The sequence below is a fragment of the Squalius cephalus genome (genome assembly GCF_949319135.1).
Source record: "Squalius cephalus genome assembly, chromosome: 7".
NCBI lineage: Eukaryota > Metazoa > Chordata > Actinopteri > Cypriniformes > Leuciscidae > Squalius > Squalius cephalus.
In genome coordinates, this window is record NC_137128.1 from 10,245,245 (window position 1) to 10,317,333 (window position 72,089).

The 72,089-nt window shown below is 42.3% G+C and overlaps 3 protein-coding genes across 3 annotated transcripts in view; all 3 read right to left on the reverse strand.

Annotated features, from left to right (window-relative positions):
* LOC307162230 (uncharacterized protein) overlaps nt 1–1,231 on the reverse strand; it is a 5,593-nt gene extending 4,362 nt beyond the window's left edge. Inside the window, exon 1 of the mRNA XM_079877439.1 lies at nt 75–1,231. Coding sequence (XP_079733565.1) covers nt 75–1,199 — 1,125 coding nt within the window. The 5' untranslated portion in view covers nt 1,200–1,231. The remainder of the gene's footprint in view (nt 1–74) is intronic.
* A 15,393-nt stretch (nt 1,232–16,624) lies between these two features.
* On the reverse strand, nt 16,625–22,217 carry LOC307162269 (uncharacterized protein). The gene is made up of 9 exons (XM_079877481.1): nt 21,061–22,217; nt 20,755–20,968; nt 19,626–20,210; nt 19,303–19,515; nt 18,972–19,147; nt 18,698–18,778; nt 18,333–18,595; nt 17,916–18,173; nt 16,625–17,795 (listed from the first exon to the last, which is right to left on the reverse strand). The coding sequence occupies exons 1-9, from the start codon at nt 22,183–22,185 to the stop codon at nt 16,859–16,861; spliced, it is 3,852 nt and encodes a 1,283-aa protein (XP_079733607.1). The 5' UTR covers nt 22,186–22,217; the 3' UTR covers nt 16,625–16,858.
* A 7,341-nt stretch (nt 22,218–29,558) lies between these two features.
* LOC307161270 (uncharacterized protein) lies at nt 29,559–54,755 on the reverse strand (the record flags this gene model as incomplete). The annotated part of the gene is made up of 8 exons (XM_079875890.1): nt 29,559–30,495; nt 30,657–30,914; nt 31,107–31,208; nt 31,261–31,427; nt 31,600–31,823; nt 45,791–45,906; nt 46,036–46,166; nt 54,714–54,755. 8 exons carry the CDS (start codon nt 54,753–54,755, stop codon nt 29,688–29,690), a joined length of 1,848 nt encoding a protein of 615 aa, XP_079732016.1. The 3' UTR covers nt 29,559–29,687.
* Nucleotides 54,756–72,089: the final 17,334 nt, after the last annotated feature.

A 72,089-nucleotide genomic window follows, 5' to 3' on the forward strand; every position in this document is an offset into this window, starting at 1 on the left:
CACGTCTCAGAAATCATCAGCTATGCTAACAAACTGAATGAAATCAAGTTTACATACAGTATGTTTACATTTACCTTCTTAGTAGAGTCCAGTTTCAAGATTCTACCAAGCGTTGAAGTGATCACACCCTTCAACTCGTCAAGGTGATTTAGAATGTCATTGGCATGAACCGTCTCAAACCACTGGGCCAGGGGCAGGGGACTGAAGGGTGGTGGCGGCTGATACACAGCTTCAGACTGGGTGAGGACACAGGACTTTTTGTGGACCTCACAATCAGTGAGGTAGTCGATGGTCCGCCTAGCCCACTCCTCACTGTGTATCTCCTGCAAGGCTTGCTGTAAATAGCTGGAGCTGTTCCCTAATGTTCTTGGGCGCAACATCGCAACACACCTCCTGTCCAGCGCCAAATGGGTTGTGAGGACAGCTGGGAATTTGTAACGGTGGGAGGGATCGAGCTGTTTTAAAATGTCAATGCTCCAAGGGCAGACGGGAATCATGCATTTGCTGCACCTTGGATAGTCTCCACCCACCAGGTAATATTTTGAATCAATGTCAATTACCTCCCTGACTTTAGTGTAAATGCCAGAATGGTGCATCTTTCTATTGCACTGGGTGCATTTCAGAGGGATGCCCCACATCCGCATCGGAGCCCACAGGAACATCCGCTGGCGGAAATAATTATGTGGATCAGGAGGTGAGATGGATTTGGTGGGGCTAGGGGGATGAAACCAGTTCTGAGACAGGTTTTGTTTCAGCTGTCCAGTACTGTCATATAAAATGTGGGCGATCCACTCCTGGTCAGCTGGCTGGATGACTCTGGTGAACTGCTTGGGTAGAAAATTCACCCAGTTTACCTCAGGAGGCTGCAGAGTGAGTGGGTGTCGTGGTGGTGCTAGTGACGTCTCATGGGCTGTGGGAGGAGCAGGAACAGGGGCAGGAACATCGGGTGGGTCACTGGGTTGCAGTGTCGTCTCTTGGGCTATGGGAGTGGTAGGAGCAGCAACATCTGGGAGGTCTGTTGGACAGGTCAAAAGGTGACATTCCTCTATGTGCTGTAACAATCCAAAAGACCCCCAGGCCTTTGCACCACACTGCTCACACTGCTCCTGGGTGTGGTAGTCTGACAGGTGCTGTGTGAAGTCCTCGCACATCACCTCCTGACTACACAGCGAGCATGTGATAGACTTCCCCTCGCTCATCCTGCACAGAGCTGGAGTTTTCTGACCTACACCTGTCTGTAGGGCTGAGCAAAAAAAATTTTTTTTCAATTAATCGTTTTTTAAAATGTAGTCGATTCAAAATCGATTCTCAAACACCACGAATCGATTTTTTTTCCATATTTATTTATCCATTACCCAAAAGCCATTATTAGGTTTCCTCCACTGTTCATAGGCTTGCAAACTCCATTTTATAGCTAATGATGTGAGATTTTATGTTTGTTTTATCTTAATCATAAAATAACCTCAACTAGTGCTGCACGATTAATCATATCGCAATCCCGATGTCAAGCCTATAAGCAATTATATGATGCAAAATCCTGCGATTTTTTATGAAATTAACAAATTTGGGCTGTTAACGCAATTAATGCAGCATCTGTTGATTTTTGTCATCCCTTGGCTAGTGTTACATAATCCTGCTCTTATTCATGCAAACGTTTTTAAACCATTAATGCACGACACGACAAAAAAGAGCTTGCTCCCTGTGAATGTCCTGACTGTGACACACAGAAAGACTCGCGCTGATATCGTGCGTGCGCACAAAACAGGCCAGAATAGTTATCTTTTGTGCTTGAGCGAACAATAGCACACAATTCCTCCAAAATTATGACAAAATGTCTTTTTGTCGAGTATCTTCATAACATAAGAGTAGTCTTATGATGAACATGAAGAGTTGTGACTCGTGAGAGAATGAGGCGCGTGTGAGATCCGCGTCTCTGACAGCAGCGGCTGGTATTAAATGGACAGTACACAGTAGCCACTATTTATATCTTTCGTTAAAATTAATCAAAGAACAAAGGGAACAGAGAAAAAACACTCACTGCTCTTGACTAAAGAACTTTTGTAACTTTAATAAGGATTAGTCTATATATAATTTATAATTAATACAGCGCAGACTGTTTGATAACTTTATTCAATTTCTGCATATGTCCTACCTGTTAGACAGGAAGTGCACAGGTAAATATGATTCTTAATGGTTTTAATGTACCCAAGTGTACCTAAAATAAAAAGAGTTTAATATACAGGTTTGTAGCTCTTAAAGGGATAGTTCACCCAAAAATGAAAATTCTGTCATCATTTACTCACCCTCAAGTTGTTCCAAACCTGTATGAGTTTCTTTGTTCTGCTGAACAAAAAGGAAGATATTTGGAAGAATGTTTGTAATTAAACAGATCTCGGTCCCCATTGACTTCCATAGTAGGAAAAAAATATATACTATGGTAGTCAATGGGGACCGAGATCTGTTTGATTACAAACATCTTCCTTTATGTTCAGCAGAACAAAGAAACGCATACAGGTTTGGAACAACTTGAGGGTGAGTAAATGATGACAGAATTTTCATTTTTGGGTGAACTATCCCTTTAATGTCTTTTTATTAATTAACCACTTGTAAACTAATGTTCACTTTTCTTTTTTAAAATAAATATAGGATTTGTGTTAAATATATATTCATTGAGTCGAATCGAAATCAAAAATAGAATCGAAATCAAAAAAACGAATCAAGAATCGAATCGAATTGAGAGCTTGCGAATCGAAATTGAATCGAATTGTAACATCTGAATCGATTCCCAGCCCTACCTGTCTGTGGTCCTGCTTTCCCAGCTGCTGCACTGGCATGAGAACCTGTAGCTGTTGCTGTTGCACCTGCACTGGCCTGAGAACCTGTAGCTGTTGCACCTGCACTGGCCTGTAAACTCTCAGCTGACCTGAGACACAGCTGACCTGCACTGGATGCTGCTTTCCCTGCTGACTGGGAAAACCCAAACTGGGTTGCAGCACTGGCCTGTGGAGCCCTCAGCTGACTATCACTGGATGCTGCTGTCCCTGCCTTCTCTGCTGACTGGGAAAAATAAAAGTGGGTTTACATTTAAAGTACATTTCCACTAATAATTACATACTCACACTGTTTAACACTGGAAACAAACAGTAGAACTGAGGAGAAAACATTTTCCATTACATTTTCCAGTATATTTTCATCACATCACAGGTTTAATGATTCAATGGCATCGTTTACCTCGTGGTATCCACACTTGCAGGGGATCCTTTTCCCAAATATGTCTAGTTTGTGGACAGTAGTTTGACCTTTCAGGGGGGTCAGAGGACAATCAGCAATCCGCAGCATTACCGCCCTCCATCGCCTGGATCCTGGCCTTTTGCCAGTTGTAAATGTGTATTTTCCCTGGGCATACAGGGACATCACACCTGCCCAGTAGGCATCCGGTTTCCCAGTTTTTGTCATTTCTGCAGATATTAGGGACAATATATGGAAAATAACAAAAATAAACCGTAACAGATGGAAAAACTACTCAACTAACGTTACTGATCACCACAAGCAAGGCTTTATTTCTCAATATTTCAGCAATATATGTATATCAAATGAACAGTAAAGCCTACCCTATCATATGACAAATGTGTTGATTGGTAACAGTAATTAATTTCACAATTTATTTTACTCAGAAAGTTAATTCATAGGTCTAACGGTACTCTTCAAATAGGGTCTTCGTGCTGACGTCACTAGATTATTAAAAAAGCACACAAAAACACCTCAGGCGTTTAAGTTACGGTTTTCACATCACAAGACAGACACGCAAAAGACACTTAAAAACGTTCAGTAAAGAAAATAATTAACATAACTTAGCTGCTAGCGATCAGCGACATTATCCCTTAAGGTTTGTGACCGTCTTATCAAACTTACCGAAAAACATCCAACGTTTGTCACAGCAGAAGTATTTACAAACACACAACATACTTTAACGATTTCACTTCAGTGATTTACATAATTTTAGTAAGTTCTACTTACTTTTAGTGTCAAGAGATATTCGCCGCCGGTAAATAAAGTTACCTCAGGATGAACTGTCTCCGAGTCCGTCAGTCAACCAATGAGAACACTGTGCGCACGGGGCCCGTTTCGACGCATATGATTGGCTCTTTTGCCCCCCTTGGAGCGGCAACTGTTGGAAGCATATGATTATAGTTAGGACTCTGTTTGGATTCTGTTAGGAGTTGTTAGGAACTGTTAGGACATTGTTAGGAGTTGTTAGGACTTGTTAGGACATTGTTTGGACTTGTTAGGACATTGTTTGGACTTGTTAGGACTTCGAGAGCAGTCCATTTAGTGGAGGGTACGGCCACCTCGTCACGCTGCTTGAGCTGTCGGAAGCGGTATTTTGGTGCTTTTCAACCGCTCTCATTAACATGACGGAGATAAAGTTCACGGCAATGTGTTGTAAAAGGTTGGGCTGATGAGAGAGGTAACTCTTCGACTGACCTGCAAGGAGCGTTGGGTTCTATGGGTTAGGAGACTCACAAACGTGTTGATAGAGGGAGATGTGCTTATGTTTCTTTTGTGTGCTGCTTCTGCTTTGTTGGAAAGAACCTAGAGAGAATGCCTGGGTCATGAAAATGGCAGCATAGCTTGCATTGGACCTCTCTCAGAATATGTTTGCAGTGTCCTTGCACTCTTCATTATCCTACCCAACCCATAGGTATGTTCACAAGTATGTTCTTGGAGATTGAGCGTTATCACTCTCCCCCTTTGCTACCAGGATACCCATACGTCTCTCCCCCCAAAATTACGAAATCAGCGCACTTTTTGTTCTTTGAGTGAAGAGAGAACAATGAATAAACCTTTTTGTGCATATCACTCGCCTGTTTCGTAGACTCACCATGCAGCCGTCAGTGCCAAAAGGCTGATTACATGGCAGTTTAAAGCTTGATACCACCCTGTCGTTCCATGTCCAGATTAAAGCACGGGAGACTTCGCTACCTTCGCCGGCATTCTTTCGCAGAGGCAATATCGTAGTCTATGAGGCTCATCCGAGACGTGATCTTTGCTGGTTGAAAACTTTACCCAATACCCCGCTGGGATGACTTGAAATACAGTTAGCCTTGGCAATTTTTGTCAGTCTCTTAGGAGGCTTCGTGACTTGTTGGAAAAAGGAATTGTGCTTTTGCTTCTGTTGCGTGCTGCTTTCGCTGTGCTGGCGAAAGCATGAGCTTGAAGAAGGCTGGTGTAGCCAGGATTTGGACCTCCCTTAGAATGTGTTTTTGTATTTCTAATGGTCATATCCATGCACCAGGGGGCTTCTTATATTGATCCTGACCTTAACAATGTTTTCAGAAATGAACATGAGCTTTTTCTGCAGCTATAATTAAAATGCAATTCATTCTAAAGCTCGCCATGAGCGGCACCCCTGCGGTTGACCTGTTCACCGGGCTCTCTGTGAAACTAAACACCAAGGATGGGACTCGAACCCATATGCGCGCAGAGAACAACAGATTAGCAGACCATCGCCTTAACCACTGAGCCACTTGCCTGCCGGCAGGCGCACTTGGCTCTCTTGAACGCCAAAGACATCATGGGATTCAAACCTCACAAGTGCAGAGCACAATGGTTAAGCAGTCCATCGCCTTAACCACTCGGCCACCTCGTCACTTGCCTGCCCGCCTGCCCGAAGCTGGGCTGTGGTGTGTTTCTGTAGCTATTTTTAGTATGATGACGTTATAGTTGGGGCAGCAGAGAGCTTTGGCAGGCGCACTTGGCTCTCTTGAACACTAAAGACATCAAACGACGAGGATGGGATTCGAACCCACGCGTGCAGAGCACAATGGATTAGCAGTCCATCGCCTTAACCACTCGGCCACCTCATCACTCGCCTGCACGTCTGCCCGAAGCTGGGCTGCGGTGTGTTTCTGCAGCTATTTTAAGGATGATGTCGTTAAAGTTGGCAGCGAGGTACTTTGAACGGCTTTGCCATGCGCACTTGGCTCTCTCGAAACACTAAAGACATCAAACGACGAGGATGGGATTCGAACCCACGCGTGCAGAGCACAATGGATTAGCAGTCCATCGCCTTAACCACTCGGCCACCTCGTCACGCTGCTTGAGCTGTCGGAAGCGGTATTTTGGTGCTTTTCAACCGCTCTCATTAACATGACGGAGATAAAGTTCACGGCAATGTGTTGTAAAAGGTTGGGCTGATGAGAGAGGTAACTCTTCGACTGACCTGCAAGGAGCGTTGGGTTCTATGGGTTAGGAGACTCACAAACGTGTTGATAGAGGGAGATGTGCTTATGTTTCTTTTGTGTGCTGCTTCTGCTTTGTTGGAAAGAACCTAGAGAGAATGCCTGGGTCATGAAAATGGCAGCATAGCTTGCATTGGACCTCTCTCAGAATATGTTTGCAGTGTCCTTGCACTCTTCATTATCCTACCCAACCTCATAGGTATGTTCACAAGTATGTTCTTGGAGATTGAGCGTTATCACTCTCCCCCTTTGCTACCAGGATACCCATACGTCTCTCCCCCCAAAATTACGAAATCAGCGCACTTTTTGTTCTTTGAGTGAAGAGAGAACAATGAATAAACCTTTTTGTGCATATCACTCGCCTGTTTCGTAGACTCACCATGCAGCCGTCAGTGCCAAAAGGCTGATTACATGGCAGTTTAAAGCTTGATACCACCCTGTCGTTCCATGTCCAGATTAAAGCACGGGAGACTTCGCTACCTTCGCCGGCATTCTTTCGCAGAGGCAATATCGTAGTCTATGAGGCTCATCCGAGACGTGATCTTTGCTGGTTGAAAACTTTACCCAATACCCCGCCGGGATGACTTGAAATACAGTCAGCCTTGGCCATTTTTGTCAGTCTCTTAGGAGGCTTCGTGACTTGTTGGAAAAAGGAATTGTGCTTTTGCTTCTGTTGCGTGCTGCTTTCGCTGTGCTGGCGAAAGCATGAGCTTGAAGAAGGCTGGTGTAGCCAGGATTTGGACCTCCCTTAGAATGTGTTTTTGTATTTCTAATGGTCATATCCATGCACCAGGGGGCTTCTTATATTGATCCTGACCTTAACAATGTTTTCAGAAATGAACATGAGCTTTTTCTGCAGCTATAATTAAAATGCAATTCATTCTAAAGCTCGCCCTGAGCGACACCCCTGCGGTTGACCTGTTCACCGGGCTCTCTGTGAAACTAAACACCAAGGATGGGACTAAAACCCATATGCGCGCAGAGAACAACAGATTAGCAGACCATCGCCTTAACCACTGAGCCACTTGCCTGCCGGCAGGCGCACTTGGCTCTCTTGAACGCCAAAGACATCATGGGATTCAAACCTCACAAGTGCAGAGCACAATGGTTAAGCAGTCCATCGCCTTAACCACTCGGCCACCTCGTCACTTGCCTGCACGCCTGCCCGAAGCTGGGCTGTGGTGTGTTTCTGTAGCTATTTTTAGTATGATGACGTTATAGTTGGGGCAGCAGAGAGCTTTGGCAGGCGCACTTGGCTCTCTTGAACACTAAAGACATCAAACGACGAGGATGGGATTCGAACCCACGCGTGCAGAGCACAATGGATTAGCAGTCCATCACCTTAACCACTCGGCCACCTCGTCAAGCTGCTTGAGCTGTCGGAAGCGGTATTTTGGTGCTTTTCAACCGCTCTCATTAACATGACGGAGATAAAGTTCACGGCAATGTGTTGTAAAAGGTTGGGCTGATGAGAGAGGTAACTCTTCGACTGACCTGCAAGGAGCGTTGGGTTCTATGGGTTAGGAGACTCACAAACGTGTTGATAGAGGGAGATGTGCTTATGTTTCTTTTGTGTGCTGCTTCTGCTTTGTTGGAAAGAACCTAGAGAGAATGCCTGGGTCATGAAAATGGCAGCATAGCTTGCATTGGACCTCTCTCAGAATATGTTTGCAGTGTCCTTGCACTCTTCATTATCCTACCCAACCTCATAGGTATGTTCACAAGTATGTTCTTGGAGATTGAGCGTTATCACTCTCCCCCTTTGCTACCAGGATACCCATACGTCTCTCCCCCCAAAATTACGAAATCAGCACACTTTTTGTTCTTTGAGTGAAGAGAGAACAATGAATAAACCTTTTTGTGCATATCACTCGCCTGTTTCGTAGACTCACCATGCAGCCGTCAGTGCCAAAAGGCTGATTACATGGCAGTTTAAAGCTTGATACCACCCTGTCGTTCCATGTCCAGATTAAAGCACGGGAGACTTCGCTACCTTCGCCGGCATTCTTTCGCAGAGGCAATATCGTAGTCTATGAGGCTCATCCGAGACGTGATCTTTGCTGGTTGAAAACTTTACCCAATACCCCGCTGGGATGACTTGAAATACAGTCAGCCTTGGCAATTTTTGTCAGTCTCTTAGGAGGCTTCGTGACTTGTTGGAAAAAGGAATTGTGCTTTTGCTTCTGTTGCGTGCTGCTTTCGCTGTGCTGGCGAAAGTATGAGCTTGAAGAAGGCTGGTGTAGCCAGGATTTGGACCTCCCTTAGAATGTGTTTTTGTATTTCTAATGGTCATATCCATGCACCAGGGGGCTTCTTATATTGATCCTGACCTTAACAATGTTTTCAGAAATGTACATGAGCTTTTTCTGCAGCTATAATTAAAATGCAATTCATTCTAAAGCTCGCCATGAGCGGCACGGTTGACCTGTTCACCGGGCTCTCTGTGAAACTAAACACCAAGGATGGGACTCGAACCCATATGCGCGCAGAGAACAACAGATTAGCAGACCATCGCCTTAACCACTGAGCCACTTGTCTGCCGGCAGGCGCACTTGGCTCTCTTGAACGCCAAAGACATCATGGGATTCAAACCTCACAAGTGCAGAGCACAATGGTTAAGCAGTCCATCGCCTTAACCACTCGGCCACCTCGTCACTTGCCTGCCCGCCTGCCCGAAGCTGGGCTGTGGTGTGTTTCTGTAGCTATTTTTAGTATGATGACGTTATAGTTGGGGCAGCAGAGAGCTTTGGCAGGCGCACTTGGCTCTCTTGAACACTAAAGACATCAAACGACGAGGATGGGATTCGAACCCACGCGTGCAGAGCACAATGGATTAGCAGTCCATCGCCTTAACCACTCGGCCACCTCATCACTCGCCTGCACGAAGCTGGGCTGCGGTGTGTTTCTGCAGCTATTTTAAGGATGATGTCGTTAAAGTTGGCAGCGAGGTACTTTGAACGGCTTTGCCATGCGCACTTGGCTCTCTCGAAACACTAAAGACATCAAACGACGAGGATGGGATTCGAACCCACGCGTGCAGAGCACAATGGATTAGCAGTCCATCGCCTTAACCACTCGGCCACCTCGTCACGCTGCTTGAGCTGTCGGAAGCGGTATTTTGGTGCTTTTCAACCGCTCTCATTAACATGACGGAGATAAAGTTCACGGCAATGTGTTGTAAAAGGTTGGGCTGATGAGAGAGGTAACTCTTCGACTGACCTGCAAGGAGCGTTGGGTTCTATGGGTTAGGAGACTCACAAACGTGTTGATAGAGGGAGATGTGCTTATGTTTCTTTTGTGTGCTGCTTCTGCTTTGTTGGAAAGAACCTAGAGAGAATGCCTGGGTCATGAAAATGGCAGCATAGCTTGCATTGGACCTCTCTCAGAATATGTTTGCAGTGTCCTTGCACTCTTCATTATCCTACCCAACCTCATAGGTATGTTCACAAGTATGTTCTTGGAGATTGAGCGTTATCACTCTCCCCCTTTGCTACCAGGATACCCATACGTCTCTCCCCCCAAAATTACGAAATCAGCGCACTTTTTGTTCTTTGAGTGAAGAGAGAACAATGAATAAACCTTTTTGTGCATATCACTCACCTGTTTCGTAGACTCACCATGCAGCCGTCAGTGCCAAAAGGCTGATTACATGGCAGTTTAAAGCTTGATACCACCCTGTCGTTCCATGTCCAGATTAAAGCACGGGAGACTTCGCTACCTTCGCCGGCATTCTTTCGCAGAGGCAATATCGTAGTCTATGAGGCTCATCCGAGACGTGATCTTTGCTGGTTGAAAACTTTACCCAATACCCCGCTGGGATGACTTGAAATACAGTCAGCCTTGGCAATTTTTGTCAGTCTCTTAGGAGGCTTCGTGACTTGTTGGAAAAAGGAATTGTGCTTTTGCTTCTGTTGCGTGCTGCTTTCGCTGTGCTGGCGAAAGCATGAGCTTGAAGAAGGCTGGTGTAGCCAGGATTTGGACCTCCCTTAGAATGTGTTTTTGTATTTCTAATGGTCATATCCATGCACCAGGGGGCTTCTTATATTGATCCTGACCTTAACAATGTTTTCAGAAATGAACATGAGCTTTTTCTGCAGCTATAATTAAAATGCAATTCATTCTAAAGCTCGCCATGAGCGGCACCCCTGCGGTTGACCTGTTCACCGGGCTCTCTGTGAAACTAAACACCAAGGATGGGACTCGAACCCATATGCGCGCAGAGAACAACAGATTAGCAGACCATCGCCTTAAACACTGAGCCACTTGCCTGCCGGCAGGCGCACTTGGCTCTCTTGAACGCCAAAGACATCATGGGATTCAAACCTCACAAGTGCAGAGCACAATGGTTAAGCAGTCCATCGCCTTAACCACTCGGCCATCTCGTCACTTGCCTGCCCGCCTGCCCGAAGCTGGGCTGTGGTGTGTTTCTGTAGCTATTTTTAGTATGATGACGTTATAGTTGGGGCAGCAGAGAGCTTTGGCAGGCGCACTTGGCTCTCTTGAACACTAAAGACATCAAACGACGAGGATGGGATTCGAACCCACGCGTGCAGAGCACAATGGATTAGCAGTCCATCGCCTTAACCACTCGGCCACCTCGTCACGCTGCTTGAGCTGTCGGAAGCGGTATTTTGGTGCTTTTCAACCGCTCTCATTAACATGACGGAGATAAAGTTCACGGCAATGTGTTGTAAAAGGTTGGGCTGATGAGAGAGGTAACTCTTCGACTGACCTGCAAGGAGCGTTGGGTTCTATGGGTTAGGAGACTCACAAACGTGTTGATAGAGGGAGATGTGCTTATGTTTCTTTTGTGTGCTGCTTCTGCTTTGTTGGAAAGAACCTAGAGAGAATGCCTGGGTCATGAAAATGGCAGCATAGCTTGCATTGGACCTCTCTCAGAATATGTTTGCAGTGTCCTTGCACTCTTCATTATCCTACCCAACCCATAGGTATGTTCACAAGTATGTTCTTGGAGATTGAGCGTTATCACTCTCCCCCTTTGCTACCAGGATACCCATACGTCTCTCCCCCCAAAATTACGAAATCAGCGCACTTTTTGTTCTTTGAGTGAAGAGAGAACAATGAATAAACCTTTTTGTGCATATCACTCGCCTGTTTCGTAGACTCACCATGCAGCCGTCAGTGCCAAAAGGCTGATTACATGGCAGTTTAAAGCTTGATACCACCCTGTCGTTCCATGTCCAGATTAAAGCACGGGAGACTTCGCTACCTTCGCCGGCATTCTTTCGCAGAGGCAATATCGTAGTCTATGAGGCTCATCCGAGACGTGATCTTTGCTGGTTGAAAACTTTACCCAATACCCCGCTGGGATGACTTGAAATACAGTTAGCCTTGGCAATTTTTGTCAGTCTCTTAGGAGGCTTCGTGACTTGTTGGAAAAAGGAATTGTGCTTTTGCTTCTGTTGCGTGCTGCTTTCGCTGTGCTGGCGAAAGCATGAGCTTGAAGAAGGCTGGTGTAGCCAGGATTTGGACCTCCCTTAGAATGTGTTTTTGTATTTCTAATGGTCATATCCATGCACCAGGGGGCTTCTTATATTGATCCTGACCTTAACAATGTTTTCAGAAATGAACATGAGCTTTTTCTGCAGCTATAATTAAAATGCAATTCATTCTAAAGCTCGCCATGAGCGGCACCCCTGCGGTTGACCTGTTCACCGGGCTCTCTGTGAAACTAAACACCAAGGATGGGACTCGAACCCATATGCGCGCAGAGAACAACAGATTAGCAGACCATCGCCTTAACCACTGAGCCACTTGCCTGCCGGCAGGCGCACTTGGCTCTCTTGAACGCCAAAGACATCATGGGATTCAAACCTCACAAGTGCAGAGCACAATGGTTAAGCAGTCCATCGCCTTAACCACTCGGCCACCTCGTCACTTGCCTGCCCGCCTGCCCGAAGCTGGGCTGTGGTGTGTTTCTGTAGCTATTTTTAGTATGATGACGTTATAGTTGGGGCAGCAGAGAGCTTTGGCAGGCGCACTTGGCTCTCTTGAACACTAAAGACATCAAACGACGAGAATGGGATTCGAACCCACACGTGCAGAGCACAATGGATTAGCAGTCCATCGCCTTAACCACTCGGCCACCTCATCACTCGCCTGCACGTCTGCCCGAAGCTGGGCTGCGGTGTGTTTCTGCAGCTATTTTAAGGATGATGTCGTTAAAGTTGGCAGCGAGGTACTTTGAACGGCTTTGCCATGCGCACTTGGCTCTCTCGAAACACTAAAGACATCAAACGAGAGGTAACTCTTCGACTGACCTGCATGGAGCGTTGGGTTCTATGGGTTAGGAGACTCACAAACGTGTTGATAGAGGGAGATGTGCTTATGTTTCTTTTGTGTGCTGCTTCTGCTTTGTTGGAAAGAACCTAGAGAGAATGCCTGGGTCATGAAAATGGCAGCATAGCTTGCATTGGACCTCTCTCAGAATATGTTTGCAGTGTCCTTGCACTCTTCATTATCCTACCCAACCTCATAGGTATGTTCACAAGTATGTTCTTGGAGATTGAGCGTTATCACTCTCCCCCTTTGCTACCAGGATACCCATACGTCTCTCCCCCCAAAATTACGAAATCAGCGCACTTTTTGTTCTTTGAGTGAAGAGAGAACAATGAATAAACCTTTTTGTGCATATCACTCGCCTGTTTCGTAGACTCACCATGCAGCCGTCAGTGCCAAAAGGCTGATTACATGGCAGTTTAAAGCTTGATACCACCCTGTCGTTCCATGTCCAGATTAAAGCACGGGAGACTTCGCTACCTTCGCCGGCATTCTTTCGCAGAGGCAATATCGTAGTCTATGAGGCTCATCCGAGACGTGATCTTTGCTGGTTGAAAACTTTACCCAATACCCCGCTGGGATGACTTGAAATACAGTCAGCCTTGGCAATTTTTGTCAGTCTCTTAGGAGGCTTCGTGACTTGTTGGAAAAAGGAATTGTGCTTTTGCTTCTGTTGCGTGCTGCTTTCGCTGTGCTGGCGAAAGCATGAGCTTGAAGAAGGCTGGTGTAGCCAGGATTTGGACCTCCCTTAGAATGTGTTTTTGTATTTCTAATGGTCATATCCATGCACCAGGGGGCTTCTTATATTGATCCTGACCTTAACAATGTTTTCAGAAATGAACATGAGCTTTTTCTGCAGCTATAATTAAAATGCAATTCATTCTAAAGCTCGCCATGAGCGGCACCCCTGCGGTTGACCTGTTCACCGGGCTCTCTGTGAAACTAAACACCAAGGATGGGACTCGAACCCATATGCGCGCAGAGAACAACAGATTAGCAGACCATCGCCTTAACCACTGAGCCACTTGCCTGCCGGCAGGCGCACTTGGCTCTCTTGAACGCCAAAGACATCATGGGATTCAAACCTCACAAGTGCAGAGCACAATGGTTAAGCAGTCCATCGCCTTAACCACTCGGCCATCTCGTCACTTGCCTGCCCGCCTGCCCGAAGCTGGGCTGTGGTGTGTTTCTGTAGCTATTTTTAGTATGATGACGTTATAGTTGGGGCAGCAGAGAGCTTTGGCAGGCGCACTTGGCTCTCTTGAACACTAAAGACATCAAACGACGAGGATGGGATTCGAACCCACGCGTGCAGAGCACAATGGATTAGCAGTCCATCGCCTTAACCACTCGGCCACCTCGTCACGCTGCTTGAGCTGTCGGAAGCGGTATTTTGGTGCTTTTCAACCGCTCTCATTAACATGACGGAGATAAAGTTCACGGCAATGTGTTGTAAAAGGTTGGGCTGATGAGAGAGGTAACTCTTCGACTGACCTGCAAGGAGCGTTGGGTTCTATGGGTTAGGAGACTCACAAACGTGTTGATAGAGGGAGATGTGCTTATGTTTCTTTTGTGTGCTGCTTCTGCTTTGTTGGAAAGAACCTAGAGAGAATGCCTGGGTCATGAAAATGGCAGCATAGCTTGCATTGGACCTCTCTCAGAATATGTTTGCAGTGTCCTTGCACTCTTCATTATCCTACCCAACCCATAGGTATGTTCACAAGTATGTTCTTGGAGATTGAGCGTTATCACTCTCCCCCTTTGCTACCAGGATACCCATACGTCTCTCCCCCCAAAATTACGAAATCAGCGCACTTTTTGTTCTTTGAGTGAAGAGAGAACAATGAATAAACCTTTTTGTGCATATCACTCGCCTGTTTCGTAGACTCACCATGCAGCCGTCAGTGCCAAAAGGCTGATTACATGGCAGTTTAAAGCTTGATACCACCCTGTCGTTCCATGTCCAGATTAAAGCACGGGAGACTTCGCTACCTTCGCCGGCATTCTTTCGCAGAGGCAATATCGTAGTCTATGAGGCTCATCCGAGACGTGATCTTTGCTGGTTGAAAACTTTACCCAATACCCCGCTGGGATGACTTGAAATACAGTTAGCCTTGGCAATTTTTGTCAGTCTCTTAGGAGGCTTCGTGACTTGTTGGAAAAAGGAATTGTGCTTTTGCTTCTGTTGCGTGCTGCTTTCGCTGTGCTGGCGAAAGCATGAGCTTGAAGAAGGCTGGTGTAGCCAGGATTTGGACCTCCCTTAGAATGTGTTTTTGTATTTCTAATGGTCATATCCATGCACCAGGGGGCTTCTTATATTGATCCTGACCTTAACAATGTTTTCAGAAATGAACATGAGCTTTTTCTGCAGCTATAATTAAAATGCAATTCATTCTAAAGCTCGCCATGAGCGGCACCCCTGCGGTTGACCTGTTCACCGGGCTCTCTGTGAAACTAAACACCAAGGATGGGACTCGAACCCATATGCGCGCAGAGAACAACAGATTAGCAGACCATCGCCTTAACCACTGAGCCACTTGCCTGCCGGCAGGCGCACTTGGCTCTCTTGAACGCCAAAGACATCATGGGATTCAAACCTCACAAGTGCAGAGCACAATGGTTAAGCAGTCCATCGCCTTAACCACTCGGCCATCTCGTCACTTGCCTGCCCGCCTGCCCGAAGCTGGGCTGTGGTGTGTTTCTGTAGCTATTTTTAGTATGATGACGTTATAGTTGGGGCAGCAGAGAGCTTTGGCAGGCGCACTTGGCTCTCTTGAACACTAAAGACATCAAACGACGAGGATGGGATTCGAACCCACGCGTGCAGAGCACAATGGATTAGCAGTCCATCGCCTTAACCACTCGGCCAAAGACGGGGCAAAAGGGACTGCTAAGGGGGGGAGGGAAGAAGGAAAAGGAGGGGGAAAGAAGAGGAAAGAACGCCAAAATCATGGGTTCGATTCCCAGGGAAAGCAATAACTGATACGAATGTAAAATGTGTATCTTAAATGCAATATTAGTCGCCTTGGATAATAAAATCGTCTGCCAAAAGCGTAAATGTAAAAATATTTAAATGATTTACAAGTCAATATTTATACCTATTTTACCTACCTACCCTATAACAAACAATGTGAAAGAATAAAGAATAAAAGTGTACAACACATACTTTCCACAAATATAGTTTATTCCAAAATCTCAAATGTAACATATTATATGTAATAATTAAAAACAAATATACACGTACAAATATATGTAACTACAATTATTTATTATACACTTACTACCACACATATGGTTTAATCTTAATATACATTATATATACACACACACACACACACACACACACACATATATATATATATATATATATATATATATATATACATACATACATACATACATACATACATACACAATTCAATGGCTAAATATAATAATAATAATACACATTACATGCAATAATAATAATAATAATTAAACACTTTCACAAATAAAAGCTCAAATCTATATAACTTTATAATAAAAACTAATTTAAATAGCTACATGTAATGCTAATAATAAACACCTACTACCATTACAAATAGTTTGATAAATTATAAATAATGATAAAACTAGTATTTATAATTATTATTAATAATAATAATAATAAGTAACCATGTAGTTATAAATGCCATTATATTAGCCATTATATATATATACATACTCACACAATTCAATAGCTAGATATAATAATAATAATAAGTAACCATTTAGTTATAAATGGCATTATATTAGACATTATATATACATACTATGTATAGAATAATACATTATATGTGAATAATAATAAAATTATGAATAACAATAAAACTAGTATTTATAATTAATAATAATAATAATTATTATAATGGAAAATATATTATAAATTCAATTTTAATGAAATACTGATTAGGCCAATAAGGTGCACACTCCTGCCAGGATTTGCACCTGGATCTTCCACCCAAAGGATGAATGTGTTACTGTTACACCACAAGAGTTGTGTTTTTTGTTTTTAATAACACAAACACCAAAAGGTGTATGTGTTTTTTTTGTTTGTTTTTTTTAAATAACACAAACATCTCCAATAAAGAGATGTATGTGTGTGTTTGTTTTTTAAAAGAACACAAACGACTCTGATAAACCGTTAACTGTGTTAACGTAAACATAGATATACATAACAAGATAACACAAATACTTTGAATAGAAATAACACAATGTATGGGCTTGTTATGGAACATCAAAGTGCAGCACAATTATAAAAACAACTATAAAAACAACTATATACACTACATATGTATTTATAATGAGCTCTTCCACTCTGTGATGGTCTGTCCAGATGTAGGACAATACCATTTCCCCCGTAACTGTGTATGACCAGTAAGTTTGCTCTTTGACTGACCACATATTTTACACTGATAGTGGTAGCTTTCTTTGGTTTTCCGCTTCTTGGGGGGATCACCTCTTATCTCTCGCTCCTTATCCTCCAGGGTTGCCTTTCGCAATCTCCATTCTCGGAACCGATTAAGAGAAGCTAGTGGTGCTGGGGCTGGCTGGTAAGGAAGCCCACCTTGAGGTTGAGGTGTTGGAGCTGGTGGCGGTTGATCATGATGGCCACCCTGGGAGTGAGAAGCTGGTGGCAACTGGTAAGTGTTCCAGCCCTGAGAGTGAGACGCTGGAGCAGGTGATGGCAGGTAAGTGTTCCAGCCCTGAGAGTGAGACGCTGGAGCAGGTGATGGCAGGTAAGTGTTCCAGCCCTGAGAGTGAGACGCTGGAGCGGGTGATGGCAGGTAAGTGTTCCAGCCCTGAGAGTGAGACGCTGGAGCAGGTGACGGTGACGGCAGGTAAGGGGACCAGCCCTGAGAGTGAGATGCTGGAGCTGAGTGTTGACCCTGCTGGCAGTAGGCAACGTCCGACGAAGCAGGGAAGACAGCATCCCCAGGCCAGTGCTGTGCTCTCGGCCAGTCCTGATCTGCATTGGTTGAGCTGGCACCAGCTCCAGTGTCTGTGTGCACAGTGGGAAACACCACTCTGGCACAGCGACGTTTACGGATCACTGCCTCACCCTCACGGTTTTCTGGTTCCTGGAACTCCATAACTGTATTAGCGCGTTGAACAGGCTCGGATGGTAGGTCCCGGGCCTCCAGGAGCGATTCCTCTGCCAAATGGACCTGCTGAGGAAGCTGCACCCCTTGCAGTAACGAATCGCGGTCGGTTCTTTTCTGCCGATCCTGCAGCCTAGAAAAAATAAAAATCAGAACAGAACTTTTTTGTTGTTATTTGTGTGGAATTTATCTTGTATTAACAAGTAGGTTTTCATATTGAAGTTAATGTATGAAGCTGTAAATATGAACTAACCAGGAGGACACTGTGGTGTTGTTTATAGTCACAAGTAAAAGGTTGGTGTTGTCCAGTATGTCTTTGCAGTCCTCTATTAACTGTTTGATATGACTGTAAGTCATGACAATTGACTGAGGTATTGCAAATGTTTTCCCTTTGTTGTCCTTTGGCCTATTTCTGGCTTCCCGGAACTCTTTGTAGAGTCTGAGTGCAACACACTCAGAAATCCTGTTAAGATCAGGTCTTTGGGCAGCCTGGCCATGAACCATGAACAATCTGCAAAATAGGTGACAAGATGACATAAGCCACATTATGTGTATGTACTGTAAACACATACACGTGAATGTTGTGTCTATGTAGATAGATATACATACACACACACACACACACACACACACAAATATTACAAATATACTGTATATCAGAGGCAGATACCTCTCAGCTGCTTGCTGGCCTGGAGCAGAGCCACTGCGTTTCCGAGAAGCTCTCCATGGTCCTGACAAGGTCTTTTTCTTACTTTTCATGGAGTATTTGGTTGGGGACTTGTCAATGGGATCCAGGCTGGAGTACAGTCTTAATATCTCTACTATCTCAGAGTTTGAGAGAGCGGTTATTGTCCGATTGAGGCTGACAAGATACCCTGCCAAGGCATCGACTGTCTCCCATCCGGGAATTCCTCTAGGATCACACCGACTATCCTGTCACATGAAATGAAAACAAAACCCATTCTTGTACAGCTAATTTAAAAGAAAAGGTGAAGGAACAATGATTTCTGATGGTCAATACATTAGTCACTTTACCAGACTTGAAGTGATGGGCCCACTGTCCTCAAACGGGGAGCTGGAGGTACTGCTGAACACACCACTTTCAAGTGTAGATTCCTTAGGTAATTATGTGTAAACAGTGAGAGGGGTACAATGAGGTTGATAAAGTTTGTTGTGCTCATGTTACACAAATGAATTGTTGATTTAACGAGTCAATCACACATCACTAATCAAGAAAAATGAACCTCTGCAAACTAGGTTTACAGTAAAAATGTTTTGATTTATCATCAAATTGTTAACACATCATTACCTGAGATGAAGACTGAAGATATATATCGGTGACCTGGGGTACTGTCACATCAGGACATTCATCCTCCTGAGCTTCATCCAGCATCTCTGGTGGAATGGCACCAATTTCCTTCTGTGCACTCAGCAGATCTCCCCGGTTAGACTGCGCCAGCAAATATTCCACAGCAATACGCTCTCCTGCCATAAGTAATCAACAGAAAGACAGAAGAAAAAAACAAAAAAAGATTAAAGTAGAGTGAGTGAGTGAGTGAGTGAACAAAGGTGTAACCTTCAGGTAATATCGAATATTGTCTAGCATGTTTTCTTTTTTTTTTTTTGCCATAGAATCTTACCGGTAGGTTTCCCCGGGGGTATAAACTCTGGAAGAAGTCCACTTCCTAGGACTCTGCTGCTCAGGACGTGCACACTGGACATCAAACGTACATCATACATCTTTGTACGTGATGTACCACTCATACTCAGAGCTTGCTGAGACCTATTATGGTTCCATCTGGATAACCCCTCAAGCAAGTACATCTGTGTATGTAGAGCATTACATCTCCACCCTGGCAAGACAAAAGCATTGGTGACAACAACAACAAAAAAGAATATTATGACAACTTAATACACAGCATTCATTAACTAAATGTTTCAAATATTGAGTGTTTCAGCTTGCCTGGGATGAAACCACACTGGTGCAGATGAAAGCTCTCGAGCGAGGAGGATCCTCTGCCACATCTTAGGACGTCAAGCATTTTGTCTCCCTTCTCCAGGCCTGATCCTGTGTTAGTATACAACTGGACACCAGGTGGATCTTGGATACAGGGCAAGTGCTTCTGCTGTATCTCCCACACATCAGACATGCTGTCATGATTTATGAGATGCAAGCCACTTGTGTCTGTGAGGTCCCACATGGAGTCCAGCAGTTGTTTGATTAGCACGCGGGTCTCCTCAACCCCTCGGGTTCTCCTGCGGCAGTGCTTGACCAGCTCACTGGATTTGATGCTCGATAAAACCTGAGAGTCAGTGGGTATGTGACCCTGGTGCTTTTTTTTTAACTCTGCCCTCTTGGCCTCTTTGAGTCGGTGAATGTCCTCTTTGTCCCACTCAAAGATACAAGTGGACAACTTTGAGCAGAACGTGCCAAACAGTGGGTGGTGCTCCGTCGTAAGACCCTTTGTGAACCGCCTCATAAAATGGAAAATATCCAGTCTCACCGGTGACGTCCATGGTCGAAACCAAGTGAGAACTGGACCCACTCCTATAACAATAAGAAACAGACAGTAAATACAGTACAACAGCTCATTTGTGCAAATAATTAGCCTAACTTCTTGAATTGTATGGCAGTTTCAATTCAGAGCAGTGGTCAGTAAATGTATATTTTTAGGATTATGCATTCAGTCGGTCCGTGATCGACCTTTCTCTCACTGTTTTATTACAGCGGCCGTGTTTTTTTTTTACAAATGTGTCATAATTCCATATGAAGCTGCTGCTCACTCTGTGTAAAGAATACACAATGCGTATTCTCCATTTTAGCATCAGTAAATTTGGGATCGATGCCGTGGTCTATTTAAGAAAGCCGTGAACGTGCACTTATCCCAACTATCTACACCTGGCTTGACATAGCTTCACCTTCTCATCCTGGCTCGGCAAAGGTGCAAACGATTAAGCCGCGATGAGCAGATCACACTAGGTCAAGCTGCGCTTTTCCACTCATCCTGAATTTATTCATTCTACTTTTGTGCAACAGCCCCCAGAGGCACATGTAATAGACACATAACAACACATATTAAAAGGCAACGCACCTGTCTCACTGCAGCAGTCTCTGTCCACATATATGGCATCTGGCTGTGGCTCATCAGCATCGCTGTACCTTTGGACGATGCCTTGACAAAGTTCATCAAGGCCAGCCCCCTCACCAGTGGTCAGCACAGAATTCAGCACTTGCCCAAATTCATTGCCGATATTAGACATCCATGTGGCTGTGCCCTCAATGCCACCAGCAAGTTTTTTTGTGATCTACATAAAAAAAAAAAACACGTCTCAGAAATCATCAGCTATGCTAACAAACTGAATGAAATCAAGTTTACATACAGTATGTTTACATTTACCTTCTTAGTAGAGTCCAGTTTCAAGATTCTACCAAGCGTTGAAGTGATCACACCCTTCAACTCGTCAAGGTGATTTAGAATGTCATTGGCATGAACCGTCTCAAACCACTGGGCCAGGGGCAGGGGACTGAAGGGTGGTGGCGGCTGATACACAGCTTCAGACTGGGTGAGGACACAGGACTTTTTGTGGACCTCACAATCAGTGAGGTAGTCGATGGTCCGCCTAGCCCACTCCTCACTGTGTATCTCCTGCAAGGCTTGCTGTAAATAGCTGGAGCTGTTCCCTAATGTTCTTGGGCGCAACATCGCAACACACCTCCTGTCCAGCGCCAAATGGGTTGTGAGGACAGCTGGGAATTTGTAACGGTGGGAGGGATCGAGCTGTTTTAAAATGTCAATGCTCCAAGGGCAGACGGGAATCATGCATTTGCTGCACCTTGGATAGTCTCCACCCACCAGGTAATATTTTGAATCAATGTCAATTACCTCCCTGACTTTAGTGTAAATGCCAGAATGGTGCATCTTTCTATTGCACTGGGTGCATTTCAGAGGGATGCCCCACATCCGCATCGGAGCCCACAGGAACATCCGCTGGCGGAAATAATTATGTGGATCAGGAGGTGAGATGGATTTGGTGGGGCTAGGGGGATGAAACCAGTTCTGAGACAGGTTTTGTTTCAGCTGTCCAGTACTGTCATATAAAATGTGGGCGATCCACTCCTGGTCAGCTGGCTGGATGACTCTGGTGAACTGCTTGGGTAGAAAATTCACCCAGTTTACCTCAGGAGGCTGCAGAGTGAGTGGGTGTCGTGGTGGTGCTAGTGACGTCTCATGGGCTGTGGGAGGAGCAGGAACAGGGGCAGGAACATCGGGTGGGTCACTGGGTTGCAGTGTCGTCTCTTGGGCTATGGGAGTGGTAGGAGCAGCAACATCTGGGAGGTCTGTTGGACAGGTCAAAAGGTGACATTCCTCTATGTGCTGTAACAATCCAAAAGACCCCCAGGCCTTTGCACCACACTGCTCACACTGCTCCTGGGTGTGGTAGTCTGACAGGTGCTGTGTGAAGTCCTCGCACATCACCTCCTGACTACACAGCGAGCATGTGATAGACTTCCCCTCGCTCATCCTGCACAGAGCTGGAGTTTTCTGACCTACACCTGTCTGTAGGGCTGAGCAAAAAAAATTTTTTTTCAATTAATCGTTTTTTAAAATGTAGTCGATTCAAAATCGATTCTCAAACACCACGAATCGATTTTTTTTCCATATTTATTTATCCATTACCCAAAAGCCATTATTAGGTTTCCTCCACTGTTCATAGGCTTGCAAACTCCATTTTATAGCTAATGATGTGAGATTTTATGTTTGTTTTATCTTAATCATAAAATAACCTCAACTAGTGCTGCACGATTAATCATATCGCAATCCCGATGTCAAGCCTATAAGCAATTATATGATGCAAAATCCTGCGATTTTTTATGAAATTAACAAATTTGGGCTGTTAACGCAATTAATGCAGCATCTGTTGATTTTTGTCATCCCTTGGCTAGTGTTACATAATCCTGCTCTTATTCATGCAAACGTTTTTAAACCATTAATGCACGACACGACAAAAAAGAGCTTGCTCCCTGTGAATGTCCTGACTGTGACACACAGAAAGACTCGCGCTGATATCGTGCGTGCGCACAAAACAGGCCAGAATAGTTATCTTTTGTGCTTGAGCGAACAATAGCACACAATTCCTCCAAAATTATGACAAAATGTCTTTTTGTCGAGTATCTTCATAACATAAGAGTAGTCTTATGATGAACATGAAGAGTTGTGACTCGTGAGAGAATGAGGCGCGTGTGAGATCCGCGTCTCTGACAGCAGCGGCTGGTATTAAATGGACAGTACACAGTAGCCACTATTTATATCTTTCGTTAAAATTAATCAAAGAACAAAGGGAACAGAGAAAAAACACTCACTGCTCTTGACTAAAGAACTTTTGTAACTTTAATAAGGATTAGTCTATATATAATTTATAATTAATACAGCGCAGACTGTTTGATAACTTTATTCAATTTCTGCATATGTCCTACCTGTTAGACAGGAAGTGCACAGGTAAATATGATTCTTAATGGTTTTAATGTACCCAAGTGTACCTAAAATAAAAAGAGTTTAATATACAGGTTTGTAGCTCTTAAAGGGATAGTTCACCCAAAAATGAAAATTCTGTCATCATTTACTCACCCTCAAGTTGTTCCAAACCTGTATGAGTTTCTTTGTTCTGCTGAACAAAAAGGAAGATATTTGGAAGAATGTTTGTAATTAAACAGATCTCGGTCCCCATTGACTTCCATAGTAGGAAAAAAATATATACTATGGTAGTCAATGGGGACCGAGATCTGTTTGATTACAAACATCTTCCTTTATGTTCAGCAGAACAAAGAAACGCATACAGGTTTGGAACAACTTGAGGGTGAGTAAATGATGACAGAATTTTCATTTTTGGGTGAACTATCCCTTTAATGTCTTTTTATTAATTAACCACTTGTAAACTAATGTTCACTTTTCTTTTTTAAAATAAATATAGGATTTGTGTTAAATATATATTCATTGAGTCGAATCGAAATCAAAAATAGAATCGAAATCAAAAAAACGAATCAAGAATCGAATCGAATTGAGAGCTTGCGAATCGAAATTGAATCGAATTGTAACATCTGAATCGATTCCCAGCCCTACCTGTCTGTGGTCCTGCTTTCCCAGCTGCTGCACTGGCATGAGAACCTGTAGCTGTTGCTGTTGCACCTGCACTGGCCTGAGAACCTGTAGCTGTTGCACCTGCACTGGCCTGTAAACTCTCAGCTGACCTGAGACACAGCTGACCTGCACTGGATGCTGCTTTCCCTGCTGACTGGGAAAACCCAAACTGGGTTGCAGCACTGGCCTGTGGAGCCCTCAGCTGACTATCACTGGATGCTGCTGTCCCTGCCTTCTCTGCTGACTGGGAAAAATAAAAGTGGGTTTACATTTAAAGTACATTTCCACTAATAATTACATACTCACACTGTTTAACACTGGAAACAAACAGTAGAACTGAGGAGAAAACATTTTCCATTACATTTTCCAGTATATTTTCATCACATCACAGGTTTAATGATTCAATGGCATCGTTTACCTCGTGGTATCCACACTTGCAGGGGATCCTTTTCCCAAATATGTCTAGTTTGTGGACAGTAGTTTGACCTTTCAGGGGGGTCAGAGGACAATCAGCAATCCGCAGCATTACCGCCCTCCATCGCCTGGATCCTGGCCTTTTGCCAGTTGTAAATGTGTATTTTCCCTGGGCATACAGGGACATCACACCTGCCCAGTAGGCATCCGGTTTCCCAGTTTTTGTCATTTCTGCAGATATTAGGGACAATATATGGAAAATAACAAAAATAAACCGTAACAGATGGAAAAACTACTCAACTAACGTTACTGATCACCACAAGCAAGGCTTTATTTCTCAATATTTCAGCAATATATGTATATCAAATGAACAGTAAAGCCTACCCTATCATATGACAAATGTGTTGATTGGTAACAGTAATTAATTTCACAATTTATTTTACTCAGAAAGTTAATTCATAGGTCTAACGGTACTCTTCAAATAGGGTCTTCGTGCTGACGTCACTAGATTATTAAAAAAGCACACAAAAACACCTCAGGCGTTTAAGTTACGGTTTTCACATCACAAGACAGACACGCAAAAGACACTTAAAAACGTTCAGTAAAGAAAATAATTAACATAACTTAGCTGCTAGCGATCAGCGACATTATCCCTTAAGGTTTGTGACCGTCTTATCAAACTTACCGAAAAACATCCAACGTTTGTCACAGCAGAAGTATTTACAAACACACAACATACTTTAACGATTTCACTTCAGTGATTTACATAATTTTAGTAAGTTCTACTTACTTTTAGTGTCAAGAGATATTCGCCGCCGGTAAATAAAGTTACCTCAGGATGAACTGTCTCCGAGTCCGTCAGTCAACCAATGAGAACACTGTGCGCACGGGGCCCGTTTCGACGCATATGATTGGCTCTTTTGCCCCCCTTGGAGCGGCAACTGTTGGAAGCATATGATTATAGTTAGGACTCTGTTTGGATTCTGTTAGGAGTTGTTAGGAACTGTTAGGACATTGTTAGGAGTTGTTAGGACTTGTTAGGACATTGTTTGGACTTGTTAGGACATTGTTTGGACTTGTTAGGACTTCGAGAGCAGTCCATTTAGTGGAGGGTACGGCCACCTCATCACTCGCCTGCACGTCCGCCCGAAGCTGGGCTGCGGTGTGTTTCTGCAGCTATTTTAAGGATGATGTCGTTAAAGTTGGCAGCGAGGTACTTTGAACGGCTTTGCCATGCGCACTTGGCTCTCTCGAAACACTAAAGACATCAAACGACGAGGATGGGATTCGAACCCACGCGTGCAGAGCACAATGGATTAGCAGTCCATCGCCTTAACCACTCGGCCAAAGACGGGGCAAAAGGGACTGCTAAGGGGGGGAGGGAAGAAGGAAAAGGAGGGGGAAAGAAGAGGAAAGAACGCCAAAATCATGGGTTCGATTCCCAGGGAAAGCAATAACTGATACGAATGTAAAATGTGTATCTTAAATGCAATATTAGTCGCCTTGGATAATAAAATCGTCTGCCAAAAGCGTAAATGTAAAAATATTTAAATGATTTACAAGTCAATATTTATACCTATTTTACCTACCTACCTCGTCACGCTGCTTGAGCTGTCGGAAGCGGTATTTTGGTGCTTTTCAACCGCTCTCATTAACATGACGGAGATAAAGTTCACGGCAATGTGTTGTAAAAGGTTGGGCTGATGAGAGAGGTAACTCTTCGACTGACCTGCAAGGAGCGTTGGGTTCTATGGGTTAGGAGACTCACAAACGTGTTGATAGAGGGAGATGTGCTTATGTTTCTTTTGTGTGCTGCTTCTGCTTTGTTGGAAAGAACCTAGAGAGAACCAGATAAGGAAAAAAACGAAAAAAACGAGCCTATCGCGCCGGCGCGATAGCCGACCTCAGGGGGTTAAAGCTTGATACCACCCTGTCGTTCCATGTCCAGATTAAAGCACGGGAGACTTCGCTACCTTCGCCGGCATTCTTTCGCAGAGGCAATATCGTAGTCTATGAGGCTCATCCGAGACGTGATCTTTGCTGGTTGAAAACTTTACCCAATACCCCGCTGGGATGACTTGAAATACAGTCAGCCTTGGCAATTTTTGTCAGTCTCTTAGGAGGCTTGACTTGTTGGAAGACTTGTTGGACTTGTGACTTGTTGGAAATTGGAATTGTGCTTTTGCTTCTGTTGCGTGCTAGCGAAAGCATGAGCTTGAAGAAGGCTGGTGTAGCCAGGATTTGGACCTCCCTTAGAATGTGTTTTTGTATTTCTAATGGTCATATCCATGCACCAGGGGGCTTCTTATATTGATACTGACCTCAACAATGTTTTCAGAAATGAACATGAGCTTTTTCTGCAGCTATAATTAAAATGCAATTCATTCTAAAGCTCGCCATGAGCGGCACCCCTGCGGTTGACCTGTTCACCGGGCTCTTTGTGAAACTAAACACCAAGGATGGGACTCAAACCCATATGCGCGCAGAGAACAACAGATTAGCAGTCCATCGCCTTAACCACTGAGCCACTTGCCTGCCGGCAGGCGCACTTGGCTCTCTTGAACACTAAAGACATCAAACGACGAGGATGGGATTCGAACCCACGCGTGCAGAGCACAATGGATTAGCAGTCCATCGCCTTAACCACTCGACCACCTCGTCACTTGCCTGCACGTCTGCCCGAAGCTCGGCTGTGGTGTGTTTCTGTAGCTATTTTTAGTATGATGACGTTATAGTTGGGGCAGCAGAGAGCTTTGGCAGGCGCACTTGGCTCTCTTGAACACTAAAGACATCAAACGACGAGGATGGGATTCGAACCCACGCGTGCAAAGCACAATGGATTAGCAGTCCATCGCCTTAACCACTCGGCCACCTCATCACTCGCCTGCACGCTTGCCCGAAGCAGCAGCTATTTTAAGGATGATGTCGTTAAAGTTGGCAGCGAGGTACTTTGAACGGCTTTGCCATGCGCACTTGGTTTAAATCATACTTATCTGACCGTTATCAGTTTCTAGCAGTAAATGATGAGATGTCTCATCGATCACAAGTTCAGTATGGCGTACCACAAGGCTCAGTACTAGGACCGCTGCTGTTCACTCTGTACATGCTACCATTAGGAGATATCATTAGGAAACATGGAATTAGCTTTCACTGTTATGCCGACGATACTCAGGTCTATATTTCTTCAAAACCTAACGAAATTTATCAATTCACAAAATTAACGGAATGCATAGCAGATATAAGAAATTGGATGACTCGTAATTTCCTACTTCTAAATTCTGAAAAAACAGAGTTTCTAATTATTGGACAAAAAACTTCCTCACGTAATAACCTAGAATACTGTCTAACACTCGATGGCTGCTCTAAGTCTTCGTCGTCGGTTAGGAACCTGGGTGTGCTCTTTGATACCAATCTTTCATTTGAAAGTCACGTGTCTAGTATCTGTAAAACTGCATTTTTCCATCTTATAAATATATCTAAATTACGCCATATGCTCTCATTGACAAATGCGGAACAATTAGTTCATGCGTTCATGACCTCAAGGCTAGATTATTGTAATGCTCTACTGGGTGGTTGCCCTGCACGCTTAATAAACAAACTACAGCTGGTTCAAAACGCAGCAGCTCGAGTTCTTACCAGAACCAGGAAGTATGACCATATTAGCCCAGTTCTGTCAAAACTGCATTGGCTCCCTATTAAACATCGCATAAATTTTAAAATATTGCTGATTACTTACAAAGCACTAAATGGTTTAGCTCTGCAGTACTTGAGCGAGCTCTTAACGCATTATAGTCCGTCACGTCTATTGCGATCTCAAAATTCCGGCCAGTTACTAATACCTAGAATATCAAAATCGACTGCTGGCGGTAGATCCTTTTCCTATTTAGCACCAAAACTCTGGAACAGTCTTCCTACCATTGTCCGGGAAGCAGACACACTCTGTCAGTTCAAAGCAAGTTTAAAGACACATCTCTTTGACCTAGCATTCACATAATACATTATAGACTTCTATAATTTAATGTTAGGCTGCATAGATTAGGTCAGCCGGAACCGGGAACACTTCCCATAAATCCTGATGTACTCGTTACATCATGAGAAGAATGGCATCTACGCTAATTTTAGTGTCTGTGTTTATCCCGAGGTTTTCCTGCAGCCTGCCGGATCCAGGCCGTATCCAGATCTGACGAAGGACCTTCGCCTGGACCGATGACAACGCAGTGCTGAAGTGCCAACTAGTCTCTCCCTATGGAGGATCCCTCTACCACTATACAGATAAGGCGTTGTCGGGAAAACTCGTTTCGCGTTCCTACCCCAAAGCAACAAAATAAAATAAAATTCTTTATCAAAATTTATAAGGAAAGACAAGTACTTTGTTTAGGCTTGGTCTGTAGGGAATTCCAAACCTGCGTATTTTCGTAGTCTATGAGGCTCATCCGAGACGTGATCTTTGCTGGTTGAAAACTTTACGCAATACCCCGCTGGGATGACTTGAAATACAGTCAGCCTTGGCAATTTTTGTCAGTCTCTTAGGAGGCTTCGTGACTTGTTGGAAAAAGGAATTGTGCTTTTGCGTGCTGCTTTCGCTGTGCTGGCGAAAGCATGAGCTTGAAGAAGGCTGGTGTAGCCAGGATTTGGACCTCCCTTAGAATGTGTTTTTGTATTTCTAATGGTCATATCCATGCACCAGGGGGCTTCTTATATTGATGGGGAATGGGAGAATGGGATTCGAACCCATGCGTGCAGAGCACAATGGATTAGCAGTCCATCGCCTTAACCACTCGGCCACCTCATCACTCGCCTGCACGTCTGCCCGGAGCTGGGCTGCGGTGTGTTTCTGCAGCTATTTTAAGGATGATATCGTTAAAGTTGGAGAGAGAGAAAAAGAAATGGAGAAAAAAGAAGGGAAACATACACTATATAAGTTTTTATTTAATCTCTTATCTTCTCAATATTGTTTACACACAGATCTGCACTTATTGCAAGGTTTATTATCACTTTTATTTTCATGTCTCTTGCGGGATTCGAACTTGTGCTGTGGCAATATCGCTTGCATCTTCGCTTGTTCTCTAGTCTCGTAGTGGATTCTGGAAGTACACATGCAATGCATTTTGGGTAATGTAGTCATTTTTAACACAGGAACTCTTTTCCATATAAATCACCACAGTAATAACCCTGTGATTATGCAATTATGGACATGAATGCATTTAAAGCAAAGAGTTTTGGGTTTTGTGAATAAATGTAAAATGATTCTGCAAGTAATTCTGGCTTTAGTTTTAACAATCACATTCAATGGTCCTGGTATTCAAGAGGAAAATAAATAAAAATGTGAAGGCTGTTCTTGGCTCAAATAAAATTATTAAACTTTGTTGTAACAGACAGACAAACGACATAGAGACAGACAGAGAGACAGAGACAAACAACAGAGAGATAGACAGACAAATGACAGAGAGAGAGACAAGTAATGGTGACAGCAATTATACACTCTTCCTCCAGTCATCCAGGGTCAGTCCTGAGGCTGGACAGTACCACTGCCCCTTCAGCTGGGTGTGTCCAGTCCTTTTATTTTTGTCCTGGCCACACCCCTTGCAGGTGTAGTGGTACTTTTCCTTTGTCAGCCTCTTCCGTGGCGGTTCCCCCCTTGAAACTAGCTCCTCATCCTCCTGGGCAGCTTTATTCAGCCTCCAGGCACGTTGCCTTGGCTGGGATGGAAGGCACTCTGGAGGAGCTTGCTGCAATGGAAGAGCATGGGTGAATGGAGGAGCATGCGGATATGGTGGAGCATGGGTAAATGGAGGAGCATGCGGAAATGGAGGAGCATGGGTAAATGGAGGAGCATGCGAAAATGGAGGAGCATGGGTAAATGGAGGAGCATGCGGATATGGAGGAGCATGGGTAAATGGAGGAGCATGCAGAAATGGAGGAGCATACGGAAATGGAGGAGCATGCGGAAATGGAGGATCATACGGAAATGGAGGAGCATGCTGCAACTGAGGAGCTTGCTGGAACGGAGGATCTGGCCCAAATTGTGGAGGGAACTTGGGAGGTGGAGATGGCGGAGACAACACAGGCTTACTTGCTGCTAGAGTGCGCTGGCAGGGGAAAGCTTCCCCCTCGTGGTTTTCAGGCTCCTCAAATGTCATCGCTTCATGTGCATGTTGCACAGGGGCAGCTGGAAGTGTGTTCATTGCAGGGAGAGGCTCCTTGGCCAGGTGCAGCTGTTTGGGAAGTACAGTGCCTTGCAGCAGCATGTCCCTGTCCTTCCTTTTATCCCTCCTAAGCAGCCTACAAGACAAACATTCATTATTTTATACATGTAAGCCTATCCTCCCTCTCTAAGGTTATTACATACTTTCTAACAAGCATGCAGGTAGAGGTTTTTCTTGAGGTTAAATCTTTATATACTGTCTTGACTGTATGGGAAAGGTAAATGAAATAACACATACCATGAAGAGACTGTGGTGTTGTTAACCGGCACCAGAACCAGGTTCGTCTGGTCCAGGACAACCCTGCTGTCCTCCAGCAGCTGTTTGATGTGGCTGTAGGCGCTGACAATGGACTGAGGGATGGGCATGGTTTTCCCCTTTGTGTCCTTTGGCCTGTTGCGTGACTGCTCAAACTCTTTGGCAAGTCTGAGGCAAACACACTCACTGACCCTGTGTACTTCGGGGTCCTGGGCTGCTTGGCCGTGAGTCATGTATAGTCTGTGGGAAAGAAGGATTATATGATCTGGACTGTGAACAAGGATGTAAAGTGATGAAGAACCAAGTTACAATGTCAATAGGGATTGCAATAAAATAACTTACACTTAATAAATACTTTTCACAGTGACACGTGCTGTCTCTTAATCAATGATTTGTATTTAACCAAAATGATAGCAAATTGTGGTCAAGCACCTCTCTGCCGCCTGCTGTCCAGGAGCAGAGACACTCGGCTTCCTGGGTGCTCTCCACGGTCCTCCTGACGCACATGCTTTTTTCTTAGCCTTCTGGGTGTACCTAAACGGTGAAAGAGACATCCATATGCTTCATTCATTCCATGGAATTGTACCTTGAAGGTTTCTTGTCCATGGCATGGAGAGCTGTGTACAGGTGGACTATGTCCGCCTCCTCCTTGGCTGACAAGGCGGTGATGGTACGATTCAAGCCAACTAGGTAGGCTGCAAGGGCATCAACTGCCTCCCATCCCACAATGCCCCTCGAGTCACATTGGCTGGTCTGAAAAGTGATAAGTGAGAAAAAGAAAAAACAAGCAAATAAATGTACACTCTTGTTTCTAATATGTGAGTAATGCTGATTTTACATTCATTTATCTTATTAAAATGTAACCACATTTACTTCAGTTAAATATTGTGTTTTTGAGTAAGGTGTTACAGAAAGTGTTATTGACCTCTGTGACGAGGGGTCCGGGTTCAGTGTCACCCGCCACAGCACTTGGGGGATCACCAGCCCCTATCTCAGCTGACTGGCAGACAATGTCAAGCATGCTGATGGTGTCATCTGGCTCATTCTCCTCCTCAAGCACCTGCGAGGAGATTTCAGAGACCTGCGATGGAGCCAGCAGGTCACCTCTGTTGGTCTGGGCCAATAAATATTCCACTGCTATGCGCTCGCCTGTAACCAGTATAAATCTTCTTGCTCAATCTCCTCTTACAATCTATTCCTCTCCCCTCATGCCTTTCTACCTCTTCCCTGTCTCCCTTTAAAATCTCTATCTTACATTTCTTCCTTTTCCCATTCTTCTTTTTTTGTGTCTTTTATAGTTTTTGTAATTGAGGATAGCTGTGTAAACAATTCAAAATTTGCATTTCCTGTGTTGTGTGTATTACAAAGGGTCTGTTTACATGACACCGTTTTCAACTAAAAACGTAAAACTTTTTATGCGTTTTGGCCGTTCGTTTACACGTGCCTGAAAACACAAACATTTGAAAATGGGTTTCAAAGTGCAAGTTTTTGAAAATGGTCCCTGTGTAAACAAAAAAACATGAATCTGTGAGAGCGATGACATCATGCACATACATATTACATGTTCAGTCTATAGTGTTTCATCGCCATCTAATGGCCTGGCAGCAGAATACAGCGTTTTTAGTCGTTTATTAGTCGGATTGTTTTGACAATGGTGTCACCTGTACGCGGAAAACTCAAAGGAAAAACTTTTTTTTAAGCATATCTTTGTCGTGTAAACGTACCCTAACTCAGCAGATATTTATTTGAGGCTAATTGAGAACATTCCGAGTGCAATTGAGAATTTAACAAATAACAGAGTTTTGTTTGGAAAAATGGTGCACAAATGATTGTGATTTTTGCAAAACCAATAAAAAGAGCTGCAATTGATTTTTCCTGATATATTAAAGTTTTGGTTGGCTGTATGAACTACTTTGAAAACATTTGAGAATTTTGAAATGAAGGAAATTTCACAACCTGTTTAGGACAATTACAAAGTGTTCAGATCACTGTGTTAACTGTTGTGGTAGATTTTTCCCTAAACCTAACTACGTCCTATAATATTTATACTCTAGTGCGTCTACAGTCGACGTCGGCCGAGTCTAACCCTATACCCTAGCGCGTCTACACATCGACGTTGGCTGGGTGCTAATCCTATACACTATAGCGCGTCTATAGTGCAACTGTCAGTATGTTTCACACCCTGGCAAAGCACCTTCAAGCCCCCTCTCACCTTGCTAGGGCCTTGTTTATCGATTTTACATCTGCCTTTAACAGCATGCAGATCCACACCCTGCTGCAGAGACTTATCGATATAGGAGTAAATGGTGGTATTATCCACCTTGTAAGGGACTTCCTCTCTGACCGCCCTCAACTGGTTCTGGTTAATAATACTCGGTCTGACATCCTTGTGCTTAACACTGGCGCCCCGCAAGGGACTATTCTATCCCCATTACTCTTCTCCATTTATACAAACGAATTCCAATTAGATCTGGAAAATTTTCGTTTGTTCAAGTATGCAGATGATATGGCCCTGGTTGCTTTATTAAAGAGGGGGGACATAGTCGGAGAGGAAGTATATAGAGCACATATGTCATCTCTCCAGAAATGGTGCGATGAAAGTTCCTTAGAGATAAATGTAACAAAAACACAGGAACTTGTCTTTCATGAAAAGGACCCTGTGCAGCCCCTTATAATTAGAGGACAAATTGTAGAGGTAGTAGAAAAGTTCAAATACCTCAGTACATATATTGATTTTAATCTAAATTTCGGTGAAAACACAGACTACATTTTTAAAACCTGTAACCAACGTCTCCATCTACTGCGCAAGCTCAACTCCTTCAGAGTGAGCAAGCACATTATGGAAACAGTCTATAAGAATCTGATAGAGAGTATTCTAACTTTTAACATGGCGATGTGGTATGGTAATTTAAACGTAAAAGGGAGAAGCAAGCTGCAGAGAATAGTAAATCTCGCCTCAAAAATCATAGGGAGAAGTCAGAAACAATTAAGTTCCACGTATGAGGAAGTTCTTAGGAAAAAAGCTTTTAAAATAGCAAACGATACCTCTCATCCACTCAATAGGGAGTTTGAACTTCTTCCCTCTGGCAGACGTTACAAAGTACCTAGGGCAAATCGTTATATTTTTAAAAATTATTTTATTCCTAATGCAATTCGGATGTTGAACAACACGTCCCGTTGATGTATTGTAATGCTATTGCTGTGCTGCATTTTGCCCTGAAGATGTCTGTGTGTTAGTCTTGTTGTTCTTGTTGTTTTTGTTGTTGTTGGTTTGATTGTTGTTTTTATGAGACCGAAGGCAAATTTCCACATTGTGGACAATAAAATGAAAATGAAATGAATGAATGAATAAGATAGTATTCAATATAAATATTCCACATTTCTGCCCAAACCATAGTAAACTACTACAGTACATTCATGGTAAATGTTTGTAAGGGTGGTGATTAGGGGATTTAAAGTCTTCTAACTTCGTGCATGGCACAATGTTTCTGCTGTTTACCTCATCAGTCATGTTGGGAATGTTGAGGCTGTTACATCTGATTTAAAACTTTATTTAACTAACTAGTTAAATCATTGAGTGATTTGTGGTTTGTAACAGAGGTGTGTCGAATTGAACCACTTCTCACTGGATGTCACAATGCTGTTTAATAATAGTGTCCAGAACCTGGAGTAAACGTAACTCCTTTAAGCTTGCGTTCCGTTATCCACTGGGCAGTGCTGCGCAGTTCAAAGTAAACTAAACTACGAGTTGAACTGAAACTAAAGTGAAAACAGTGCTATTTGTTCTATATTTGTTGTTACTGACCGAGAAACAGCTTCAGGTGAGTCAGTGACAGAGCGGTCCAAACGAATCGGAATAATTTCAGACCGTTATGCAAGCGCATTTGGCCAATTCATAGAAAGGAAATAACTGAACCAAAGATCGAACAAAAGATTCGCACCATTCACAAATGATTGGTATCGCTGGTTCAGTGGACAGAAATACGGGACACACATAATAACTGCTGAAATATTCGGACTGAAAACGTTTCTCAGGTTAGTCGGAGCGCACATGGTACGCACAGGTCACTCGCATATCTAGCCAAATGGAGCCACACCGCCAGGAAAAGAGGCGGAGGGAGGTTGGGGTGCCTTTGGGCCAGATGGAGATGATTGGTGGGCCGTATGTGGCCCGCGGACCGTCAATTGAATAGCCCGGCCCTAGTGCGTCTACACATCGACGTCGGCTGGGTGCTAATACCTCTTCCCCTAACTAGCTTACTTCCTGCGCAGGAATAATCGACAAACAGACTTTAGCAAATGTCCTTTAAATGCTTTAATCACGGCCGAAGGATCTCTCGAGCAGTTCTCAGAGAATCTCCCCCAAGAAGAAGCAAGGCCAGAGGATCTCAGACAAATTCCATTGAGAATCCCACCACCTAACACGAATACAACAGTTTTTATAGAAAAGGGAGGTATGGCAAAATTATATGAATTTGATTGGTTCTTTATATGCAAATCCTTCTGTTACTAGGTAAAGCAAACTGTTTTAATGTTTACTTCATTGTTAATCACAAGGCTCAAACTTAGTCATCTGTCTAGTTTCATTGCACATATTTGGTATTTTTACACTCACACAACCAAAGTAAAAGAGGTATGGCAACTCAACATACAACATTCAAAAACACAGGACAGAACGTTTTAGTATATTGTGTTTCAAAGTGTTATCATGTTAGGCCAAAAAAGAGAAATAAGGTTAGATGTTTAGTAGGGGTGTCGCAATATACCGGTGTTGACGATAATCGTGATATTCAACGCATGAAATATCGACATCGTGTTAATTTAGAGTGTGACAATATACCGGTATTGGCGATAACCACAATGTTTAAAATGAATAGGACTCTTATGATAACATGACATGTAAATAGGCTACTACAGCGCCAGTACCTGGTTGACCTCTCAAGTGGCAGTATCGCATCCGGCGCGGACACCTGTCAAATAAGATGACGACGCAGCGCTCGTCCGCGCCCGCGCAGCTAGAGTGAAACACTGTCCACACCCGAAAAAAGTAAGCTCGCCAGTAATAAGAACAGAGTTATTCGGCTTCAAAGAAAACAGCACCTTAAAGGTGGTCGCACACCGGACGAGAAGCGCAGCGCCACGTCTTTAAAATTCGAACACATTCTGTATGAGTGTACACTCACCGGCGGCCGCGGCGCCCAGCAACGGCTCAGGGCCGTGTTCAAAATCCTGCCGCGACACAAAGCACCATTTACATAGTTTTATATTAAATTTACATTATATTTGTCTCAAACCATCCTAAATGAGTTCACCCTGTGCTGCAATATAGCCTACATTTAATTTTACATTTATTTACAGAAATCAGCTGCTTGAATGAAAATTGCTGATGTTATCGGATTTTCAGGTGATATTCTCAATGCATTCAGTTAACGGACGCTCTGAGGTAAAGTGTTCAGATGACAGACTCAGCAACTATTGTATTTAATTGTACAGTATAATCATAAAATAGTACAGACATTATTTCAATTCCATAATGTCCTTAAACATAATGATATTGCTGGCCATAAACTGAGAAAGTGCGCGTCCGGTGTGCGATAGGCTACCTCGAGTTGTCATAGACGCGACGCGGCTATTATTTTACTAGTCATGGAATGGGATGGAAACGTGACATTAACTGTTAACAGGGGGGTTCTGTGTTCATATATTTAATAAAGGGTGATTATTAAAATTAAGAACCCTGTTTTTACTCATCTTATTTTTGTATTTGTATTTGCACTTGATTTTTTTGCTCAAATCTGCTATCTGCATGACTTTATTGGCGCCGGTGCAACTATAGGTTTAAGAGCTTTTCAGTTCTTCAGGAAACCTTCAGACAGTGTTTGGCTTCAGTTTAAAACCAGATAAACTTCACATGCTTGTCTTCCTTCACAAAAATTTGCCATAGATTGAGTAGGCTACGCAAAAAGTAAAAATGCATGTGCCTTGTGTTTATCAGTATCCTTATGTTTGTTGGGTAAAAAAGAAAAACTATATAAACAAAATAAATATTAATTTGACTGATAACTACTACCCCGCCCCAGCCCCAGCCCCTGCCCCCGCCCCAGCCCCCGCCCCAGCCCCCGCCCCAGCCCCAGCCCCAGCCCCCGCCCCCGCCCCCGCCCCAGCCCCAGCCCCCGCCCCCGCCCCCGCCCCAGCCCCCGCCCCAGCCCCAGCCCCAGCCCCAGCCCCATCCCCATAGATTCTATAGATATCGCGATATATCGATATCATGAATTCTTTTGGCCACAATAACCGTGGTGTGAAAAATCTAACATCGTGACAGCCCTAATGTTTAGTTTATAATACACATTTAATATCTATTAAAAATCCACCACACTGTTTTGAGAACAGTGACCTGAGTTTGGAAATATGTGTCAAATCGATTGAGAAAAACTGTAATTGTTTTAAATTGAATATGTGGTTTTATGCTTAATTAAACCCATCATAATTATAACCAATTAACGCGTGACGAGTCGATGAGACAACTGCCTCCTTCAGGGTCTTTTATGTCATCATTAAAGGTGATGATGCACAGGGCAACTTTTTGAGCAATGTTGCCAGGCAATGTTGCCGTCAACGGGCAACCAGATTAGACACAGGGCCCATGACCGATCTAAGTTATCCATATTTTCAAATTTATTGCCCATTTTCAAAGGGAAAGTGCCCAAGCAACAATCGCTCTGCAAGATTTCCCAGCAACATTGCTCAAAGAGTTGCCCTGTGTATCATCACCTTAAGTCATCAACAAACTCTACACCTGCTTGCAGCGGGAGGGAGTTTTAGATGACCTCGGCTCAGATACACCATGTCAAGTCATTTTAGCTAAGTGAATTTAATAAAAAAATTTATCGTAAGTGGTTGCACACAATTGATTTTAGCTACATTTAAACAAATGCATTAAGTTGAACTTAATCAATTTTAGTTCAACTTAATGCATTTGTTTAAATATAGCTAAAATCAATTGTGTGCAACCACTTACGATACATTTTTTTTATTAAATTCAACAAATCATTTTTTTCAGTGTAGTGTCATTATTTTCAGGAAAGAAGAGGTCATTTTCTAGCAATTGGTTTAAATGGAGAAACTGTTTGGAGTACTCCGTGAAAGCCAATGGCCTGTTTTGCTTCGCCTGTTGAAAATTTGGCACATGCGTGGTCTCTGAGCCAACTTTCACGACCAAGGGATTTCAGGACTGGAAACACACCTTAGGAACAGAAAAGCGACTGAAAAAGCATGCTAGGTCAAAAGAGCACACTACACACTATTTTTTGCATATTTGTTATTTTATGATTAAAAAATAAATTAAACCTGACCTTGAGTGGAAAAAGAAACAAAAACATAGGCTATGTAAGAATATATATATATATATATATATATATATATATATATATATATATATATATATATATATATATATATGTATATATATCTGATGTTATTTATGACATACTGATTACTTGTTTCTATTTCATTTTATTATATTATATTATTGAAAAATAAAAACCTGACCTCGAGTGAAAAATGTCAGTTATTTGACTTCTTGACTAGCCTTTTAAAATGTGTAAATATGTTATAACTGACGCGGGTAATATACACTTCTTGTCTTCGTCCTGTCTCATTGTTTCTCTCTAATAACTTCACTGGAGCAGCAGCAGCAGCACATTCATTTGTTACTAGTTCTAAAGTGATTTTGTGATTATGAATATAAGATTGACCTGAAGAATGAATGCTACATCAGATGTAGATATTGCACTCGCTTAGTCGATCTCTCTCTCTCTCTAAATATAATATGTATTTTGATTACTTTTCAAGTAACTAGTAAAGTAACACATTACTTTTTCAATCTAAAGTTCTTCTGTGTGTGCGCTGTGTAAACATGATGGTTATTTTAGGCCTTGTCCACACGGACACGGGTATTTTTATAACCGTGACTTTTTTTACGCGGTTCGGCCATTCATCCACATGGAAACGCAGTATCAGGTCACTGAAACCGAACATTTTTGAAAACCCCTGCAAGGGTGAGGATTTTCAGAAACGCCGGTTGCAGTGTTGTTGTGTAGACAGTAAAACCGGGGTTTTTGCTTCTGATTCAGGCTTCTGATTGGCCAACGTGGCTTTACGATTAGGGTTATATCGTCGCCTGCTGGTGTGGCATGCTCTTGACAGCGCTTGATAGCGTGTTTTTGCATTTTCATGTAGGCAGAGATTTATTTTAAACCGAGCATGTGTGGACGGGATTTTTTTTTAAATGCAGGAGGAAAAACTCCGGTTATAAAAATGCCCGTGTCCGTGTGGACTAGGCCTTAGTTGTAGACTAAATGTGAACATGCATTTACTCATCTCACTTGCACGAAAAACATTCAGTATAAAATGTAATCTCAGAATTTTATGCAAAACTATTATAATATACTATAACAAATATACTTTATGTATTTAATCTCACTTAACCAATGTCTTTTCTGCTGACCTTCAATGATCTAATTCAACCATAATAATATTAAACAACCATAAAAAATGACTTTAGATTAGATTTAGAAATAAGAGTGTTGAATTTACTTCTCCTGTATCCTATTGTTTTTTAATCCAGAACGGCAGCACAGCTGAAAGGTTTGTTTGAGCGGCGCCCTCTACTGTACAGGAGTGAATATGCATTTCCTTCAGCCTGAGGCTTATTCATTTCACTTTTGGTGAATTTGAAAAGGTCTTAACATGTGCCAAAAATAGAACTTTATTTGTTGTTATTAAAGGTAGGGTAGGTAGGAATTTTATAAAAAACTTTTTTCCAAATTTGTTTAAACTTTCTATATATATCAATACATAATTAAAATGTAAGTACTCTGAAAAAAAGAGTATAAAAATCGAGTGACTCTAGACCGTTTAATCTGCATTAAACACAGCTCATTATTTCCATTCGGGACGAAACAAAGGATTGGCTTAGGCGACTGTCACTCTCTCGCAACCATGGCAACCACCCTTTTGCAACACAGGATCTGACCATATGCGCGCGCACCCGTTTGATTTGAGGAATTCAAGAGGCACGGAACCTGGGAATAGCAAAACAATGGCAGAGAAAGAGCAATCAAAATTCACATTACCGGCATATGCAGTTAGCGAAGGCAAACAAGGCAAAAAAAGGAAGACAGTACTAGAAAAGGTAATGAACAAAAAGTCTTTGGATAAACAAAGAAATAAAACGCGTGTCAATATCCTCGGACACTAGTTGCACGGCCGCTTGCACGACCTCCTCTGCTTCGCCCTCGACCCCGGACCTGTCCTCGAGCTGACGATGCGGTACTTGTCTCTGGAGTGTAGTCCTCATCAGAGTCAACAATGCTTTCATCATGGAAACTCTTACATGCAGAACACCATATATGTTATGAATCTTACACGAAATTCATCTTCATCACAGTGTAACTGATGGTAATGGAAAAACGTGCATCAATGCAACCTGTTTTTAGCTTTGCCTTATAGATATAACTAGCTCGATAGCGAATAAAAAAATATATATTTTAAACTTTACCAATATCAAGATGCTAGCTTGATAGTGAGTACTAAAATACATCTTATTTGTTTATATTCATAATGATAAAGTTAGATTTTTTTATTACATGTGATTCTGACATGATGTCACTGCATGCACTGTGCTCCTTCCTCTCCACTCGTCTCAGGTAAATAATGCGTCTTCTAGCTCAGGGTTTCTCAACCGGTGGGTCGTTGATAATTCTATAGGGGGTCGCAAGACTTCTGTGTTCACTAGCACAGCTAATAAATGGGCTTCACAATAGTCTCATTGCAATAGACTACGTTTACATGCAACAAAATAATCCGTTAGTAAACACATTGGCGGCTCAATCGGACTAAAAAGCCTCAATGTAAACACCTAATCATAAACGCGCACAGATTGAAACAAAAGTTGTGCATGTAAACAGCCAGTCCTCCAACGAATCTGATTTTCGAATGTTGTAGGCTACTTCATTATTGCCGTGGCTTCTAACGCTGTATTCAGGGTGCGATTTGTGAGAAAAAAAAAAATGTTTTGAATGTATGGATGTTTTGAAACATTTTTATTCATAAAAATAAATCACGAGAACATGAACTTCATCACTGCATTTGCAGGAATTGTGAAATATTTTTTCTTATTAACTCATGAAGTAGCCTAACGCAATATTTTTACTTTTACTTTAAAAAACATGCAAGAATTAAATCTCCCTCCCAGTACCATGGATAGTGCCACTCGGCTAGACATGTCAAAACACTTATTTATGAATGGCAAAATTAAATGGCCCAGTTTTACTGCTGCTGTTAAAGTAATAACGTTAACTTTACATCGCGATGCTGAGCTACAGTGAAATGATAGAAAAGACAGATGCATTGATCTCGTGTTTCGCCTCATTCGCGCGAACTGGACGCACCCGCGCCGCGCTAAACGCCTCATTCGCGCCGCAGGACCTCTAGACGCACGTAAACGCGTCTTTACATTGAATTGAAATCACTCGCGCCAGACGCTCAAGAGTGAGTGAGTAATCAAATAACATTTGCTTTAGCCTCAATTAAGTGAAACTCCGTATGTGTGTAACTTCTCAGTGGTGTTACTGGGACGTTTGTCATCATAGAAGCAGATAATCATATTGTGATGTTTATTCCCACTTCAGTAGGCTAATATCCTGAATATGCTGCCTTCCAGCTATATCAGAGCCAGCCAAAGAAGCGCATTTTAAAATAAAATTGACTTTAATCAAACCGCAATTACGCCCCTGGTTGTATGACTGGCATACAAAAAAAAAGTGGGTCGCAGCAAAAGGTTGAGAAACCCTGTTCTAGCTCAGCGGCCGGAGTCGCGCGTTCATGTGTTTTGGGGGCGTGGCTTTGGAAGGAGCCCAGAAGGGAGGGGGTGGAGTGAATGGAAATAATGAGCTGTCTTTAAAACAGTCGTGAGAGGTCTACAGACACTCGATTTTTATACTTTCTTTTTCAGAGTACTTACATTTTAATTATGTATTGATATATAAATAAAGTTTAAACAAATTTGGAAAAGAAGTTTTTTAGACAATTCCTACCTACCCTACCTTTAATAAAAACAAAAAAACAAGCAAGCTCAGCCCAGGTGAGAAAAAGTAACCAAGGAATGCAATTAGTTACTCTTTTGGGGAGTAACACAATATTGTAAAGCATTACTTTTAAAAGTAACTTTCCCCAACACTGCTCTTACCACACTGCTCTGAAGAGTACAGAGGTTATTAAAGCAAAAAAAAATATTCTGACTGAAAAATTTTCCTCAGCCAAACCCCATTCCACAGCCTGTCACACACCCAGTTTAAGAGCAGTTTTTTCTTCCTCTTGTAATTAGGAGTATAGTGAGTACATGCTTTACCTTCACAAATAAAATAACATTTGCATTTAAAGAAAGGCCGTTTTGAACTGCGTTTCTATTATTTACACACTTTATGAAATGTCAATGTTTTCAATCTAATGCTTTTACTAGACTTGGCTCTTTGTGATGTAGTCATACAAATAATGAACCATTTGCATAACATTAACACAAGTTATTATTTCTCAAATAATAAAAGCCAACATAGCTTTTGCCGAAAAGTGAGCTAATATCACAAACTATACATAATATAATATCTGTTTTTAACCTAGCCATTATAAATAAATATTAAAGCTGCAAGCAGCATTTATCGGGGTTCAAGCGTTTAAGGCCTTTAAGCACACAAGCGTAAAAATACATTAAGTTTTATTTAGCAAGCATTTAACCACTGACATCATAGATGTCACAGATGAACATTGCTTACCAATGTTCGTGAAGTTCTGAGTTTTCGTTTAGGATCTATATCATTTGAGTGTATTTTGCCGCACCCATTTTCTAAATAACCCTGTTATAGCCAACCAAATGCAAAAGTTCAACTTGTTTTGATAATTATTGATCTAGAGAGTCTAGAGAATTGTCCTAGATTGGTTTGGTTCTGATCGGGCAAAAAACCTAGGACTAGTTCGCAAAAGTAGGTTTTTGACAAAATCGTGAATATTTAATGAACGATTTGATTGACAGCAGTGGTTCTTGAGGCAAAGTTGTTCAGTATGAGCACATCTATCAAATGTTATGCATATCGTGCTGATGTGTGTAGAATCACGTGATTACAGAGCCGTAAAACTCGTTAGCGCAAACTAGTGGCCAATTTCTTTCAAAATTCTGACAGACCTCTAGGGCCATGAGTCGAACATGCCCACCGAGTTTAGTTCCGACCGGCCTCCGTTAACCTTGACTAATAGGTGCTAAAACTTCATTGGCCGATGGCGGCCATGTTTTTCGAGATACGCCAATGTCCTCATAGACATACATGGCACCTTGGACCAAGACACTGCATACCAATTTTCAAGTCAATCGGACTAACGGTCAGGTGGTCATAGCCCTTTTTATGTTTTGTTCACGTTATAGCGCCACCTAGTGTTCAATTGTCGCGATATTTTTACTGTGACCAAATATTGTGCCCATACACATGTGTAATGAGTTTGGTGAAGATATCTCATTTAGTTATAGCTATTTTAGTAAAATAGGCTCCGCCGACAGCAACGTTTTTATGCCTCTTAGCGACCGTGAATCGAAATTTCAACTTTTTTCTGATAATTTCTGCACTGGATTGATTCCAATTGGGGGGAAAACCTAAGACTAGTTTACAAAAGTAGGTTTTTGACAAAATTCTAAATGGCGAAAAATTTGCATACCGGAAATGAAATCAGAGATATACGTTTTGTTCTTCATGAGGTCTGGGGTCCTTTCTTCGTACGTCACTAACTCACTTAGCTGGATTTGATTGTTGGCGATTTGGCATGATCTTGGATTGTTTGGTTCTTCGACGCTCATCCTGGACTTGCTGTCATAGCAACAGGTGCGTAAGTTTAAACCTGCTCGCGAACAGGCTTATTTCATGTTAACAGGATTAGATCACGGCTTTATAAGCGGAGGTGATACGGGTAGTCTTTTGCAGCCATGTCTTGTCTGTTTTTACGACAGGAACCTGTTGCTGAAGGTGCAAGAATAATTCACAGAGCTTTTCGAATTAATCGCGTATTGCGAGATAGACAGGATCCTTTAGCGCAGCGCGATAATAGATATCGTTTTTCTCGTGAGGGTGTCATATACATCATTAATTTGTTGGAACCACATGTTAAATGTTCGACTCGTCAGAGTCTGGCTTTAACAACGGCACAAACTGTTTGCATTGCATTGAGATTCTTTGCGAGTGGCTCTTTCCTTTACACTATTGGAGATGAGGAAAACTTGGGGAAAAGTGCTGTCTGTCGTGCCTTTCTCAAAGTTTACCTGGCACTCAAGCGGTTTTTAGGGGGTTTTGTGGTATTTCCAAGGCACTTAAGACCCCAGGTTGTGAAGCAGGATTTTTTTTTGCCATTGCAGGTACATTATAATTGTTAATGAAGATCATGCAACCATGACCATGCCAAAAAGTAGGACTTACAGTATTTGTTCCTCAGGCTTCCCTAACATGATTGGTGCCATAGACTGCACACACGTCCCCAATGAAGGAGATTTTGAGAACCGAAAGGGATTTCACAGTGTAAATGTGCAGGTAATTTACCATTATGATTCTTAATATTCCAGATTAGTAATATATATATATAAAAAAATAATAATAATAAATAAAAAAAAAGGAATGTAATCAAAAAGCATGCAGTTGACTGACTAAAAATATCTTAGATGGTGTGTGACTCCATGTCCTATATTACAAATGTGGAAGCAAAATGGCCTGGATCTGTGCATGACTCCAGAATTTTCAGATTCACATTTATGCACATTATTTGAACGTGGTTAAGGAAAAAAATTTGAACGTGGTAAAGGAAAAATTTTAATGTCAAGCTCACTGTATTACATACATTTATTCTGAGCATAACAAAACGAAATTTTTCCATTAGACAAGAGTTTACGACGGGATCCTGCTTGGTGACAGGGGCTATGCCTGCAGGCAGTATTTCAAAACGCCATTCCCTGACCCAAACCCCGAACCACAAACCCGTTTCAATGTAGCTCTAGCCAGGACTAGACTGGGCAACTAAAGGGATGATTTCAGTGTCTGAAAAGTCTGAGGGTTTCACCTGACAGGGCCTGTGACATTGTTGCATGTGCCATACTCCACAACATTGCCACCATCAGAAAGGAGAGGACCCCTGTGGTGGAGGTGCAGCCTGATGATGACCTCCAGCCAGTGCATTTGGACCAAACTAGTGGCAGAGCTGCATGAGACAGAATTGTGGAACACCATTTTTTTTTTTTTTTACAAAAAACCAAACAAAAACCTTTAAATTATTAATAAAATTAAACAATAAGACAATTGAAAAAGACAATTAAAAAAGACAATATGCGTTTCATTTCAATTTTTCTTTGTCAAGAAAAGCCAGAGATACTCATCTTTACTTATTTAAAAAGTGTTACAACCATCCCCAGAGGTGTTTCTGCCAGTGTTTTAAATAAAGCATCTGATGAGGTCACAAAGAAGAGAAAGTCAGTCAGATCAGTTTCCAAGACACATGGGATCTGCCATGTGACACTGAGCAGATTCTGCAAATCACATTTATAAAACTGTGCATAGGATCCTTATTAAAAGTGTACGTGCGCCTGAAAGCCAAAAATGGCGTACGCAAACAAAAACTGAGACTTATAAAACCGCGCATACGCACAACTGCACGCAATTTTCCATTTTTTAAATCACAGTCTGCCTGATCATTTGCGCACGTGAAAAAAAATCGACATACCCTTTACCCGCCCATATTCAACCATATATAGCCCATGCAAATCACCTCATGAATGGCCGTGAGCCAGTAAAAGGTTCTTTATGCTTAAAAATGGCAGCATTGGAGAACAAGGCGAAAAAACGAAATTTCTCAGATACTGAAATAGAGGTTCTTGTTTGGTAGCCATAGCATTGGCGTCACTAACAAAAAAAAAGTGTGGAATGGCAACATGTGACTGCAGCAGTGAATGAAGTTTGTTCGGCTAACAGGACGGTTCCTGAAATAAAAAAGAAGTGGTCCGACATAAAGGTGGGGGCAAAAAAAAGGCTTGCCAGTCACTGACAGAGTGTGTCTGGGACTGGTGGGGGTCATGGGACGCCCAACCTGTCCCCCTTGGAGACCCGGCTGGCTTCTATCATTGGAGAAACCAGTGTGTGCGGCATTCTGCCTGACAGGGAGGTAGACACAGACATGGTGGAAACAGGTAAATCATTTTATTGCATTAGCACAATTAAATAAAATATAAATGGAACAATAGGTTATTGTGGTCTTGTTTTTCCAGAGGGTATGGGAGTACAGGGTAGTGAGGAGACTCCCAGCGTTGAGTCTGCAGCAGCTGTACTCCACGGAGGTCCCCAGGTCCCCAGCAGGAGCGCATCCAGACCCCATGGCACGGTTGGAAGTGGCCCGGTGTTGACTGAGGCTGTCCTTCAGACACAGAGGGACACAATTGAGGCAATTACAGTTATAACAGATGAGCTTAAACAAATAAGGGTTGTGTTGGGCAACATTGCTTCTACATTAAAAGATCTTGTTAAAAAATGCACCTTTGTGTTGTCCCTTCACAAATGCCACATTACTTCCTCGCGGATCCTTGCTCCCTAATGATGCCGTTCATGTTGGGGAGGGGGGTTTCTTCAACAGCCTTGGACAGGTCATTGAGAGATACAACTTTGATGGGAGTGACATATGGAATGTAGACGAAACTGGTGTAACAACAGTCCAGTCACCAGACCGTGTTGTTGCACGTCGTGGAGTCAAGCAAGTGGGTGCGATGACACCGGGCGAGAACGGTGTAGCATGCACTGTGCAAGCGTTGGGGAATGCAATTCCCCCCTTCTTTGTATTCCCTCGAAAATGTTACAAGGAATACTTTGTTCAGAGTGGGCCAACAGGGAGTGCCGGAAGCGGTAATGCTTCAGGATGGATGCAAGAGGAAGCCTTCCTGTTATTCCTTAATCACTTTGCAAAACACACAAAGGTCAGCGTAAAAAGGTGTTACTTTTGCTGGATAACCACTGTTCTCATATATCTGTGAAAGCTATCAACTTCTGCTTACTACCCCTGGTAGTGGAACATTCTTTGTCTTCAGACCAACCTGCTTCATTGCATTCCTTGTCTTCTTCAAATGCATATCATCGGTTTGTCACATTAAAATAAAGTATAAACACAGAGTTATGCCTGTATTTCTGTATACCAACCCATTAATTGTATACACACATTCAAGATGATTCTGAATTGAGGTCGCTTTCATCACAGTGCTTCTTTCTCTTTTTACTCTTCTCGGGTAATTCCACAACTGCAGGGTCTCCCTTTGAAAAAGAAAGTGAGTACTCTGCTGCTGAGACTCAATGTGTATAATCTGAGATATATTGATTTGCTTGATCACAGTGTCCTGTTAGTGGAAAATGTATCCAACTGATATATTTTCATAATTTCAGTTGACTGAATATCCAAAGATGCACAAATAATTGCATTGTCTCACTAATAGAAGGTCCAATGATCTTCACAATATCATAAACTTTCCAGTTGGTGTTCGGCGAAGATTTGGTTTTAATCTGTGTGTGTGATGAATTCCATCAACACTTCCATGTTCCCTTGTCATCGAAAATACAACTGTTTGGTATGACAGGATGTCTGTCCAACACAGAATATACAAATACAATACTGAACAACACACACACACCAGTGTTAATTTCGTTAACGAAAACTATGACGAAAAATGTTCGTTGACGAGCTTTTTTCCCCTGACTAAGACAAGACGACGAGAGACGACACCCACGTCATTAATCGATAACTGCGACTATATCAACACATGCAATATCGTTGACGAAAAAAGACGAGACTGAAATGTGTTTAAACATTTTTTAAACTTAACCAAAAGCACTTGTTTGTGTCAAAGGAGATGACAACACTGTTTTTACGAGCGTTCATGTTTACGGTTGCCAGATTTTAATATTTAAACCCCCAGTCAGAGCTTTTCTGTTAAAAGAACACGTTTTCTACCCGGTCTTTTCAATAGTATCTGGCAACCATGCGCGCGAGCTCTCTACACTGCTGAAGAAGCACGGATGATCTGAAAACAACACAGACGAGTAAGCTGGAGTTTAGCGATCTTCATTTGAGATTTTCTACTTAAATTAAAGTGTCTTTCAGTCGGTCTGTGTTCTGCCACGAGCCGTTTGCGCTATCTGTGCTACTAAATCTGCGATCAAAATATAGGCTGATATCCTGCAGTGTTTTTAATGTTTATCATATTATACGAGCAAGAATCCAATGTTTCCTGAATATCCACACGATTTCAAATGTGACATTGATTGTATACAACAGTTCAACAAACAGAAGGGTAACATTAAATGATGTACTACATTTAAAACAGTATTGTCAGTAGGCTTATTGCTCTATTTTGCAACGAAAGCCACAGCAGAACTGCAGCACACAGCGGTGATTCGTGAACGAATCTGTGGCTTTGAACGAATCGTGAGATTCAGTCAGTGACCCGTTCATAAAAATAGCAGCTTGCTTCCTTACTGAATGAATGAATGACTCCATGACTCACTCATAAATACAGTGACTTACTACTGGCTTTAATTTAATATTTTAAAAGTACCGGTATCACTTCGTTTTTACCATCATTGCATATTTATTTAACATTGTTTAATTTAAAAAAAATATTTAAAAAATATTGTCCCTTAATGGAAAAAGTGTGACTGCAGTCTAAGTGGAAGAGAGGGGGTACCAGGGGGTAGGGCACTCTAAAAACCACTGAACTAAGGAAAAGGGGTATGTAGAATTGCACAAGTGCTACTGCTAAAGAGTGCAATGTCAATACAGCCTGTTACCTTAATTTACATTTCTCATAAGCTTAACTGAATTGGCCTAGAGATAAAAAAAAATGAGGACATTTTTTGTCTAAAGACTACATATAAATAGTTACCAAAATTAATGTCGGTAACTGCAGTTTGACTAAAAGTTGACAAAAAATGCAATGACTTTTCGTCAACTAAAACTAGACTAAAACTATGAAATACAAAATGACTAAAATGTGACTAAGACCAATAAGTATTTTCGTCTCAAGATGAAAACTAAAACTAAATCAAAAATGGCTGCCAAAATTAACACTGACACACACACACACACACAACATATTCATCGAAGTCTTTGATTGAAACCCTCTTGGGTTAATTGGAGCAACATGCAATGAAACAAACCAAAAACTTTGGTTTATGGCACACTTTTTTTTTTTTTTTTTTAACTCTTTATTTATACAATTTTCAAATTATAACAAACATGACAAAACAAAACAAAACAGAACAGCAGGGTGATATGTTACAAAGATTCCCTTTCACACTTGGGACTTATAGATTGTCCATTTCTTCCATCTCAGCTCAAATTTAGCTGATTTCAGCCTAATAAAGTGGGTGATTTTTTCCATTGTGTAGATTTCTTCCATTATCTCTTTCCATTGTGCCAATGTTAAAGTGAGACTTTTCAACCAGTTCCTTGTAATAGTTTTTTTGCTGGCCATCAACATAACTTTGTAGAGATACATATCCTCAGTTCGTATAACTGAATTGGAAAGTAAACCAAAGTACATAGATTGAAAGTCTGTGGGAAACGCGTAGCCCAACACAACCCTTATTACTGTCGCAATGATTTCCCAGAAGGGTCTGACTTTGGGACAAGTCCAAAATACATGAGAATGACTGGCATTCATACTGCCACAGAGTCTCCAGCATTCCTGGGGGGTCTTGAGTTGCATACTTTTGATACGAGGTGTAATGAAAAATCTAATTATGTTCTTCCAACCAAATTCCCTCCATTGTCTTGAACTGGTGGAAGTGTGTTGAAATAGACAGATAGAATGCCAATCATCCTCTGACACCTTGATTTGTAGTTCCGATTCCCACTTTTGTTTTATATACAGTGAATCAGTACCATTACAGTTTTGCAGACAATTATACAGTCTATATATGATTTTTGAGGGTAATTTCTGGTATGCTCCCGACACCAAATCTACCAATTCACAGCCCTCCTGTGAGAGATGTGGCCTTATCTCTATATCATAAAAGTGCCGTAACTGGAGGTACCTAAACAGATCGGAGTTGTTCAGGCCAAATTCCCTCTTCACTTCCTCAAATGATTTAAATACCGAACCTTTGGTTAGCAAACACACTGCAGTGATACCCTTATCAATCCACTTTCTAAATGTACTGTCCAAATTACCACTTCTAAAATTGGTAGAGAAAGAAGGCCAAATCAAGGATTTACATTCACCTTCGAATTTGAATTTTTTAACAGTGTCCCACCACAGCTTAATGGTTGTTTCGACTATGGGACTCCCCTCTTTTAACTGTGTACTAGTTTTATCACCCAGTCTTGATTGAGGTAAGGACGAAGGGATATAGTTAATTTCAATTTGTTTCCATTTGGAATAATACTTAGGTGAGCACCAATAGACAATGTACCTCAATTGGGCAGCTAAGAAATATTCTTTGAAGTTTGGGAGGGCAAACCCCCCTTTCAATTTCGCCAACTGAAGCGTTTTAAATCTAATCCTTGGTTTTGCCCCTTTCCATACAAATCTACTCACTTGCTTATCCCATTTAGCAAACTGAGAGTCGGGTATTACAACTGGTAGTGATATAAATAAGTACAACAATCGGGGTAGCAGGTTCATCTTTATCACCTCTATCCTGGAATTAAAATCTAAGACTAGGTTTGTCCATTTTGTCAGATCCCTCTGTATTACCTCATTTATTTTACTATAATTGGCCTTGTATAATGTACTGAGTTCTCGCGTCAAATAAATCCCTAAATGTTTAATTTGTTCTGAGTCCCATTTAAGTTTGTATTTTCCCCTAATTTGATCAGCTGGACTGTAATTAATACAGAGGATTTGAGTCTTGGTGATATTTAATTTGTAGCCTGATTTTTCTCCAAAATCTTTTAAGATGTTTAAAAGTTTGGGGAATGTTTGATCAGGATTTTGTAGATATACTATTACGTCATCTGCAAAAAGACTTATTCTTTGTTCTTCATTGGACACCATTACTCCTTTGAGGTCTGACGTTTGTCGCATATATTGGGCCAAAGGCTCAATAAACAGGGCAAAGAGGGAGGGGCTTAAACAGCAGCCCTGCCTGCTTCCTCTGAAGAGATCAAAGTTGTCAGTCAAGTCGCCGTTTAATTTAATTCTTGCCAACGGTTTATGATATAAGGCTTGTATACACTTAATATTAGAATCATTGAATCCCAGTCTTTTAAAACAGCAAAAAGATAGTTCCAACTTACTCTATCAAAGGCCTTTTCGGCATCTAGGCTTACTAAGACTGTTGGAATATTTTGTTTTTTAACTTCATTAATTATGTGTAAGGAACGTCGTATGTTGTCTTGGGCTTGGCGCCCCTTAATGAATCCCGTCTGATCCTCATCTATTAAATCAGGAAGAAAAGACTCTAATCTTTTTGCTATAATGGAGGTAAATATTTTATAATCGACATTTAGGATGGAAATTGGACGATATGATTCACAATATTCACAATTTTTTCCCTCTTTTAATATGACTGAGATAATAGCCTCCCTCCATGAAGGGGGGCACTTTGCATATTTTAGAGTATAATTAAATGAGTCCAACAGTAAAGGAGTCAAGTCGTCTTTAAATACCTTATACCATTCATTGGGAAAACCATCACTCCCTGGGCTTTTATTGCTTTTCAATCTACTTATTGCCTTATCAAGTTCTACTTTAGTAATAGGCCTAGATAACATCTCGTTCTGGGAAGTTCCTATGGAGGGGAGATCTAAATTTGACAAAAAATCTTCAATTTCGTTTTTGTCTACTTGGTCCGAATGGTCATACAAGAGTTTATAATAGGATTTAAAGGTATCTTTAATTTTTCCTGGATCATAATTTAACTCTCCATTTGAATGATCTCTAATTTTATTAATTGAATTTCTCATTTGTTGTGATCTTAGACGTCTTGCCAATATTTTTGTCGCCTTCGGGCCTGATTCATAAAAGGTTTGTTTTATAAATCTCATTTTCTTTTCAATTTCTTCTTTTGCTAGTTCTGACAATTGATTTCTCAAATCTTTTATACTTTCAGCCAGCAGTACACTTTTATCTGAATGCTGCTTTATTTCTTGTTCTCTCAATTGTTCTTCTAATTTGGCCTGAGTTAGTCTTTTCATTTTATGCAAATGTGCCGTTCTTGATATCAATTTGCCTCGCATAACAGCTTTTACAGTATCCCATAAAATTATTGATTCTATTTGATCATCCTTGTTATCAGAAATACAGTCTTGAATTTCTTTTCTCATTTCTTGCACCACCTTTTCATTATTGATGATACTGACATTCATCCTCCATGTTGTTTTTCTAATTAGATTACTTAAATGAATGGTTAAATGGATAGCATTGTGATCTGAAATATCTGCTATTCCTACACTACAGTCTCTGACACAGTGTCGATCAATAGTATTCATCAGGAAAAAATCAATCCGCGAGTGGACCTTATGAGCCGCTGAATAGTGAGTATAGTCTCTTTCTAGTGGGTGGAAAGCTCTCCACACATCAAACAAATCCACCTCCTTTATTAGTTTTTTGAGATCTTTTGATTTGTTACTAATATATCTTTTTTTGCTGGTTGAATCCTTAGTCTGGTTTAAAACAGTGTTCCAATCCCCTCCACAAATCAAAACTCCCTCACTGATGGAAGAAATATTATCAAATAATAATTTAAAAAACTTCCGATCACCTTCCGGAGGTGCGTATACATTCACTAGAAAAACGATTGAATTGTCAATCCTGCCTTTAACAATCACAAATCTACCGTCCTTATCACAGTCTTCCTCAATCAAATCAAAGTTAACAGAATTAGATACAAGGGTGATAACTCCTCTCCTTCTGCTATTTTTATAAGCACTAGAGAAAGAATTTCTGTAGCCAAACTTTTTAAATTTATCATGTTCTTCTTTTGGCAAGTGAGTTTCTTGGAGGAAAATCACCTGTGCTTTATACCTTTTTAGTTTAGTTAATAACCTGCTTCTTTTAATTGGATTGCCAAGGCCATTTACATTTATTGAAACAATTTTAAGTTCACCCAAGCCACTTATGTTTAATGAACATAATGAAAGTAAACCCCGCAAACAAACATGAACTAAGAACAGTAACTTCAAAAACAATACAAACTGAACGATACCTGTGACTTCCATTCAGTGGGTAAATTGTCTGACCCACCGTGACCCCGTTGGAAGGTCTAGGGCTAGAAAAAAGGGAGGACCCTATGCAAGGGTTGAGAGGCGTAGGAATCACCTCCATCCTTAATGTCCAACGTTATAACGATGTATATGACGGTCGAGTGAACGCTGGCGCGTCTTTGCTGCCGCTGCTCTCCGGTTTTCCTTTAACTATGTGGATTAACTATGTGTGGCTTGTGCTCGCCTGGACTGTCCTGTCCTTGGTTTCTCATTCATCGACTGCACTGTTCCAGTATTCTACAGCTGAGCTTCTGAGGTTCCGTTTATATCTACATGACGATCCACCACCACCAGCTCTGCTTTCACACCCGGATATTTTATACCTGCCTCGTCGGAAATACATTCACCGTGGCTCTCGTCGGAACTTTCAGTATGATAAATCCAACTCCATAAAGTCCTTCTGGTCCACTACTCGACGTCCATTGAAGAATACCGGTCGCTGCGCTGATCATAGTGTGTTGGCCAGCCTAGCTAGGTCGGCTAACACGGCTGTCAAAATCAGTAACACTACTGTCAACTTCGGTCTCTTTAACATCCGCTCACTTACGGGTAAGGAGCATCTTGTGAAGGATCTCCTCGTTGACCGTAAGTTTGACTTTTTGTGTTTAACAGAAACGTGGCAGCAGCCAAATGACTTCATTTCACTCAATGATGCTTCTCCTCCGGGATTTGTTTACATCTCTCAATCACGTGACTCTGGCCGTGGGGGAGGTCTCGCGATAATTTATTGCGAGAAGTGGAGGATCGCGCCTGTCAATGCTCCTGTCTGTCACTCATTTGAGGCTACTGTTTCTCAGCTTTCTGGACCTATTCCCACCATTGTTGCTACTTTGTACCACCCACCAAAGCCTAACAAGGATTTTATTGATGACCTTGCTGCCTTTCTGACTCACCTATCCACACTTTCATCAAATATACTACTCCTGGGGGATTTTAATATACATATGGATAATGTTGACAACACTCTCACCAAAGACTTTACATCCTGTCTGGATAGTTTTGGACTTCAGCAATACATAAACTTTCCAACACATAACAAAGGACATATTTTAGATTTAATCTGCTGTTCAGGTGTTGCACCTGTTAACTGTAAAGCAGATTCTTTTCCTTTTTCCGATCACATGTTGCTTTCGTTCACTGTTAATCTCTCACTCTCCAAATGTAATCTCCCACGTACTATAACATTCCGGAATATTAAGGATATCAACTTGGACATTTTATCCTCTAGCATTACTAGTTTTCCCAGTATTGACAGTTTTTCTACCCCGGATGAACTGCTCTCTCACTACAACTACAACCTTCACAACCTCTTTAATAATCTTGCTCCACTCAAAACCAGGACTGTTTCATTTATTCTTTCTGCACCTTGGTTTACTCCCACTCTTAGAAAATTAAAAACAAAAGGAAGACAACTTGAAAGACTTTACAGGAAAACGAATCTCACCGTGCACAAGGACATGTATTTAAATCACATCCTGTTTTACAAAGATTCGATTTCTCAAGCTAAAACCACCTATTATTCTGGTTTAATTAGTTCAAGTGAAGTAAATTCAAAAGCCCTTTTTTCTCTCATTACAAACTTCATAAAACCTAGGGATCCACTTCCTCCTCACTTGTATTCCTCTGATTTCTGTAATGCTATATTATCATTTTTTTCTTTAAAAATTGAACATATCCACAAGCACCTTATGTCTACTTCTGGTCCGAACTCACCTGTCCCAGTTTCATTTGCTCCCACTTGTCTACTCTCAGCATTTAACTTACCCTCAGTAAATGAAATTAATGAACTCATTCAAAAATCCAAATCTTCAACTTGCAGATTAGACCCCCTTCCAACTGTGCTTGTGAAAGCCACTGCTTCTTTTCTGTCCCCTCTCATTACTAACATTATTCACTCTTCACTTACCACTGGAATTGTTCCTTCTTCTCTTAAAACAGCTTCTGTAACTCCCATTCTTAAGAAACCTGGTTCAGATCCCAACGATTATAATAATTTTCGTCCTATTTCAAATCTTCCATTCATTTCCAAAATTCTGGAAAAAATAGTTGCTGCTCAACTTCATACTCATCTTTCCTACAATAATTTATATGAACAATTCCAGTCTGGTTTCCGTCCTTTTCATAGTACGGAAACAGCATTACTTGAAATTACTAATAACCTTCTCCTAGCGGCTGACTCTGGTTTAATATCCATTTTTCTTCTGCTTGATTTGAGTGCGGCCTTCGATACTATTTCACATACCATCCTTTTGAACAGACTTTCTTCTATTGGAATTACTAACACACCTCTTAACTGGTTTCATTCATATCTTTCAGGCCGCACTCAGTTTATTCAGTTAAAATCATTCACTTCCCATTCTGTCCCTGTCATTACAGGTGTGCCCCAGGGCTCTGTTCTGGGGCCCCTACTGTTTATTATTTATCTTCTTCCCCTTGGTTACATTTTCCGTAAACATCAGATTAATTTCCATTGCTACGCAGATGACACCCAGCTCTATCTTTCAACCAAACCTAATTCCACACTTCCACCATCTTCCCTTACTAACTGTCTTCTTGACATAAAATCCTGGTTCACCTCAAACTTCCTTAAATTAAATGCCAATAAAACAGAATTGCTTCTTATAGGTACAAAATCAACACTAAACAAACTCCATAATTTTTCTATTCCCATTGATAGCTCCTTTATCTCTCCCTCCCCTCAGGTTAAGAGTCTGGGTGTCATCTTCGATAGCACCCTCTCTTTTACATCTCATGTTAATACTGTTACCCGGTCTGCTTATTATCATCTTCGTAATATCAACCGTCTGCGTCCTTTCCTCACGCCTCACTCCACTGCCATTCTTGTTCACAGCTTAGTCACTTCCCGTTTAGATTATTGTAATTCTCTTTTGTTTGGCCTTCCACATAAAACTCTTCATAAACTTCAACTGGTCCAAAATTCAGCTGCTCGCATTATTACTCGTACCCCTTCTATTCATCACATCACTCCTATTTTACAACAGCTCCATTGGCTCCCTATCATTTATCGTATCAACTATAAAATACTTCTCCTTACTTTTAAACTCATTCATAATCTAGCCCCTTCGTATCTTTTTGATCTCCTCCATATACCTACACACGCTCGTACTCTTAGATCCTCTTCTTCTATTCATTTCACCATTCCCCGTGTCCGCCTGGTTACTATGGGGAGTAGAGCTTTCAGTTTCTCTGCTCCTCAGCTCTGGAATTCGCTTCCACCGGACCTCCGTAATATTGATTCTCTCACACTTTTCAAATCCAAACTCAAGACTCATTTGTTTAGAATAGCGTACTCCCTTTGACCACAACTGCATTTTCTTTTAATTGTTTTGTATCTCATTGTTTTTAAATATTGTTATTGTTGTTGATGATGATGTAAGGTGACCTTGAGTGTCAAGAAAGGCGCCTATAAATAAAATGTATAATAATAATAATAATAATAATAATAATAACGCCATCTACAGGTGCCACTCTACCTAGTCAGTGAATGAGCGAAGACTGAGAAGTTGAATTGTGATTATGAAAATGTCCATATCCTAGAAATCAGATTCCGCCTCTTTGAAACTCCTTCAGCCTCACTTTTGCCCTTTGCGCTGTTGTAGATGCACACTCCTTGGATGATTGGCCCACCTGCTGCCATCCGTCTAACTTTTGGAGCCAGATTTCCGCGTCGTCTTCCGTTGCAGCCGGCAACTCCACCTCGAGTCCTCACCTCTGTAGCTCTAGCCCAGCTTCGCGTGCGGTGCAGTATACTTTAGCGCCGTCCTCCCAGTGAATACGCATATTTGTGTACGGCGTTTGGAAGCGAATGCCTTTCTCCTTGAGCACCTTTTTAATCTTTTGGTACTCCTTCCTCTTTTGGACAACTTCAGATGCATAGTCGTGGTCAAAAAAGATGTTCCTGCCATTTAATTGAATTACTCCCTTTTTCCACGCTTCCTTTAGTATCATCTCTTTAATTGCGAATTCCTGGAAATTGACTATGATAGGTCTAGGAGAGGCACTGGGTTGCCTGGAAAGGGCTCTGTGGGCTCGCTGTATTTTAAGATCCAAATCAGCTGGTAATGCTAGCTGACGCTGGAGTAGATCTGCAACAAATTTCGCCATAGACGTCGGCTTTTCTCCTTCGTCAACTCCAAAGATCCTGATGTTATTTCTGCGGGATCTTGATTCCAGATCGGTCAATTTGTCTCGAAGGCCCTTTTGTCGCTTCATACTCTCTGCCAGCGCTACGGCCAAATCCAGAGTAACGTCCTCAACACGCCCCACCCGGGACTCCGCCTCTTCCACTCGGTCTGTCAAACCTCTCAAGTCCTCCGCCATCGTATCAAGTTTGCCGCTAAGTTCCTGCTGTAATGAAGTGATATCCTGTCTCACTCTGGTGTTGTCTTGTTTCAGTTCGGTTTTAAGTGACTCGATAGCTTGTAGCAAGACGGTCGCTGTTGCACCATCTACAGCTGGGTTAGCATGAGCTTGCTGCTCTGCGAGGCTAGCCTTGGACGACGAAGCGTTTTTATCCCGAGTTTTCGACATTTTCGTTTAATTAACTTCTTTTTCCTTTCTCGATACACCTAATACATGATTAATCACCAAAATGAAAGTACCAGTCTCGAGTTTATGGTGGAAAAGACTATCAAAGTTGGAGAGCGATCACCAAGCACGTCTTATCTCTACGCCATTACACCGGAAGTCCTATGGCACACTTTTAATATTTAAAAAATTCCAACGGCACACTTTTGATATGTAAAAAAATTCCAACGGCACACCACTATCATATTAAGTATTAAAATATAACAAAATTGCACAAACATGCATTGTAATGCTTCAAAATGGCATGTTAAATCTGCATATAATATTAAACGTAGTACTCACATTTAATGTGAAACTTCAGCTTGTTTTGATGAATACAAAGATGCTATCCTGGCTGGCATTGATGACAATGACACACGGAGATCTTGGTCAGCTGCTCTTAATATTTTTCTGTGTTTGTTCTTAATGTAAGTCAGACTAGAAAAGCCTAGCTCACATAGGTAAGTTGTGAAAAATGACAGCAAGACTGAGATTGCACTGTCCGCGATGACTGGATACTCTTTGGCCGCAGTCAACAAGAAATTGTCCAAAGACAGGTCACTGAATGTAATGATCAAACGGTCCTGTCTCATTTCGGCAAGTTGCTCTTGTTGCTGCAATGACAGTCCATTTATGTTGTCCATTGCAGCTAAGCTAAATGGGTCTCGAACCCAGTCAAAGGCTTTGGATGAAGTTGAGGGAAAATAAAATGAGAATCTTTCTTCAAGAGTTTTTAGATGCTTAGAAATTACCTCACATAATGCTGCAATGCCATCTGAATGTGCAGTCTGAGCAAGGGGAAACATCTCATGAGTGCTTCTTTCCACATGTTGTTGCAAAAGAGCAATCTTTGATCTGAATCCATGCAATTTGTCTGTGCAAGTTAACAAATTTTAAATTTTACCAGTTCATTAAAGTGTGCAAAAATGTCTGCCATGTACGCCAGCCTTGCACACCATTCCTCATCTGCCAACAGTAACGTGTACTGTAATTTTTCCACGTTTAAGATGATTTTCAGCTCTTCCCTCATTTCATACACATATGGGGCCCTATCTTGCACCCAGCGCAATTGACTTTGTACACCGACGCATGTATCATTCCTATTTTGCACCCGCGCACAGCGGACTTTTCCCTCCACAGACGCATGTCGGTTAACTAAGAAATACACTTGCGCTCCCCGGGGCGGTTCAGCGCAAAGAGGAGGCGTGTTGCGGCGCAAACGTTCACTCAGGCTATTTTGCAGGTTTAGAAAACAATTCTGCCACTGACCGAAAAAAACTAGTTTAAAGTTAGTGGCGCGTTGCGCATGTTATTCATATGCTATTTTAAGGGCGCATGCTTGGCCATAAACAATGTAGAGTGCACAACGCGCATACACTTTGAGTCTCTCATCTACACAGAAGCAGCGGTTTTCATTTTTGCAAATCATAAATTATTACGATAGATAGATAGATAGATAGATAGATAGATAGGTCGATAGATAGTTTATTATAAAAGCATATCTAGCTTACACATTTACTATCATTCGCCTATTTAATCTAAGTTAATTTGGGTGCGTTTCTCCATCCCCAACGTCCCTGATGAGAACGTCGGTCTCCTTGGCTGTGAACCGCTCCTGGCGCGCACCTGGCAAATCCGCCGTTATAATAGGAATCCGCTATAGAACAAGCGCGCCTGCTCTTAAAGGGAATGTGAGATGACGCTCTGATTGGTTTATTTCACGTTACGCCCAAACCACACCTATGAATAATGAAGCTACTTCAGACCAACCCATTTTAGATTTGAGTCAGGCGCAAGAGTCATTTATCCCGCCGTATAATAGCAACAGCGCCCAAGACCCGCCCACAAAGTTACTTGTGTTTTGCGCTTGATACTTGCGTTTCAGATCGTTAAAATAGGGCCCATGATTCGGATGTCACCCGAAATATTTCCTCTCGTGTTGTTTTTGATGGCAGAAAAAAAAATCTCTCTGATGATTTCACCATCCACAAAGCACACGTTTGCTTACAGCTGAGCATGTCCACATAAGTCTGTTGATTCATCAACCTGAAGTGAAAATTTTCCACTAGTAATTATTTTTTCCATTACAACACTCTCAATGTCAGTGAACATCATCAGTGTGTCTGGCAATTGAATTGTTTGAAAGGGGCTCTTTTGCTACTTCTTTGACAGCATCTGGACCCAACATTGTTCTCACAATCATTTTGCATGCAGGCAGACTCTGCGTCTGTATTTGGCTTTTTCGACTATATGATGGATGTTTTGTTTGGAGATGGCGTTTAAGCTTGCTAGGAACCATTGCATGATTAGAGAGTTTTTTTCCACAGACTAAACATATTGGGAGTGCTGCCGAGGGATATAGCCTCGGTCGATGACGTCATCGGCGCGCACCCGCAACACGAGGCTATAAATAGATGAACCACAGGTGCATCATCAGGTCTTTTGTCTTCAGACCATTCTGTGCATGTGTGAACGTCAAAACCCTCTCTATCTCTCATCTGTTCTATCAGATCTTTGCTAGGCGTTCGTTTTTGTCAGGCAGTGTGCAGAAAATTCTCATTCTCAAATCTTTTTCTCTACACGTTACAAACAAAGAGTTTAAAAAGCAAAACAAGAAGAGAAATGAGCCAACAAATCAGTAAGCGATGTGTTCCTCCATGCTCCCGTCCCATGTCTAAGCTGGATACACATGATTACTGTTTTGTTTGTTTGGGGGAAGAGCACGCGGTTCTGGCTTTAGAGAAAGGCAAGTGCGAGCATTGTGAGCAGCTCACAGTTAAGATGCTTCGCACTCGTCTCAACTATTTCCAGTCCGCACCCACATTACCATCGTGGGGCTCTCGTATGGATCTGCATGACGAGCAAGAGACGGGTCCGTCCCTTTCGCTTGCTGCGTCACCAGATCCACGCATCCCCTCTCGTGATCTCGAAGCGCGCTCCGGTGCTTCTTCGGTTCACGAGGGGGATGATATATCTCTTGGGTCTTCGGACCACGAGCAGCCCGCCTCTGAGCATTCCTCTCGCGATAAAAGATCTGTCGAGGAATTGCTCGAGGTGGTTACTCGCGTGGTGGACAGGTTGCAGCTTGACTGGCCACGCGAACAAGAGACCCCCAAACGTAGTAAGCTAGAGGATAGGTTTCTGTCCGGTGGCAGGGGGGAGAGAACACAACATCAGTCTCTCCCCTTTTTCGAGGACCTCCATGATGAGCTGTCTAAGTCATGGAGTAAACCATATACTTCTCGCGTCTTTGTGCCTTTGACGTCGACTTTTTCGACTATCGTGGGTGCGAAGTCGCGGGGGTATACGGAGATGCCTCGGGTTGAAGAGACGCTCGCGAGCTATCTCTCGCCCGAAGCCGCATCTTCGATAAAGAAACCTACCCTCCCCACTAAACCATGAAGAGTAACATCATCACTAGTGGGTAAAGCTTACCAAGCTGCAGGTCAGGGTGGTGCTGCGCTGCACACTATGGCAGTGTTACAGGCGTACCAGGCTGACCTGTTGAAGGACTTGAGTGTGGGCAGTACCATCGACGAGGAAGCGTTCTCTGAGCTTCGTCGAGCCACAGATCTGTTTCTCCGTGCGACCAAGCAAACGGCCCGCGCCATCGGCCGTTCAGTGTCTGCTTTAGTCAGCATGGAGAGACACCTGTGGCTGAATTTGACGGGCATCAAAGAGAAAGATCGACTGTTTCTGTTAGATTCCCGTTTCTCCTTCTGGGCTATTTGGTGATTCTGTGAACACAGTAGTTAGTAGATTTAAAGAGGTGAAGAAACACGAAGAAGCTTTCGTTCAGTTCCTTCCTCGCCGCACTGAATGCGAGGGGCCGTTGGCCACCTAGCCCCGCCCCGGTCCTTCAAAAGCCAGGGAGGTTAAAAAGCAGAGCGTGGCGGAGCGTGCTCCCCCTCGTAAAGAGGTTGCTCAGCAACCTCCCAAGCCAGACCTCAGGACTATTATTGACAGAAAGCGAAAGTCCTGATGGTCTGGCGCCCAATCTGGTGGGGGTAGCCCCCCACGGGATGGGGTGCTTTCAAGATCTTTTCGCCCCTTCCCGTTACCCTCACAAAACCTCTCCATCCCCGTCACCTCTCGTGCTTCGGGGGGCAGCGGTTTCCAGCGAAATGTTTGATGTTCCGTATTTTCCTGCCATCATTCAGGACACAGAACATCTAACATCCCCTCAAAAGGAAGTATTAAAATTGATACCACTCTCAGAAAGTCTGGCAGCGTGGAAACTTCTGCCAGGCATTTCTGCGTGGGTATTAAGCACAGTACAGATAGGATACAGAATCCAATTTATTCGTCATCCTCCGCGTTTCAACGGCGTGGCTTTCACTTCCATGAAACCGGAGCTGATGCACGTACTGTCACGAGCTGCAAACTCTTCTGAGCAAAGAGGCCATAGAACATGTTCCTCTTCCAGAGAGAGATTCGGGCTATTACAGCAGATACTTCCTGGTTCCCAAAAAGGATGGGGGGGTGCGTCCAATCTTAGATCTTCGAGGCTTAAACCGTACAGTCAAAGCGCTCAAGTTCAAGATGTTAACCGTCAAGACGGTCGTGACGCAAATTCAACATCACGATTGGTTAGTCACGATCGATCTGAAGGACGCATATTTTCACATAGAAATATTGCCACAACACAGGAAATTCCTGAGGTTCGCTTTCGGGGGCGAAGCGTACCAATTTTGGGTTCTTCCATTCGGCCTAGCCTTGTCACCCCGCACATACACAAAATGCATGGATGCAGCGCTAGCTCCATTACGACTCCAGGGCATTCGCATTTTGAATTACATCGACGATTGGTTAATACTAGCACAATCGTGAGAGATGGCGCTCCAACACAGAGACATTGTGTTAGCTCATCTAGTTTCTCTAGGGTTGAGACTCAACACAAAGAAAAGTGTTCTTTCTCTTGCCCAGAGAACGACTTATCTCGGGATCGTTTGGGATTCGATCACGATGCGGGCACAACTGTCTCCCGCTCGAATCGAGACCATTCGGCAGACCATGAGCAAAGTCAGGCTAGGCCAAGATCGCACTGTTCGTCAGTACTAAAAAATTTTAGGTTTCATGGCTTCAGCATCCACGGTGATTCCTCTGGGGCTGTTGCACATGAGACCGTTTCAGTTGTGGCTAAAAGCCAGAGGATTTCATCCAAGAGCCAATCCTCAAAGGCAAATAAAAGTGACGCGCCTAGGGCTTCGTACACTATCTCTGTGGCTCAGACCCCGGTTCCTCGCCTTGGGTCCCACTCTAGGGGTGCCGTGTCGTCGCAGACTGCTAATGACAGACGCCTGTATTCGCAGTCTTAGATGGCCGTCCAGCTCAAGGGGAATGGGAGGGTCATCAGCTCGATTGGCACATCAATTGCCTCGAGCTGATGGCAGTATTTCTGGCTCTGAAATATTTTCTCCATCAATTGAGGGGCTGTCATGTCCTAGTGCGGGTGGACAACACAGAAGCAGTCTCTTATATAAATCACCAGGGAGGTCTGCGCTCACGCAATCTGAACAGAATAGTGAGGCAGATTTTTCTCTGGGCCCAGGAAAAGTTCCTGTCACTCAGGGCAGTATACATTCCAGGGCATTTGAATGTGGGAGCAGCTTTACTGTCCAGACAGACACTACCGACGGGGGAATGGAAACTCCACCCGGAAGTAGTGAAACAGATTTGGACCAAATTTTACAAAGCGGAGGTGGACCTCTTCGCCTCACAACAGACAGCGCAATGTCCCCTCTACTTCTCTCTGAGTCACCCAGCTCCACTGGGTCTGGATGCGATGGCGCACACATGGCCCAAGATGTGGGCCTGTATGCGTTTCCTCCAGTTTCTCTGCTCCCGGGAGTTCTAGCCAGAGTTCACCAACAAGGGTTTTGCCTCTTGCTGATAGCGCCATGTTGGCCGCACAGAGTATGGTTCTCAGAGATAATATCTCTCCTCGACGGCTCGCCATGGGCGATTCCGGAGAGGAGGGACCTCCTGTCCCAGGCGGAGGGCACGATATTCCATCCCAGGCCCGACCTGTGGAATCTTCATGTTTGGCCCCTGATGGGAACCAACTGAGGGACACTGGGCTTTCGCCTGCCATTATTGAGACCATTCTAAGTGCTAGGGATTCCTCCACTAGACAAAGTTATGCCAGCAAATGGGGTGTTTTTGAAAGGTGGTGTGTTGTACACAATGTAGATCCAGTCAACTGCCAGGTTGCTTCAGTTCTGGACTTCATGCAAGAGAAATTATCAACAGGCACATGCCCTGCCACCTTAAGGGTTTATGTGGCCGCTCTTTCGGCTTGCCACGCCTTGGTAGACGGGGCGCCATTTGGGAGACACCCTCTGCTCTCTCGCTTCCTTCGTGGGGCCAGGCGACTGAGGCCTCCAGTAAAAACCAAGATCCCTTCATGGGACTTAGCTATAGTTCTCGAGGGTCTGGTTGAAACCCCTTTTGAACCTATAGAATCAGCGTCTGATAAACTTCTGACTCTAAAAATGTTTTTTCTCATGGTAATAACTTCCTTGAAGAGAATTGGGGATATGCAGGCTCTGTCTATCTCTCCATCCTGCTTAGACTTTGCCCCAGGAATGGTGAAAGTGATTTTGCATCCTCATCCTGATTACCTGCCTAAGGTTCCATTTTCGGCTGTACATCCGGTCATTCTAGAAGCCTTCTGTCCTCCACCGTTCACAACGCCGGAGCAGGAGAAATCTCATAGACTGTGTCCAATCCGTGCTCTTCAGGCCTACATCCACCCCACTAGCCAGTGGCGTAAGTCAGAGCAACTCTTCGTCTGTTATGGTGGTAGTAACAGAGGAGCAGCTGCCACCAAGCAGACCATGTCTCATTGGGTCAGGGATGCTATTGCTCTTGCTTATGAGGCGCGCGGTCAGGCTTCGCCTACAGGTCTTAGGGCTCACTCCACCAGGAGGGTCGCCTCTTCTAGTGCTTTGGCAAGGGGTGCCCCCCTACAACAGGTTTGTGATGCGGTAGGTTGGTCCTCTCCGCACACATTCATAAGATTTTATAGTTTGGATGTTCATGCCACTCCGGGCTCTCATGTCCTTGAGTCAACGTCACAAGCTAATGTCTGAGGCCTTCTTGCATTCTTGTGATCACACATGCACAACCGTAGGGGTCCAGACATTTTCAAGCACGGCGGCGTGGGTATTCTCGTTCCCAATGCGCTGAGCAGCGCAGCATCGATTGTAGCTTTCGAAAGGGAACGTTCCCGGTTACTTAACTGTAACCTTGTTCCCTGAGAAAGCGTAACGAGATGCTGCGCTACTTTGCCGTGCTGAAGATGTCCCAGGACTGCTCTTCAGACAAAATATCCTGATGATGCACCTGTGGCTCATCTATTTATAGCCTCGTGTTGTGGGTGCGCACCGATGACGTCATCGACCGCAGCTATATTACCTCCGGGTCAATTCTATCGACGTGTTATACACAATATTCACAGCTGGTCACGACTAAAGACGTTCCCAATGCGCTGAGCAGCGCAGCATCTCGTTCCGCTTTCTCAGGGAACAAGGTTACAGTTAAGTAACCGGGAACGTACTTTAGACCGCAGTAGAAACGTAAAAAAGTTCCTGGGACAAATTGTTATGGGTAATTTCGGTGGAAACGTGGCTTTTGCTATGTAGGAAGACCAGGGACAGTTGCAACAGGGGACCTTGAATTCCTCCAATCAGAAACAACTGAAGGATTACAAATTTAAGAATCTATTTCAGATATGCTTCCTTACATAACATCATGGTGAAGAATACTGATTTTAGCATTTGAGGTTTTAATTTAGATTCCAATACAAACTGAGAAAGCGGTTATGATGATTATATCAAGAGATTCCTGCCAGTCCTGTTCTCTAAATGAGTCAATTCCTGAGACTCTCACCCTCACCCTTTGTCCTTATGCATTTCCTGACCAGTAAGCTCAATGTACAGATGTGCTTTTGTCTCTGTGATCATGTGAAGGTGTGGGTGATACTGTAAGGCTGATTGGATCATTTGAATGATAGTGTTATGCTGATTGGGTCTGTCTCTCTTGAGCAAGCCAGATAACCTGCCAAACTGGTTTTCACTTGATAGAATCAAATCATCCCTATGCTTTGTCTTTATTTGTCTCCACCTCCAAAAGTCCCTCCCCCTTGGAAGGTATATAACTTACAATGTATAATGTTTGAGTCAGATTTTGTTGAACGAACCGCAACCGCGCTCAATAAAGAATGACTTCTGTTTGAACGTGATCCCAACGTCTCCTGGTCTCTGCTTCGATGAAAGAAAACTTTCCAACACAACCTAGAGTGATGACACTCACTGTGCTCATGCTCAGTTAGTTTCCCTCCATTCTTGCCAAAAAGGGAGCCACATTTGAAACTTCTTGGAGTTATCTACAAAAGGTTGTTTTTGAGGTAAAAAAAAATACTTTTCTTTCTGATGTACTTTTTTGGATGCTGTTATAAGATCAAATGTCTATGAATTCAAACAAGTATTATTAGAATCACTGTTTTATAAGCTAAAAATATAAATGGCTAACAAGTGTCAAACTAACAGTCAAGCAAGCTCACATGAGATGCGTTACAAATGTCCCAGTATCACCAACCAAGTTTCATTTATATTTTAAAAACTAATCAAGCTAAAAAAAACCTGCATAGTTTCCCTTTAATGTGCAAATTAATGTGCACTGTGCATTGCAAATTAAATGTAAAATGTCATCAAATCACATTTTATGGTAATTATCTTTTTTATATAAAGATAGTCAGTCAGTCAGATAGACAGCATGCCAAATATCGGAAAGAGGAGGACAGACAGGGGAGTCCCATTTCCTGTGCTGGAAAGGGCTTCCAATTAAATCAGACAGGGTAAGTCAGTCAGGGGAGTGGCCAAATCATATGGCATTTACCATATGACCCTGCACCGATTCTACAAGAAGAGGAGTCAGGGATCAAAGACACTTCCCAGATTTGGATACTGGACTCCGAAAAGGGTTTTCACACTAGAGCAGGAGCCCTTCTTAAGAGACTACCTGATGCAGGCAGCTGATTTCACGAGTTCACACTTACATACAATTAGAGGGGGTAAAGTTTAATGTGTATTTGGCGTGCTGTCCAGGGGGAGGGCTCTGAGCTCGGAGTTCGGCCCGAACCCAGAGTACTCCCCCCCGTATGTAAGTGGTTAAGACTAGAAGTGTGGAGAAGGGGTGGTGGAGTGATGCTGCTAAACTGTCAATGGATTGAGGTGAGACTGCTGAATGTATATATACCTCTTACCATTGATTGCTGAGTGCTTTCTACTTGTGTTAACTATCTGAACGTGCTCATCCCGAACTTTGTTAATAAAACATAATTTGTATTAAGGATTGAGCCTAAAGGAGGTAGGCTAGATATGTAGGCTATTAAGCTAAAGTAGGCTATGCTATGTACATTTGTTGTGCATTAAACTAATTAACAATTTATATAATTTAGGTCTGGAAGTTTGCCTATGATTTGGCAAAGACCTACAGTTGCAGGTACCCCGAAACCTAGGCAGAGAATGGGATGTCTGAAGCCAAGTGGTTCACAACATTTTTGAAGAGGCACCCCACTCTCTCCATAAGAAGCCCTCAGGCTACAAGCCTCTCACGGGCTATGAGTTTCAATGAGACAAGCGTCAATACGTTTTTTGACAACTTGTTTTCTATCCTGGACAAACACAGATTTGATGCATAGGACATCTGGAACATGGATGAAACTGGTGTGGTGGAAATTATCTATATCTCCCTCAAAAACACCTTCCAGAGTCTCACAGCCTTACAAAATAAAAGCATTACAGAATAAAAACAATAAATAACATAATATTTTTCTATACAGGAATCACCACAGTGCAAAATTCTGAAAAAATTGTGGCCAGAAAGGGAGTCAAGCAAGTAGGTGCAGTTACCTCCGCATAACGGGGGACACTAATTACACTTACCTGTGCAGTAAATGCCTTGGAGAATTCCATCCCACCAATGTTCATCTTCACCGGAAAAAAAATCCATCCTTTCTTTACCAGCAATGGCTCTCCTGGCTGTATCTGTACAGCAAATGGGTCTGGGTGGATGCAAGGGGAGGACTTTTTGGTCTTCCTCAAGCACTTCCAGAGTCAAAAATGCTGCTAATTCTGGACAACCATACCTCCCACCTTTCTGTGGAGGGGATTGATTTTTGCAGGACCCATGGCATCGTCCTCCTCTCATTCCCCCCACACTGTTTCCATAATCTGCAGCACTTGGATCGCAGTGTATATGGGCCACTGAAGAGGCAGGTATATAACTGATGTAACAGCTGGTTGAAAGCTCATCCAGGAGCCACAATGACCATTTATGATCTGCCAGGTATTGTGAAGAGTGCCCTTCTCTGTGCTGCATCACCGGCAAATATTCAGGCAGGGTTTGCATACACTGGAATTTGGCCTTTTAATAGGAATATTTTCAGTGACAGTGACTTTGCACCATCCCTAGTCACAGACCGCCCACTGCCAGCAGTGACACCAGAGGTTCCATCTTCCTCTACAACTCCATCACCCAATGTGGCAACGGTGGCATCCTCCATACCACTTAGAGCATCATCCCCTGTCACACCATGTGTGGTGTCCAAGCCTGAGCCTGAGCCATCATCCTCTGCTATGGACACAACTTTTTCACCCGTGTCCATCCATCCACACCCAAAAGCTGGCCCAAGAAAGCAGATGACAAAGGGCAGGAAAAGAAGGGAAACCGCTGTCCTTACATATACTCCTGTGAAAAAAACAACTGGAGGCTGAGAAAAGCAGGTCTGCAGTTAAAAGAAAAATGAATTTCGGCAACCGAAAATCCAAACCGAAGAAGCAGAAAATTCAGGATTCAGGATTCAGGACCAATGGAGTTACAAGGTTTAGTCACAAGCTCCTATAAATACTTATCATTGGTAAAATATTTGTAAAACCCACATACAGATGTAAAGGATGACCAATAGCATTGCTTTTAAAAAAAATAAAAAAATAAATAAAATGACGAAAGAGATGCAAGGCTTTCACCCGACTGCGACAATATATTCTTATTTGTAGCATTATAATTTAATTTATAGTTTTTATTTAGTTTTATATATATATATATATATATATATATATATATATATATATATATATATATATATATATATATATATTATATTTATTTTTTTAAAAAATTTGCAGAGGGAATTTGATAATTTTCCACGGCACACCAGACAACCTGTCACAACACACTAGTGTACCGCGGCACGGTAATTTGCAATATCAGAGAGGTGTAGCAAGTAATGCCCATTTAATGAGATTAAAATCCTGGAATACTGCTACCTTTTTCAACAAAATATGTTAAAAACTCATCTGCGTAACCACGATGCTCCATGAGGTTTCCACTGTACAAGATGCACATTCCAATACTAAGAGAAAGGGAGTGAATATACTTCTCCTTATCAAGAACATATTTCAAATTCACTGGTCTAGTATAAAGCAGAAATGTTTGGAATTCAGTTGCTTTCCAGTGCTTCAGTTCGTCCAACCCCCTGGGTTTTCTATTGCAATCAGCCATGGTATGTTCTGTCGGATAGCTTGATGAAAATTACTAATGATGCTGAGCTGTCCAGTCAACAATCGATGGGGCAAAGGTCCTCCTTTCCAGAGCACCAACAATCGCATAGTCACTCCTAGATCTACACAATACATAGGATTTATCGGGAACTGCTTGATCATATCAATGCCCAGATTCTAAAGAATGCTATATGTCTTGTGATGATTTTTTTTCTGTCTAAATGACTCATTTGTTCTGAGATTTTCTTTTAAAAAAAGACATAAAAAAATAGCATTTTGCTCTCGTGAACTTCTTTCACTTCACAAAAGCCACAGCCATTAAATTGAGCTATTCCTTTGATGAGTATGATGTTTTTGAGGATAATGCTCTTACCATCAAAGCCGGTGTCCATCAATTATTGCAGCTCCTCCATGATATCACGCAAAAAAATCAAAATTCTCTGTTTTATTTTTTGCTCCTGAATAAAGAGCAACAACGAAAGGACTGCACTTCACTTAATTGATGTTGATGACAGCACACTGAAGTGGCAACATTGTGAGGTTTATGAACTTAAAAATAGGTATACCTCGATGTGATCATATTCAGAAGTGTCTTGCTCAGACAGAGTGTGCTTAATACCTTCCTTTATTCCAAAATATGTGTATTTGCCACCTAGCCAGCTAGTGTGATTACTGAAGCCAGGTGATTCTACACCTAAGCTGGCAAATTGGCTGGTTCACATGTACCTGGTTATGTGCCAGTACTCTGCTAACACAGGTCCAGGCCACAGTGAATATAGGCATTATAATATGTTATGAGAACAGAATTGCATGATCTCATGTGTTGACTGGGAAGACAATCTCACACATTTACCAGGAGATCACATTCGGAGACTGTATTAAGGGGTCTTTTCAGACAGAAGCCCCAAAACGAAGTTCTTATCAGTATACACAGACCTTCTGTTGTCTGGCTGAAATGAATTGTTCTTGCCTCCGTCCCAGAAAGAACGTCAGATTTTGGCTTTATCTGGCCTTGGTTTGAAAAAGGTGGTTCTGGTGTGCATGCTAGGCACATTTGAGAAATTCAACACCCAGCTAACAAATGCGTACCCTCCACTCAAAAGTGCACATGGCTTTAAATTATTGTGATGCAATCGAAGCCAAAACTTAATCCAAATTCTGGGTATTTTCGATACCTTATCTGAAGGGTCAGCGTAGCTTAAATAAAGCCACGGCCTACATTGCAACACTGCAAGACAACCTTTCTTTGCAATCCGTAATTGCTGGAACATCAACAGAAGATACAGTAAGATTAATGTTTTAAGTGAAAATTCAATAAACCTAAATTGAGTAGTAAAACTGACATTCTGAAATAATAGCAGTAGTATAATTTTATATAAATTATACATAAATAATACGTAGTAGTTAATGGTTACTGTCAAAAACATTTAACATAATTATTTTTGTATAATGTTTTTTATTTGTTTTTTTGTAAAAGATTTTTGAAGTCTGCCAGGAGTGCTCTGGAGTTGTTCCACTTTTTGAACTGGAGAAGCATATTCAACAGTGCAAAAGGTAACCTGTCTTCAGTTCTATCTAAAGACAGTTATGGCTTCACTATAATACTATATCCACATTGTTGTATGAATTTGACCAAATACTCAATTTTTGATACCTTTTTGTTTCGTATGTGCATTCAAACTGATTTTCTAATGGTTGTTTATCAAAAAAATAATGTCTAATGCTTGACATGGTCCTCTGTTTTGCACTCCATTTGTGTTACTAATTCAGAAAGTTAATAATAATTACATTACAGACACTGGTAAAACTTTTTCAATAGTCTAGTATATAGTAATCTTCTAACACTTTATTGTGATGCATCTCAACAGACATTCTACTGACTATAAGTCAATTTGCAATTACATGTCAACTTATTCTATTAACCCTAACCCTATACCAGTCTACTAATTAGTTGACACGTAGGTGCAACATTACTTATATAGTCAACAGAATGTCTAAAGGGAACCATAAAACTAAAGTGGAACCCAAATACTTGTTTAGATGCAATCATTAAAAAAAAGACTGGTTTAAACATTAAAAAAATAATAATAATAATAATAATTTTCAGGCCCAAAGGGCAAGAGCAGCGAACAGAAATGCACCAGAGAACTTCGAAAGTCTTGATTCTTTAGTGGTCTGTTTATGTATTTAATTTTTTTTTGTAGTGCTTTTATGAAGTATGCATGAATATATATGTAATACAAAGATATGTAAAAAAACAAAATAAATGAGTATTTATACTTGTATTTCCTTATTTACGTATAATAGTATTTTTCCCATATTTTTTATTTATATATTTATTTGTCCATTTTTTTTTTATTTCCACTTTTTCATTATGTATAAATGTATTTTTGTCCCCATTTATTTATTTCCCCATTTATTTATTTCTACATTTCTTTGTCTGTGTGGTAATGAGGGGGCGTGTTTTACCTCAGGATCGAATACAATATCTTCTAGGATGCCGAAGTTTCGGAATACATGGTGAAACAGGGCTTGAGGTGGGACATATAATCTATATGTCTATAATCGTTAGCGCAGTCCCATGGCCTGTGTGGTGATAGTTTTGTGGCAAGCTGCTTACTGAACACATCCTGGAATGCCCGGTATTTCTGGGGTATTTCCACTTGTAGATGAGACCCAGGGCTTTCGATGGAAGTGGAACTCACGACTACGATGGGTTCATCCTTGGGATGGCTGACGGTTGGGATGGTTGGGTGGCCCCATCGCAGGATATCACCGTTGAACCAGGAAATTTATGGGGAATGTTGTTGCATCCACGGACGTCCCAGAATGATGTCTGCTGTTGAACCCTCCAGCACCATAAAATAGATCCTTTCTGAGTGTAGACATCCAATCCCACAGTGTCGTCATAGATGGTCATTTGGGGACGAATGGA

Coding starts and splice junctions, on each gene's coding strand:
- LOC307162269 (XM_079877481.1), bottom strand. CDS start 22,185: ATGAGCGAGGGGAAGTCTATCACATGCTCGCTGTGTAGTCAGGAGGTG. Junction 18,779..18,971: donor ATCTTCAGTCTTCATCTCAG/GTAATGATGTGT, acceptor TAATTACCTAAG/GAATCTACACTTGAAAGTGG. Junction 18,596..18,697: donor GGCCCATCACTTCAAGTCTG/GTAAAGTGACTA, acceptor TTCATGTGACAG/GATAGTCGGTGTGATCCTAG.